Raw genomic sequence first — 65031 nt, 5'->3', positions numbered from 1 at the left:
CATTCTCCTTGAGCTGATAGATTACTAAGGCTGAGTCTCCATACACCCAAGTCTTTATTTTGTCCCAGTGCAGCCCGAATTCCTAACACAAGCTTCATATTCTGCCATGTTATTGGTACAATCAAAGTTCAGTCTGCTGGTAAACGGGTAGTGACTCCCTTCTGGGGACTAGAATTGCCCCGATGCCATGTCCTAGTGCATTTGATTGCCCCATCGAAGTGCATTCTCCAGGAACTGTCCGCCGAAATGCTTGCTTCCTCTAAAGATATGGCCATTAAGTCTTCGTCTGGAAATCAAAGTCCAGCTCTCATAGCTCTCATCAGTTCTGCTTGCTAAAAATCGGATATGGGCGCTGCCTTTTACCGCTTTTTGGCTCACGTATTCGATGTCAAATTCAGACAAAAGCATCTGCCATCGGGCTAACCTTCCGGATAGAGCAGGTACACCCTCATGTATTTTAGGGTCTAACTTGGAAATCAGCCAAGTGGTGGTGATACAACATGTATTGTCGAAGTCTTTTTGTAGCCCAGACCAGGGCACAACAAACCTTCTCAATAGGAGGATATCGGACCTCGCAATCGGTGAACCTTCTGCTTAAGTAGTAGATGGCTCTTTCCTTCTTCCCAGACTCGTCGTGTTGACCCAGAACACCCCATGGAGTTCTCGAATATGGAGAGATACAAAAACAGAGGTTTTCCTGGATAGGGGACATCAGGACATGAGTGTGAGACAAGTACTCTTTTGCCTTCTCAAATGCAATATGACAGTTTTTATCCCATGCTCCAGGGATTCTTCGGGAGACGAAAGATGGGGTCACATTTGTCGGTTAACTGAGAGATAAATCGAGCTATGTAGTTAGTCTGCCCAGAAAACCTCGGACTTCTTTTTGGGTTCGTGGTGGAGGTAGATTCTGGATAGCCTTAACCTTATCAGGATCGCCTGTATGCCTCTCCTGCTGACTATAAAGCCTAATAGTTTTCCAGATGTTACCCCGAAGGTACATTGCTAGGGTTTGTCTCAGTTGGAACTTTCTCAATCTCTGGAAGAGCTTCTTCAGATTCTTGACATGTTCATCTTCTCGGTTTGTGCCTTAACAATCATGTCGTCAACATAAACTTCGATCTCTTTGTGCATCATGTCGTGGAATAGGGTCACCATAGCTCTCTGATATGTTGCCCCAGCATTCTTTAATCCGAAAGGCATCACTTTGTACAGAAAGTTCCCCACATTGTGAAAGTGGTCTTCCCATGTCTTCGGGATTCATCTTGATCTGATTGTACCCCGAGAATCCATCCATGAATGAAAAGTAGGCGTTCCCGGCCGTATTGTCCCCAGAGTGTCTATGTGTGGCAGAGGAAAGTTGTCCTTGGGACTGGCCTTATTAAGGTCCCGGTAATCGACACACATGCGCACTTTCCCGTCCTTCTTCGGCACAGGCACTATGTTGGCCACCCATTCAGGGTATTTGGCTACTTGGAGAAAACCGGCATCAAATTGCTTCTTGACTTCCTCCTTGATCTTAAGGAGCATTTCTGGTCGCATTCTTCTCAGTTTTTGCTGCATAGGTTTAAATTCTGGTTTGATTGGCAATTTGTGAACTACCATATCTGTGTCTAGTCCTGGCATGTCTTGATACGACCAAGCAAACACATCTTCGTACTCCTGAAGTAAGGCTATCAGGTTTTTTCTTGCTTCAGTCGAAAGAGTTGTGCCGATTTTAACCTCCTTTCGATCTTCCTCAGTGCCCAAATTTAAGATTTCGATCGCCTCCTCATGTGGCAGTATTTGCTTTTCTTCTTTTTCTATCATTCTCAATAATTCGGTAGCAAGTTGTACTCTCTTCATTATCTTCTTCCAAATTCCCCAAGACAAATGGTTGATTCAAATCCCTCCGGATCAGGGTCATTAGTGCCCACATTATCGTTATCTGGGAACCTGAAAGGAGGAAGTGTGTATGTGTGAGAGGATAATATCCCACACGGATGGTCAAGAACTAACTTTGAGAGTAACTGGAAATGAAGTACTGGAATGAAGGAGATAGAGAATGAATTCAAAAATAAAAAAAGTTTGTTTGCCATGGAAAAGAAAAATGAATCTTTTATTAAACTTAAACAAATATTTATTCCCCCTTACAAAAGATCACCTATTGCCCCGGGTATAGGCAAATAGGGATAGTTCGAATATTACTCTGAAAGATTCTTGTAAACCACAGGTAGTTCTTCCACCGACCAACTGCTAGGCACGAACCCATGGCAGAAGGCATATCCCGGATCTATCTCCGTTGTCAACATCTTCTGTGGTCACGGCATTAACGTTCAGATCTTCCAGAGCCGTTTCTAACTCGGATGTGGTGGTCTCAAACACATAACCACCTGACTTGAATGTTCTGAAAAGCGGCGGGAATGTCATGGGCTTCCTTTGAAATTCGTTCCCAGTCAATCTGGCCATCTTCTCTCCCGGTTCTTTTGGATCTCCTTTCTTTTCATGATAACTGGGCTGAAAACCGAGCCCAAATTGGTCTAATTTTGAGATAGGAAGGGCAGGATTGATCATCCCTTGCAAATATTTCCCAACACCTTTCCCGGTTCTGGCGCCTCAGCCCAGGGTTTGCTTGATCTCCATCCTTGTGCATTTGGAGAGTCGGGGTCTTGGGATTCTCTTTCCTTCCGCCACGAATGTGGCATTCACAAACTCCAAGGAGCGGAACGAACATTCTACTGCTTCCTCGTCTACTTCGATGTATGGGGCCTCCGTGGTCACGCTTGCCACGATATCTTCCTCAGCGTTGATAATTACCAAGGCCCCGTCAATGACAAATTTAACTTTCTGGTGCAACGTGGAGGGTACTGCACCTGCTTGATGAATCTACGGCCTTCCCAAAAGACAGCTATAGGACGGCATGATATCCATCACAAGGAACTCAACATAATAGGTGGCTGGTCCGATGGTCAATGGTACCTCAATCTTTCCGATTACCTCTCTTTTGGTCCCATCAAATGCTCGGACGACATTCTGACAAGCTCTCATATGAGAGGTATCTATTGGTAGCCTCTTCAATGTAATCAAAGGCATCACGTTCAAGGCTGAACCATTATCGATTAAGACACTTGGTAAAGCGTGCCCTTACAGTAGTAATGTGTAACGCCTTCGTTCGGCCTCTTCCTCCTGATGGAATCTCGTCATCTGAAAACGAAATGAGATTATCAGCTTGAATATTGTTCACCAGTCGATCCATCTTGCTGACTGGTATGTCTTGTGGCACGAACGTTTGATTAAGGACATTCAACAACGCTTCTCGGTGTGCTTCCGAGCTTAAAAATAGTGCTAGCATTGAAGTACGTGTAGGTAAGTTGTGGAGCTGTTCTACAATGTTGTACTCGCTGTGCTTCAAGATCTTGAGGAACTCTTTAGCTTCTTCCTCCTTTATAGGTTCATTGACGACTAGCACATCTTCTTGAATGGCTCCAGTGGTCTTTGCCCCACTTTACTATTACCTCCTCCGGAAGTGCTCACCTGACACCCGTACTTCCATGGCACTTGCCGATTGTCCTTTATATTGAAAAGGCCGCGGTGCGGAGATTACCACCTTGGCTGGTGTTGTCACTGTCATGCTTGCCTTAGGGGTAATTATCAAAGGACTACCCCTACCAAATTTTCTATCTTGATTCTCCGGTGGCACAAACATCTGCTTCCCAAGAATCTTGAATTTCTTCGTAAAATTCCAACTCCTTTCGATCCATCATGAGTGGACTAACAATCTGAACTCTGGGCAATCTTGCACTTTATGCCCTTCTTTGTTGTGGTAACAACAATGGTTACCATCTTCATTTTCTATCGTATCTGAATATGGTGCAAGAAATCCTGCCTTTACCATTTGGCTCCATACCCAAGCCAAAGGAGATTTAATTTCTGAAACCCTTGATTTAATTCTCCTTCCCCTTCAGTAGTAATGGCATTAATTCATGTCTCCTGATGATTGGGCAAGGGATTCTGGCGACATTTGGTGCTCCGGAGTTGAAAGTGATCCAATTCTTGTTTCTCCGTTGCACAAGTCTTGAATGCGAGACAACTTTCAATCGAATGCCCCTGCACACCGCCATGATATTCGCAGTGAGCGCTCTCGTCATACCATTTTGGGTAAGGGGGATTTATTGGATTCATAGGATAAGGCGACACTGCATGAGTGTCGAAGAGCTGTTGGTATAGTTCTTTATACGTCATGGGGATGGGATCAAACTGCTCCATTTCCCTTTCTCTTCTTGGTTCCCTCTGGTTCTGTCTGGAAGTACCGGATGGTACAGCTGCTGTGGAATTTGAGCTTGAGATCGTAACCCCTTTGCTGACATTGTAGGTGTTCACATTGTTGATCTCTCGCTCCTTGTTTTCATGGGAGGCTTTTTACTGGAGTCTCCTCCCTCAATCTTCCTTGTTTAATGGCCAACTCGATCATTTCACCGGCCATGACTAAATCTGAAAAACTCCCTGACGTGATTGCTACCAAATGCCCGAAGTAAGGTGCCTTCAAGGTCTGTACAAACAGCTTTCTAGTTTCCTTTTCATCCAAGGGTGGATGAACTTGCACAGATAAATCCTCCACTCTGTGCGTACTGTCGGAAACTCTCATTGTGTTTCTTCTCTAGGCTTTGTAACATGACCCGGTCTGGTCTCATATCGTTGATATGCTTATACTGCTCCAAGAAAGACTTGGCTAAGTCTTTCCACGTCTTGATATGAGTTCGCCTAAGCTGGTTGTACCACCGAATAGCTGAACCGGACAGGCTCTCCTGAAAATAATGGATCAGGAGTTGGTCATTCCCGCCATATCCTGTCATCTTTCGACAGAACATAGTGATATGGGGGCAACTGTTCCCGTCAAACTTCTCAAACTCAGGAATTTTAAACTTTGGTGGAAGCACCAAGTCTGGAACTAAGCTCAGCTCCATTGCGTCCACTCCATAATAATCATGGTCTCCCTGGACCATCTTTATTTGATCTTCTAATATTTTTATCTTTTCTTCCATCTTTTTAGCTTTATCTTCCTCGTCAAAGTGGGGACATGATAATCATCCGGATGATCATCAGGGATGATTGTAGAAGTTTGTATTTTCACAGCAGGTGCAACTTTTGCTTTGGTAACGAATGAGTCCCCGGGTAGTGCTGCTTTCCCTTTAGTAGCAGATGCGTCCCCGAGTAATATTCCGGGTGAGATAACCACTTGCGGGGTTGGTGGTATGGCCACTCCCTCGGAAGAAATGCCCCCTGATGCACTAGCTTGCTGTAGACCCGACAACTTGGCTACGATTTGGTCGACCAAGGACTCCTGATTTTTCTTGATGGACTCAGAGTACTTTCACTGTTCTGAGCCATCTTATCTTCTAGTTCCTTTTGAAGTCTTGCCATGTGCTCTTCGATCTTCTCCATTCTGGCTTCCATTTGTCTCTTTTTGTTCGAGTATTGTGCGGGTGATGTGATGCTTGTGGTGGTAAGCTCGGTGTCTGAGACATGTTCTGTTAGTTAATACGAATGTAAAAACATGGAAAATATAAAATAACCAAACATGAAATATAAAATGCAAGGAATGCAATGTATGATGTATGCAATTGGAGGCATTGATCCAGAAAAGTGTTCATTATTATAAATAACCCTTGTTCAGACAAAAATGTCTTATCTTTTAAGAGACATAAAAACAGATTAAAGGTACATTCGGACTAAATCCTCTAGACCCCGAACAACTTCCAGTAGGTTGACAAGTCTTCTGCCTTCCTCTGTCACTGGTAGAATGCCTTGTCGAACCACACCAGCTTCCCTTGCTAGGCCGTGAAGATGACGGGCTGCTTTTTGCACTTGATCCAGGAAATCTCGGATGGTTGCGTCTCGGGCCCTCACCCTTCGCTGTGCTTGTTCCCAACGGAAACGCCATTGTAATCCTCCGTCGAAAGGCACTATCTGAAGCTCGTTTGCTTGCCTCTTGAACCCATCTATAATAGCTTCTAACTCAGCTATTGTCTTGTCATCTTTCTCATGTCTTTTTTCTAAGTCAGCTATCCGAACTCTCAAGCGCTGGTTCTGATATTGACTATCTGCCAAGCGTCTTTGGGCAGTCTTCATTTGTTCTTTCCAAGCTTTCTCATCAGGCCCCTCAAACTTCCTTTTCAGGCTATGAGCTTCGTCTTTCCAGTATTCAGAGGTTACCTTCAACTTGGAGTTATCCTTGACCTTATCTTGATACCCCTTTCTCAAGTCTTCGAGCTCAAAACGGACTCTTTTTTGTTCTTTTTCCAATTTTTCTGCCCGATCTTTCTGAGAGTCAGCATCAAGCTTCCACTGATAACGTTCAGCTTCAAGTTCCTTTATCCTTTGCTTCAGCTCATTATTCACCGCTTCAAACTCGGTCTTGGCTATCTCGAGTTCAGAAGGGACATGCCTGAGATGTTCTTCCATGGTCCGGGTGTCATCACAATCTGGCACAGGGATGTTGTCATTCTTTCTTAATCTTCGCCACTCCACATAATCCGGAGTGAGCATGCTTCTGGCAGCTACAACATCCATTCGGAATACTTTCCTCCACGAATCGGCTGCTTCTTTGACCATCTTCTTATAGCTATCGCCGTGATACTCAAACTCTGACCTAGCTAACCCGCATGTTGCTGGGACAAACTGACGTGCTCCATATTGTCTAAGTGCTAATAGCGGAGCATACCCGACTGCTCCCCAAAGTCCAAGTAAGGTCACAGTGTCGGAGTCACCACATCGAAAAAGAACATCACTGAGGAATAACCAAGGGGCTCTCCAGACGATATCTCGGTCTTGAAGATGCGTAAAGACCTTCATCCATTTTTCTTTCGAAGCGCCTTCATGCCATTTCAAGGTAATAAATTCACCTAGAGGTGAATAGGTGGTGCTGAAACGGCGGTAGGCAACCCCGTTAGTCTTCCAGAAGTGGTTGTGAATCCAGACCTGAAGGAGCTGAATACACCCGGTAAATCTTCCTCCGCCAGTTCTTCGGCAATGGTTGAGCGATCGAAAGGTCTCGGCCAAGATGGCTGGTGCTGGGTTAACTCGTTTAGAAAGTTGCTCAAATAGTTCCACCACGGCAGCGTCAATGCACCCCAAAGCTTTCGGAAAGATAATCAAACCGTACAGACCCAGTGCAAAAAGGTCTATAGTCTTCCACTCATCAGGGTGGTTTTTCATTAGTTGCTTTATGTGGATCTATTCAATTCCTTCTCCCCTGCCTCTACGCTGAGTCCGATCGATTACCCATTTCTCATCTACTCCTGCAACTTTGGCCAGTGCATTCTTGAAGGGCTGGCTTTTGATGTGTTTAATGTAGGCTCGCTCAAGCTTGATGCTTTCACAATGCAGCAGTGTAGTGTATTCTTCGATGGTAGGCACCATGTCCTCTTGGTTAAAAGTGAAGCAACTATATCCCGGGTTCCAGAATTGGACCATGGCTCTGATTAAGGGCTCATCAGTTTTAACATGAAGCAAGAGTGCAATGTCACCGTACCGTTGGCTGAACTTCTGTCTCTGATCATTCTTCCAACTATCCCAGATATCTCGAAGCTCTTGTACATTGTTTTGTTTTAGGCTGATAGGGGTGTAGCGAACCAACTCTGACACATAGCTTCCTTGAAGACTGTCTCCCTTTTCACTTTGAGTCTTCTCGGACCATAGTCGTGCCTCGGCGTTTTCAATCTCTTGTATTACGACACCTTTGTCCATAAATTCAGATTATTTGAGTTTTAATAAAACACCTTTTTAGGGATCAATGGCCTTTTGTTATGATGCAAATGCTAAAAACAAACACAAAGGCAAAAAGGTTAGTAAAATATAAATAGATAAAAATAAATAAAAATAAATGGTAAATGAAAAAACATAAAAAATAAAAAGGTTAGGAAAGAAATGTCCTAGGTTTTGGAATGTGGTTTTGGGGTAGGCTCTATTCATTCAAAGCTTCCCGGTTTGGGTTCTAAAAACGGTACTCGAGTTCTCCTTGTTGGCGCCCCCTTGGACCGACCAGACCCTTAGTCCGAAACCCATCACAGGCTTGTGTGGACTAAGTTAAACTCGAGAGGACACATTCCCTTATGCCCATACGGAGAATAAATTCACACGAAGGCATAAGGTATATGAATCCCGAAGGTTACTTGCTAGGCCCATACGGTGAATAAATTCACACGAAGGCGTCGCTTTCGCCCCCACTTAAAAAGGGTTCGGAGCTCGGGTATAGAGCCTGAGATAGAAACTTTTCAAAAATCTGAAATCATTGAAAAAATATTAGTACAACTATTTATTTGAAAAAGAATCAAAGGTAAATAATCGGAACTGAATAAATAAATTAAAATTTAAATTTACAATTTCCGCATAAAAAGACAACCAGAAATTAATTCTGGCCTGACTCACTTACCTGTCCCCAGCGGAGTCGCCAAACTGTCGTGACCGTCTTTCGGTTAAAAGTGAAATTGGGCTTCGACTTGAAGAATGCGGATTGGAGTCGCCACCGATCATTAAAAAAATAAATGGGTTGATCGGATACCCTATTTCTTACCTGATCTGCGTCTTATCAGAAACGTGTCGGGTTCGGGAGTCGGTTACGGTCAAGGAAGGATTAGCACCCTTGAACCATCCTGTCGGTACCAATTAATTTTCTGGTTGTCTTAATTGCGAAAATTAAAAATTAAAATTAAAATTTAAGTTACCCGATTCAAATTGCTTACCTTTGATTGATTGAAAATATGCCCTTAAATAGCCGAGAAACGTGTTAGATAAAAAAATGTAATAAAAACAAATGAAATCAAGAAAAATAAAAAGGGTAAGGAAGCAATAAAATAAAGATAAACAGTGTATAAAATAACAAAATGACAATGAAGCAAATGTAAAAAACAAATAATAAATAAATACATAAATGAAATGAAAGAAAAATAGACAGGAAAAACGAAATAAATAAAGTACAAGAAAAAATAATATATATATATATATATATATACAAATAATGATATAAAAGAGGTAATATACGTAAATAAATATAATACATAAAGATGATGAAGTACTAAGTATAATGTATATATATAAAATAACGGAGAAAAGTATATATAGATAATAGAACGAAATATTAAAAAAATGGTAGTAATAAATACATGAAAAAAAATCAGAAAAGAGGGAACATAAATAATAAATAGATAATATATATATATATATTAAAAAAAATGTATATACCGTAAAACATAAATATAAATATAAGAAAATTAAAAGAAATAAATAAAGGAATTAAACTACCGAGGATTAAATTGAACGAAACGAAAATTGGAGGCCAGATTTCGAAGTAAATTAATGTGAAAGAAAAAAAAAATCAGAAATAAGGGCAAAACAAATATAATGAAAATGAGGGGGACTAAAACACAGTTTACCCTTTTAATCTTAAAAATGCGCAGATCATTACGGGCTTACTAAATAAGCCAACATTTTTTTTAACTCATTTCCTTCTCTTCTCCAAAACCAGAAAGAAAGAGAGAGTTAAACTCTCAACCTTCCCTCACCGGGGAAGGGAACGCCGCCCGTCAACGGCGATAACCACGGCGTCCGGTGCGGTGGCGCACGGCGGTCGTAGGGACCAAAACGGTCCCAAAAATTTCCTTTTCTCACCCTTAACCCGATTCCCAACTTATTTCGGCTAAAAATCGACCCCTAACACCTAGATCTAATTTTTTACCTTTCGAAAGTTTGGAACTCTGATGACCGTCGGGCTTCCGAAATGGGAACAAGGTATAGCTTCCTCTCTTTTTCTCTTTCTTTTCTTTCCACCTTCAAATCTCTGTATATATATTGTATTTTTGTGTAAAGAAAAGGAAAAAAAAATCGTGTAAAGCAGTGTGTATGCGTGCAAAAAAAAAGCTTGTATTTCTCTTCACTATTCGTAAAAAAGAACCGTCCCCCAAATGGGTTCTGATTACATATATTTATAGGAATAAAAATCCTATTTTTAGATGTGGTTACAGAGTCCTATTCTAACTCTATTTGTTGGTTGTTGGTGTTGATGCCGAGATCCTTGCGTTGTACGTTCCGGGGTTGGAGTCTCACATATCCACGAAGGTGGTTTGTTGCCAGGAATTACGGGGGAGAGGAGTGACCAGTGAAGACTCGTGAGGCATGGGGTCTTTGCATGGCTGGAAACAAGGGATACGGCGCTAGGGTTCAACATGGAAGCTGATGATCACCAGCCGGGCCTTCTGTTGGATCCCTCTTGTATTTGTCGGGCCATATGTGGTATTGAATTTGGGCCCGACAGACTGCAAAACAAATATATATATGTAAATACGATATATGTAATAAAATAAAATATATTATATAATATAAGTATATTATATAATATCAAAAAGACAAAATTTGGTGTCTTCAAAATGTAAGGTTAAAATACGATACAAATTAGGCGTGATAAAAAATATTATCAAAAGAATAATATTTTAAGTTAAACGTAGTTTAAAATATTATATTATTTATAATCTTTTTGTAATTTAAAATGTACGAAGAATGATATTTTTAATTATATCTAATCTAAAATATTATATATTTTTTATAATATTTTTTATAATATTTTTTTATCTCGTTCAATTTATATAACTTTAAATTTTAGTTTGTACTGTAAAACTGTCTTCATTGAATACTATGAGTCTATGAATGTTTGGGAATTTATTTTTATTAATATTTTTCCTACTTGATTGGGGAATCTTTCATGTTAGGATAAAATTGTGAAGCAAAGGTATCTTTCTTTAGTCCAAAGAAACGCGAATGGGGACACAAGAAAGGAATCCAATCAAGACAAGGATCTATTTTATCTAATTTTAAAATTAATGGTAAGTTTGTTTTATTATAATTGATTTTTTTAATTTTTTAGTGTTTAGTTGGTAGAAAATCTATAATCAATATAACTCGTTTTTCTAGTCAATAAAATTTCTTTGTATTTTTTAAAAAATGATTTATGATATAAGTTAATTGTTAAATTTTTCACTCCAAACATATAAATATTCAAAATAATATTGTTTTATATGTTTAATATTAATATACTATTTTAGTTATATTTTTAAAAAATATGAATTATTAAAATATATTTATTAATAAGATTAATAATATGATATTTTATTTTCAATGTTAATATATTTAATTATATTATAATAATATACAATATTGTATTTTTAGTTTAATAATATATAATAAATTATATTACCTATTTTAATAATATTATGGACATGAATAATATTAAATAAAAATAAATTGGATATCAGTAATTATTTTTTTAAATAATAGTACTTATTGTATTTAATAATTAATTTTAAGATTTAATTATTAAAAATATTTAAGATTTTAAAAATCGTCTTGATAAAAATTAAATTTAAATAAAAATTTAACTTTTTGGTTAAAGTCAATGGTTAAAGTTCACGTGTTGACTCGGACAAGTTGACTCGAACGAATTAACTCAGTTCGGCTCAAACAAACCCGGTTTGAGGCGGCCCAATCCACCTGGACCATTTTAGAAGAAATCATGATTGGGGAGGAGCCCCACGCGCACCCGACGAGAGACCCTAGGTGATCGACTGATTACTCCTATAACTTTAATTATCCAATTGAAATTATTATTCAACCAAACATCAACTCAAAATCCATTGGAAATAAAAGAAAAGGGCCAAAACCCTTGCTCACGTCGACAATCGACGGAATTGGTGACGTTGACACGACCCACCAGTCAAGTTTTGAGCGGAACAGGTCGGGGATCATATTGGTGACGGCGGTGAGGCGAGACGGTCGACGAATCGACCAGAATCGATGAAAAAGGTGACGATGACACTATGGGTTTTCTCCCTTCTATTCATGACGCTCGACAATCGATTGGGGTCGTTGACAGTTGGAGACCGATCGTCGGAGGATGCCGATTCGACTGGTGGCAATGAAGTGCGACAATGGCGGTTGGACGACAACGTATTTGGCGAGGACGGCGGCTAGGGCTTAGGATTTGGGGAAAATCGGGAATTGGGGATTTTGGAAAAATTAGAGGTTAATCGGGTTTTAACCTACTAGGATAATTTGAGAAAATTTAAGGTTAGATCCTTAAACTTCAAACATATTCCAAAATTGAGCTACAACTTTTAAAAATTTTATAATTTCATCCTTAACTTTTCCTTTATTACGAGTTTAATTCGATAGTTTAAATTAATAAAATCTAACCACTAAATTTGTGCGTCACAATACGTACTGAAATTATAATCGCAAATTCGTGAAAATCGGAAACCTCTGTTCTTTATACTCTTTCCTCTTCCCGGTCGGAAAATTTTCCGGTGAGTTTTCCCCCACAGTAGGCCCGACCTAAGATTGTTCCATTTTTCTCATCAAAATCAAGAAACTTCTAAGAATTTCCCCGCGCTTTTTCTGAAGCCAAGAGTCTTCAGTTTTTTCTATCACTTCAGTTTCCCTCTTCACATCTGCTCAAGTTGTTTATAATCAGTCATTTCGAGCTGAAATTTTAATATATTTTAGCTGTTTGATTGGAATCCCCTGATTCGACTTAAATTAAGTTTCTAATTTTGGTACGTGGTTTATTTATTTTTGTTAATTTGTTTCTATCCGTTTTTCTTTAGTATCAGAAAATTGGAAATTCTATGCGTTTAGCATGAATTTGAGATGGCAAGTCAACGTGGTTCGTCGAGGCAAAGTTTTTCAACGGTAAGTATGTCACCAGCGAGAAAAAGAATGTCGGAGAGTGGCGGTTCAGAATCTATCCGAAAACACTTACCATCTTGTCATTCTATGTAAGTTTTTTTTATTTTCAAATCTTGTGTTTCATTTTTTACCACGATAATAGTTAATTTTGCTAAGGAAAATTTTAGATTATCATTTGTAAAAGGCACAGTTTAGTGTGTTAGTGTTTGATTAAGAAAAAGGATAACTGAATTTGAATGGAGTGAAGAAATACTATAAAACATATAACCAATATATATTCTTTAAGTTGCTTTGGAAAAAGATCTTTAGCTTTAGTGCTACTGCTTGCTTAATCTTAAATAGTTCAGGGAATAACTGATTGGATAAACTTGTGGGTCGCTTCTAGATGATTCCTTACAACTGTTTCCACTGTGGATCATGCAAAATTATTTTCTATTTTGATCATTGGTAAAAATTTGTGGAATTCATGTTTTAAATGTAAATTATGTCAAATTAGTGATGAAAAATGGTATAGATTCTAACTAATACCATAAAATTTCATCCTCGAAAAAGCAGTAATGGAACTTTTTGTTTAAACTTGCACGTGGAAGGGCGCTTTCTGGTGAGCGTACTGTGAAGAAGTTGCGTTTATCAAAGGCTTTGACAATACCTGATAGTACAAGCATTCATGAAGCTTGCTGTAGGATGGCTGCTCGTGAGGTTGATGCTTTATTGCTCACCGACTCTAATGCATTACTTTGTGGAATCCTCACGGACAAGGTGTGGCATATTATTGTGGACTGTAACAAATTACTTTGTGTAATCCTCACGGCATTTCAGATTTGACACTTGTATGAAAATCCTTTTTCATTTATTTATTCTTTCGCTCTAGGGGGGTGGGAGAGTGACTTTCATACTCACTACCTTCAGACGTTTATTGAACTTTAACTATCCCTACCTTCAGACGTTTATTGAACTTTGACTGTGATATTTCTTATTTATTGAGTGTCCAGTTTTTTTAATGCCTGAAGGACATAGCCATAAGAGTGATTGCTCGGGAGCTTAATCTGGATGAGACACCAGTTTCCAAAGTGATGACTAGGAATCCTGTATTTGTTCTTTCTCTCTTGCTGTGAAAGCCCTTCAGAAGATGGTGCAAGGTTGGCCTTTGTGATAGACAACCACCCTTCTGTGTGATATGCTTTCTAATAGCTTACCCTCTAATGTTGTTTTGATTTCATTATAAGCAGGAAAATTTAGACACTTGCCTGTTGTAGAGAAACGGGAAGTCGTTGCTTTACTCGATATAGCTAAGTAAGTGTTTGCATGATGATATTGCTCGAATGGAAAGGGTAGCTGAAAAGGGAAAAGCCATTGTTGCAGCTGTTGAGGGTGTAGAAAAAAATTGGGGAACATCTTTATCTGGTTGGTGGATAATGTTTTCTTTTGTCTTTGATGTAGTTGTTTTTGTGCATTGTTGTGGTATTCCTTTTCTGTTTTTAGCTTTGGTATCAACAAACCAGTTAAGTCTGTGCAATCTTATGCGGTGATTTGCAGGTCAGAGTACGTTCACTGAGACACTGCGGGAGCGTATGTTCAAGCCGTTAATGTCTACGATTATTACAGACAATCAAAAGTAGGTAATACTTTCTCTTTCTATCCTTCACTCTGGTCCTTTGCACAATCTCTGTTAATGGTATTCTGTTCACAAATGATGCTATGAGTAGCTTTGCTTAACGTGATGCCCATCTGTCAGGATTGTAACAGTTTCACCTGATGACACAGTTTTAGTGACTGCAAAAATGATGCTTGAATATCAATTTAACTCTGCTGTTGTGACAGTTGACAAAAAAAACACGAGGGATTATAACGTGAGTCTATTTTGAATCAAATTCCAATTCAACATTGTTTGTTATGCAGCTGAGGGAGGGAAGGAGTATTATAATCTGTTTTATTTATTTTAATTGTTGCAGTTGTCATTGGCCTATATTCTAAATTATGCCTTTGAATTTCTAACAGTTCGAAGGATATATCGATGCGGGTAATAGTGCAAAATCTACCCCCAGAGACTTCTACCGTAGAGACGGTAAATTTTGCCTTGATCTCCGTTTTATTTTCCCATGTCAGCAGTATTTTATTCTCATGACTTGGCCGTATAAACTTTATTAGTATCTTATCAATTTCAAACCTATATAATAAGTGAATTGTTGAGTTCTAGTCATTTTGCTTTGATTTCATGTATAGGTCATGACTCCTAACCCAGAATGTGCAACAGTTGACACACCAATTGTTGATGCTTTGCATACCATGCATGATGGGAAATTTTTACACCTTCCTGTGGTAGATAGAGGTGATATGAATTACTACCTTGCAAAGAATGTATTGTTATAAGTACATCAAACTAGTTCTTGATAAGTTTATATGGTTGGATGCAGATGGAGAGATTGTTGCTATTGTTGCTGTACTCCACATCACTCATGCTGTTGTTGGCACAATAAGTCAGTATTTTTCTAAGACTTTGGTGTTCTTGAAGTAATCTTATATGAATATTTATTCTAAAGCATTTAACAGACTTGTTTTAATACTTCCGTAGATGGGTTTGAGAATTCAAAGAAGAATATGATCCTTTTTTTCCTATTTGCTTTTCAATTCATGGTTTTTATGGTGATGCAAAGGTTTTGGGATTCTGCATTGGCCTTACCACCCAATGAAGTTGATGATGACACTCGAAGGTTTCCTATATTGATGTTTCTCTGATTATATAGTTGTGATTTTTGCCATTACTGTTTACTAACTTAGTGATAGTGACGTCTCAGTGATAATTCTTTGAAGGTGTCTTCTGATGTAGCTGAGATAGGGAGAGATCTTCCCTATCCTTCATCCAATTTGCCAAATACATTTAATTTCAAATTACAAGATAAAAGGGGACGAGGCATAGATTCTTTTGTGGTATGCAACTGTTTTTTAGCTCATGAACTGGGCAATTCAATGAAAATATGGCCCTTTATTTTGCATGCGGCACAGGTGCAAGTGTTGGTTGTCTTTCAACCTATAAAAAACTTATGCAGCCTAACCAAAACTTGCCAAGTTATAAATGATACTAGCTCCAAGAATTGATCCTTCACTTTTTCTGGTCCAAGTTCTAATCTTATGGTTAATATGTGTGATTAACCATCAGTTAGTGGTGCACTGGTGCTCTATTGAAAACAATATTCTAGCGGACATGAAGGCCTTTTCCCAACTTTCTTGAGCATCATGCACAGTAGATATTCTAGGAGGGATCTTATCCTTCATCAACAACCTGCATTTATACCTACTGTAATGTCCGGGAAAATCGTATATTAATGGGTATTTTGCTGATTGCTTCTCAATACAGATACATGAAGTATTACGGATCTTATTACTGCAATCCTTCATAGACTGGAGGATGACATAGACAGGAACATGGTTCCTCAAATTCTGGTAGGCATTTGGGAAAAAAATAGTTTATGATGAAGATGATGACGATGGGTAGCTAACATACATGTTATGATAATTGGTGGATAAATTATGCAGTATGGAGATGAAGACCATGACAAAGTTGTATTGACATCAGACAGTGGTCTTGCAGCGGCTGTGGAGCATGCAAAACTAGCTGGTTGGAAGGTATGACCGAACTGTCTGTCTTTTCATGGATAGAGAGCCGATAGAGCATTTTACAGTGGAATTCACCATTTACCATTACTCGGAAACGATAACATACTTGTGTATGATTAAAAGTTGACACTTGAAAGTAGACATGGCTAGGTCTGTACAACTCCTTAGCTATAAGGGAAACCTGTAAATTTTAAAATTTTCCTGATTCATTAAAATTTGGTTGGTGAATTGTGCAGGGTTTGAGATTGCATTTAGATTATTCAGGAAAACAAAATCATCGAAGGGGTTCGGTTTCAGGAAGCTTGGATTATGCTCAATCTGATGCGTTGGCTGCCGCGTACAGTGCGGTTGCAGCAGGGGCTGCTGTTGTTGCCGGGTTGGGTTTAATAAGCATACTTGAAGAAAGCCGGTAATTAGCTTTTTTTTTAGAAACTTCCAATTTATAGATTGCTCAAAGCATTTCTTGTGCTTGATTTCTCCCCTAATTTATTAGGTCAACATACAATAGCATACAAATGAAGAAATCTTTTTTCCCATTTCCTCTTTGTTTAGTTTTTTTATTAAATTCATAGATTATAAAAAAATACAAAACAGTCACTCAACTCTAAAAAATAACAACTTAGTCGTTTTCGTTAAAAAAATGTTAAAAAAAAAGAATCAGGGAGCTGTAAGAATGGTGGACCATAAGATGGGATTGCAAAGCTTGTTTTTCATAGAATAGATGATATGCAAAGCTGATCCCATGGTGTTTTCTAAATGCTTAAGGCCTTTTGTAAATAAAAGTTCACACAAGATTTCGAGTGTCTCCTTAACCACTCGAACATATCGACAAGGCTCTGAGAGTAAATAGATTAGTAAGCTATTAATCTCGTAAATACTCAATTAATTACCTCAAAGATTTCGAGGCTCTTTCTCTTTATTTCTTTTGATAACATGTTTCATCCCTTCAAAATCCAATAGCTCAAAACAAAGTGCAGATCAATGTGAATGAATTCTAGATAGAATTAATCCCGACATTCAATGAAATTAGAGAGTTGAAGACAGTATGCAGGCATATAGGTTCATATTCCTCTACTAATGCACCATTTCCTGCAACCAAAATGATCATACTAACCTTATACGGAACATGGACTCTGCCAAGTAGATATGTCCATAACGAGCTCACGTTGTTGATCTAATAGAAGCCTGATGTATTTGCCCTCGATTGCAAGCTCCTATAAACATAACAACCAGATTACATTCCTGTTTTACAGTCATTAAACACTACTGTTCAAAGTAAATATGAAATTGATAACCTAAAGACTATTAAATTATGAGCATTACACTGCAAAATACCTTTCTGAGATTCAAGGCTCCGTGTGTTCCAATTTCTCAATCTCTGCTCTTTTTTCAGGAATCTTCGCAGCTGAACCCGTTTCAATGCTTTGCCTACTAAGATGTTAAAAAAACGAACAGCAGAAACAATTCCTTGAGCTAATCGAAACACATCCTACGAATAAAAAACTACAGAACAAATTTGCATTTTCTTTAGTAATTTATAATCAAGGATCGCAGAGTTTGGCTGATTTAAACAATGAAATCAGGCTTTTAAGTACCTCTTGAAAATTGGTAATGCCAGTGAGCATAGCACGAAGAGAAGCATATACTTCAAGCAGCGAGAGCTCCTTTGCCGTTACCTCCAACTCCACCATTTCTAAATGATGGTGGCCATCAGATGCCGATCACTGTTGCCTAAAACAGAGCCGTTGTAGTTAAGAGAAGGACCGTTAGAAGCAGCAATGGTTAAGTAGTATTAGAAGAGAGTTTGTATTTGAAGCTAGAGATTGAAAAAAAAATCAAGCAAATCAAGAAAAACTAAACCGTCGACAGCAGGGTTAGAACCTGCGCGGATAGTGCCCAACAGATTTTAAGTCTATCTCCTTAACCACTCGGACATATCGACGCCTTGGTCTTGGTAGTTTTATGACAATTTTCAAAAGCGGAGAGCACGGCGCGAAGAGAAGCTACGCAGTTGTTTTACTTCAAACTAGCCTCAGGAGAGCACAACTGCCGCCACCTCCAGTTCCATTCATTTCTAAGTGACGACCGATGGCACCACCAGCTGCGGAATAATCGTTGCTTAAAACTGAGCTGTTGAGCAAAGAAGGTAAAATAAAAGCACAAAAACAAACATAAGAAGGAAGAATCGTCGTCAGCAGTGTTTGAGAATTGACAATATCGTTATCGGCTGCCAAATTATAGCTGCTTAAAAAGAATCGTCGACAGCAGGGTTCGAACCTGCGCGGGCAGTGCCCAACAGATTTCAAGTCTGTCTCCTTAACCACTCGGACATATCGACGCCTTGACGTCAGGGTTTGTAATATCTTAATCATTGATAATTTCATCCAGCACAGTGCGAAAAGAAGCAACGGTTTCTTCAGCTAAATGTTTTAGCCCTCTTTTTCTTTCCCCTGTTTGGTTGCCGAGAAACTTTCAATGGAGGATTTTACTGTCCCCAAGTAAAAGATGAACCAAAATCTTCAGATAAAACTTAAAAGAGATGAGAGTTGGCATTCACTTCAGTAGAAAGAAAGCGTAATTTTTAATTCAATCTGATTTTCTTGGTAAAAAATTAAATATACATTTTTTTCTTCATCTTATTAGAAGTGATATATCGTTAAAGGATTTAAGAGCGATGATTAAAAAAAATGTTTTTGCTAAAGATAGTGACTAAATCGATAACACTTTAAAAGTTAGACGACTCAATTGAAAAGTCATCATATTTTATGGACTGAGAGGAATGCAGTTCAGGTGTGAGAAATTTACTCTTTGAATAATTTGTACCGTGAAAATGGCTTCACACTTTCATGTTGCCTGTTGGGTTTGGTTTTTGAGAGCTTTCCTCATTTCAGCAACTACAAGAAGAAATTCTCAAAAACTCAGAAGAATGTGGTTGTTGAACATACCCCCAAACGGTAACTAGATTAATACAGCTTCATGGCCTCGTATTTTTGATTTCCTCGAACAAGTAGTCGTGTTTAAAACTCATATTCACACGTAATTACGAGTGTATAATCGTGTATCCGAATCCAAACTTATATGTAATGTTTTCATTTCGAATAAGATGAAAATTGTTAATTTTATTAAAAATAGAAAAATATCCAAACTCACGTTAGACGTTAGCACTTAGGCATATTGGTATTTTCTTAAATTCTCCAAGTTTGAACCCTATGTTTCTATATATGTTCCAATATGAATATGACTGTGATTATAACTAATGCTACACACATCTTTATATCCGAATAACATACATCAAAATTTTTTACTCAACTTATAAACACCTCTAGCGCACAGATTATAACTCGCATCCGTAAATTTACATAACTCGCACTGAATCTTTGAAAGATTTGGGGTCCCAAAAACAAAAAAATAGAGAAGTTTGAAAGGGATGAAGCAACAAACTGTACCAAACAAAAGCATAGAACATTAAAATACATCGATGAACCTATCAAACAAATTACCTACACTTGTCGACTTCATATATATATATATATATACACTTGAAGATTACACTATTCGAAAGATACAGTGAACCTAAAACACGAACTGTACAATTGGGACATGAAATATAAAATATAAAGTTTAATTACTTCATTGTTTTACACGGATTGTATATCTTTTTTTAGTTGCAGAAATACCAACGTTTGAACCGCAGCAATTAGATGACAGTTCTTGAAACAAAAGCAAAGACACCATTTCTTCTTCCTCACTCAACATGATTCTAAGATTGATACCATAACAATATTTCAATGGCGTCTTAACTGCCTTGACAGAAGTCCTCGTTATCAAAAACCCACCACCATCCTGTCCAAAATAATCTGCTAATATTGCCCTGTTAGGTGCTGGAAAAGGAAGAAAATGCCTCCACAACTCTCTAATGGCGTTGCCTCTCAGATCAGTCCTTCGGTTCAGTTCTGCAATGGAGCAGGCTTGCGTTCAAGCCCCAAACATGGCGGAATAGCTAGAAGGACGAAATTCCATGGAAAAAATCTACTTCCGGTCCTTGTTCTCGTCCTTTCTTGCCTTTCCATTCTCAGGCTTCTTAAAATAGCAATGATTACTTCACATTCTTCGTCTTCGTTTCAATCAAATGCACCATCGACGGTTGATTTAGAGTTCGACCGCCGTCTCAAAACCTCCACGGCCTCCGCCCTCACCCCGAAGGAATTCATGGTTCTTTCAAAGATCATTACACGTAAAGCACCTTGTAATCTCCTTGTTTTCGGTCATCAATCACAGTATGTCAATCTCTCGTCAATAAACGCCGGAGGAATCACTGTTTTTCTCGAGGATGATCCACACAAGACAAGCGAAATCAAAGCTGATTTCAACGGAACTCGAGTTTATAATGTTAAGTATCAAGCACCAGCTAAGAAGGCATACGATTTGCTCAAGCATGCAAGGGGAAATCCAGCTTGTTCTCCCGCCACGAACATGATGTATCAATCGACCTGCAAATTGGCATTGAGAAACTTACCTGAAGAAATTTATAAGCTTAAGTGGGATGTGGTGGTGGTGGACGGGCCGACCGAGGACTCGCTTGATGCACAGGGGAGGATGTCGACGATCTACACCGCGGGCATGTTGGCGAGAGGTGCTGAGACTGGGAAGACGACTGATGTTGTGGTTCATGATGTTCATCGGACGATTGAAAAATGGTTTTCTTGGGAATTCTTGTGCGAACAAAATTTGGTTTCTGCTAAAGGGAAACTCTGGGATTTTAGAATAACTGCAGATCAATCCAATTCTACAAGCTTTTGCTCTTCTGAAACGGTTCATCTAATGTCATAGCCTTCTTCTTCTTCTCTATGGCTTTCACTAGAATTTTGCTGGTTAATAAGAAATGCTTGGTATATAATTTGTTATCCGAATTTAATATTTTCTAATGTAATATCTATACTTTTTACAGTCTAGTATTTAAATTTGATCATTTTTCCATAATATGTTATTTAACATGATATAATATTTTTTGTCCCATGTTATAATTTCATTGATAGTTAAAACTTAAAATATTATATACCTAATAATGGTATATTAAAGTTGTTGAATTATATTAAAAATATAAATATCATATTAAAATTGATACATTTAAATAATAAATATTAAAATAAACAAACAAAAAAACCAGTTTTTGTATTATAAAGTATGTAGAACGCAAATAAAAGAGAATGTTGTTTTTCTTTAAAAAAAAAGTAATTTATTTATATTTTATTATGTTATAAAATGTACTCATTGAGTTACTTTAGTTATAAAAGAGAATATTGTTTTCCTTAAAATACTCAAATTCGAGCAGTTACGTCTGCAATGTATGTAGTATCATTGCTTTAAATAAATTTTGAACATATATTATCTTATAATTATTTCATGCTATTTTTAAAAAAATTAAGTAAAAAAATAAAACTAATAGCAAAAAACGTTAATAAGACTAAATAATTATCGATTTACTCATTATTATCCTATCAAACTCAAACTCAAAAATTTAAAAATTTAAAACTTAAATATTATGTCCAAATTTAAGTCTTTTCAATTTATTTAAATCTTATCTAATCAATTAAATCTTAGTTTGAAATATCTTTAATTCATACTTAATAAATATCATCATATATTTAAAACAAGTATTATCTTATAAGGGGTAATGGCGTCGCACGATTCTAGGGTTCTCCGAGCGTCTATTAGCGGGTCTAATGGGTTCTGAGATTTCTATTGTGTTCCGACGACTTGTTCAATTCTCTCTTTCTTCTTTTTTGTCTCCTCTTGTTCGGTTTTCTCCTTTTCATGGATTGGCGGAAATTGTTCCAGTGTTCAACAAACCAACAACTCAACTATTTTCCCCCAAATGAGAAAAACGGCGTTCGAACGGTTCATCCTCCACCAGAAGTGTTTGAAGGAGGAATCTCTGATTGGAAATACTCTCTTGTGGGTCAATTTCTGGGTGCAGCTCCGAATTTTGCAGCAATGAAAATGATCATCATCAGTTTATGGAAAAATTCACAGCAAGGTTCTAACGTTCAAGTCAGTTATGCTGGACCAAATCTCTATCTGTTTTCATTCGATTCTGATTCTGCTCGTGACTGGGTATTAGAAAATGGTCCTTGGCACATCTATAATAAGCCTCTGATCCTTAGGCAATGGGAACCCAACTTGAAAAAACTTCATTTTGACCTAACCAGAATTCTGATTTGGGTTCATTTATACAATGTGCCACTTGAATTATTCACTAATGTTGGTTTGAGTTACATTGCTAGCGCCATAGAGTTTCCTTTGTCAATGGACTCTGTCACAACCACTAAAACTAGATTGGAATTTGCCAAAGTCTGTGTTGAAATAGGGGCGTCTGATGTGATTCCTAAATTTATTAATGTTGTGCTTAACAATGGCCAATAAACTTTTATTTTAGTAGAAATTCCTTGGCTTCCCCCATGTTGCAAGCCTTGTAATTCTTTTGGTCACAGTTCTAAAAACTGTAAAAACAATCCAAACTCCTCCCATACAACTCAAATATGGAGGAAAAAGGATCCTTCAACCTCTGATTCTTCAGGAAACAATAACTTACCTTCTTCAAATGAGGTAGATTCTGTCTCTGTTAAGGAAAATGTTGCTGGCAATTCTATTCCACCTCCTCTTCCTATTACTACCTCTTATTCTATTGTTCCAGTAGAAGACTCTCATCCATCTTCCTTACCATCTAGTATGGAAATTGAAAATGATCTTGCTTGTGTCTCTACTGCTGAAGCTGATTCAAATAAAGGTTCTAAATCTCCTGTTAAAAAGAGTAGATGAAGGCCACCTAAAGGCAAATTGGCCAAATCTTTAGCCGGTTCAAGTAACCGTTTTGAGATCCTTTCGGTTGAAGAGACTACCCAAGCCTCAGAAACCGTGGGGAAACAACCAAAAGTGGCAGCATCAGGTGTAGCAGAACTGTTAAAAGACCTTAAATCTAAAAAGAAATATCATCTTGATAAGATGAAAAGTCTGTCAGTGGTTAGTAAAAAGGGGGATACATCATTCTCAACACTAGAGAAATGAATGTAGCTTTTTGGAATGTTAGATGATTGAACAATCCCCTAAAACAGAGTAGTGTCCTTAGAAGGGCAACCCAAAATAATGTAGATATCTTTTGCTTACTGGAAACCAGAGTTAAGGCTAAAAAATCTGTTGATATTTTTGCTTCCAAATTCAAGAATTGGAATGTCTTTTGTAATTATGACTTTGCTGTAAATGGTAGAATTTGGGTTATGTGGAAGAAAGGTTTAGACATCACACTTTGTTATGCTTCAGCTCAAACCATTACTATTGAATGTTCTTTCAACAATACCAAGTTTCTGCTCACTGGAATTTATGGTCATAATGATGGAGTAGCTAGAAGAAGTATTTGACAGGACCTTCGACTCATTGAATCAAGGTATTCTAATCATCCTTGGATCTTGGGAGGGGATTTTAATATCACAATGTACCCTCAAGAAAGTTCTAATCATGAACAATTGGGTTTGTTTTTTCCTCTGAAATGATTGATTTTCAAGAAGTTTCTCATGAACTCCATCTTCAAGACCATCCTTACTTTGGTCCAACTTTCTCTTGGAGCAATAAGCAAATTGAAAACTTCCTTTCTATGAAACTTGATCGTGTGCTCATAAACCCTTTATGGTTTGAATTTTTTAACCATTCATTTGCTGAATTCCTAGCTTCTGGATCTTCTGACCATTGCTTGGCTTTGGTGAATCTGAATAAAGAGATATATCTTAACAAACCTAAGCCTTTTAAAATTTTCAATTGTTGGACTCTTCATCATAACTTCTTGAATATTGTCAGTCAATCTTGGTACCCTCCTTGTCAAGGAAACCCTATGAAGAAGCTCTTCCTTAAGCTTAAAAGACTTAAATCCAATCTTAAGCAACTCAACAAGGAATCTTTCAGTGATATTTCTGCTAGGGTTAGGGAAAAACATGAAGAGATTGAAAAGCATCAACTACTTTCTTTAAGAGGTTTAGAGCCCATTGAAAAAGAACTCAGGTTGCAAGGGGATTTAAATGCTTTAGAAGAAGCTGAGGCGATGTTCTTAAAGCAAAAAGCTAAAACTCATTGGCTCAAAGAGGGGGACAAAAACTCTAAGTTCTTATATTCTGTTATTGCTACAAAGAATAAAAAAGACACCATTAGAGCTATTATTGATGATCAAGGAAGGAGATTAGACACATTCGAAGACATGTCCGCTGAGTTTATTAATTTTTTCAAAAACCTCATTGGCTCAACCGATTCGAATGTCACTAATTATTCTGTTAGCTTACTCAAAGACCTGCTTAATCATATTCCTAAAAGTGATAACTATCAAGGAATTACTAATGAAGTCACTTCCCAAGATATTTATGAAGCTATTTATAGCCAAAGTAACGATAAGGCCATAGGTCCCGATGGTTACACGTCTCTTTTCTTCAAGAAAGCTTGGCCTGTGATTGGTGAAGAAGTGATTGAAGCCATTAAGTTCTTCTTCAAAGAGTCTTTTATTTATCCTGCTTTCAATGCAACTTCCATTGCCTTAGTTCCCAAAATTCCTAACCCTAGCAAAGTTTCGGATTATCGCCCAATCTCTTGTTGCTCTGTCATATACAAGGCTATCACTAAGATTATTGTCAAGAGAATCAATTTTTTTGCTCCCACAGATTATCTCCCCTAATCAATCTGTCTTTGTTAAAGGGAGAAGTATTGTTGATAATAATCTCCTTGCTCAAGATATTGTGAAAGGGTATGGGAGGAAAAACATCTCTCCTAGGTGTGTAATCAAGATAGATCTTCAAAAAGCCTTTGATTCAGTTCACTGGGGTATTATTCCTATTATCCTTAAGGCTCTTGATCTCCCTACTTCTCTTATAGACTGGATTGTTTCTTGCTACTCTAATGCTTCTTATTCCATTGCTTTTAATGGAAGTCTGATTGGATTTTTCAAGGGTGCTAAAGGTCTTAGACAAGGTGAGCCTTTATCCCCTCTATTATTTGTGTTGGTTATGAATGTCCTATCTAAAATGCTCAATACTATAGCTGCCAAAGGGATTTTCAACTTTCACCCAAAGTGTAAGAAAATTGGCCTTACACCCAAAGTGTAAGAAAATTGGCCTTACACACTTAACTTTTGCAGATAACTTTCTTATTTTATGCAAAGGTAATCTTGAGTCTGTCTTGGGTATCATTACTGTCCTTAACTCTTTCTATGAACTTTCTGGTCTTAAACTCAATGCCCTCAAAAGTGAAATCTTTACTGCTGGAATTTCTGCCCAAGTTATTGATAAAATTATTTCTTATTCGGGATTCAAGCATGGTCTTCTGCCTGTCAGACATTTGGGAATCCCTCTGGTAACATGGAAGCTTTCTCCCAAAGACTGTCAGCCTCTCCTTGACAAAATTTATTCCAGACTTAACCAATGGTCAAGGATGAAACTTAGTTATGCAGGTCGTATTGAACTAGTTAAGACTGTTCTTTTCTCTGTTGCAAATTTCTAGTTCATACAACTGATTTTTCCCCAATCTGTCATTCATAAGATTGAACAAATTTGCTCCATATATTTTTGGAAAGGATCTGATATCCCAGCCTCTGGAGCTAGAGTGAGTTGGGATCGAATCTGCATGCCAAAGTCTGAAGGAGGATTAGGGGTTAAAGACATTAAGTCATGGAACAAAGTATGCACAATTATCCATATTAAAAATATGTTGGCTGGTGAAGGTTCTTTATGGATCGCTTGGACTCATAAATACATTATCAAGCAACAAAATTTCTGGTCCATGGATATTCCTACCTATTCTAGCTGAACTCTTAAGAGAATAATAAAGATTAGATAGCTTGCTTATCATATTCTGTCTGCAGGATTAAAATGTTCCAAAAGTTTATGGGAAGAGGTTAGATCGAAGAGCAGCAAAGTGTCTTGGCATAAACTGATCTGGTATCCTTTGCATATTCCCAAACACAACATCATCACTTGGATGATAATTTTGGATCGTTTGCCAACAAAGGACAGGCTGCAGAGATTTGGAATTCTTACTAACACTCAGTGCATCTTATGTTCTGAAGCTACGAAAACAAGGAATCATCTTTTTGCTGAGTGCAAAACGTCAACCTCTATTTGGAACTTTATTCTTCTTCTTTCAGGTATTCAAAAACCCCAACTATCCTGGTCTAACTTCCTTATTTGGGCGTCTGCAACTTGGAAAGGTAAATCACTTATCACTTGCATCCTCAAGCTCTCTTGGTGTGCTTTCAACTACACAATTTGGGAGGAAATAAATCATAGGATATTCAGAGGTGCCTACAAAACCGAGGGGGAAGTACTCCAAGCTATCAAGCAAAATGTTAGTTCTCACTTAAGTAACAGAAACATTAATAGATTTGATAGCTCTAATATTGATATATGTAACAATTGGGGTATATTATGATTTTGTTTGTAAATAAGTTACCCTTGTTTTTGTTCCATTGATTGGATTGGTTCTTTTGTAGCAACTTTGCTTCCTTTGGATAATAAAACCTTATTTATCCAAAAAAAAGTATTATCTTATAATTATTTTAAACTAATAAAAAATAAAATCATCAAACATAAATTAACATTTATAACATCACAACCAAATGTTTTATATATTTGGATTTTTTTATCAAAAAAATTATTTTTTGATATTAATTTTTTTAAATGTGTATAAAACATTATTAAATATCATATTTATATGGGTTAAAAATAACATTTTTTAAAATTTGATGTCATGGGTCAATTCAACAATTCACATTATATTTATACATATACATTAATAAAAATTATTAAATTTGAATATTTTTTGAATAAAACTTAAATTTAAATATTTAACACGTGTGGATAAAGCGTAGAAGTAGTTACGGTGATTGAAAGAGTGATGACATCAATTATTTGGGGATGTCTAAGTGATGCAGTTTGAATACACATTTAAGTAAATGTGTTATCATAAATATTAATTTTTTTAATATTTTTGGTAAATCGTTACCTAAAATATTATTTTTTTACCGAAAATATTACTATTGGGCGCTACAGAAAATGTTTAACATTTCCGATAAAGCGTTACCTAAAATATTATTTTTTTCTATAAAAAATATTAATATTGGATTCTACTGAAAATTAGTCAATGAGATTAATATTTCCAGTTAAAAATAATGTCTTATATAACTCTTTACCTAAAATATTAAAAATATTAATATTTCCGGTAAAACATTTTATTAACTATATATTGAGGCTGTTATATAGTATAAATACACTATTTATTTAGACGGACATTGTATTAATGTCAAAATCCCCCACTGTTTGGAAATCATAAAGACCACGTGTATTTTAATTTGCACGTGATTTTATAATTTCCGGCTGAAAAATTAGCACGTGAAGACTAATGCTACATTGCATTACAAATATTTGGCAACAACAAAATATTTCTCTTTTAATATAATAATTAAATAAATGTATATTTTTCAACTCATCAAATGATCTCAGTGATTAAAACGAGTATTATTCTTCCTAAAATTTTCGAGTTTAAGTATGGAGACTTAAGATCAGAGTAGCCGAGTAGTGTGGGTCAACAACCATAGGGTGTAGCATCTCTGTCTTCTTTTTAATTGTCTTTGTTGTAATTTTCATTGCCTTAGTTTAGGTTTTAATCTATTTTGACTTTAATCATTCTCGTAGCTTGCTAGCGCTGACATGCGTGTATCTTTCTCATCATGTTTCCTCCTTTTAAATTAATCCAGGACTTACGTTTTCTGTCTATATACAGAGCTTTTTAGGCAGAGTTTATTTGCAGGGATTACTTCCCATTACAGACGCGCATATGAATGACAGCATATAAAGATTGTTCAACTATTTATTTATTTATTTATTTATTTATTTATTTATTTATTTATTTATTTATTTATACATGCATTGTATTTAATTTGTATTTTTTAATTTTCTGAATTGCCGGAGGTCTTCCACGGAAGCTGCTCTCAACCTGGTGTTGGGGGCAGCCTACTAACCTACCTCCCCCTTACCCCATTGCATATGAGAATAGAGTTTTATTGTTGTTGTTGTATGTGTGTAATCAATGATTAAGAAATATTCTAAACGTATTATATTATAATCACTATAGATTACTAAAAAAATTTAAATATTTTTAATATCATTCAACAATTATCACTTTGATTGTGTCTTTCTTGAGTTTGAGTGACATTTGTATAAAAAACATATTTTAGTAATTATAGTTTTGGAGAAATCATTTGATTAATTAATTTAAGTATTGTAAAGGTTTATTATGAAAGTGATCAATTTAACTCAATTTACTTCATTTATAATATTAAGATTCAGACTATTGATCTCACTTAAATAATCTAATACAACAACAACAACAACAACAAAACCCAATTCCCATATGTATGGGGTAAGGGGGAGGTAGGGTAGTAGGCTACCCCCAACGCCAGGTTGAGAGTAGCTTCCGTGGAAGACCTCCGGCAGTCAGAAAATTAAAAATTTAGATAAAATGCAATGCATGTATAAATAAATACATAAATACATAGCTAAAACAGTATTCATATGCAGTCATTAAAATCATATGTGCGTCTGTAACGGGAAATTAATCCCTGCATAAATATCCCTGCGAAAGAATCTCTGCATATAGACAGAAACATAAGATCCGGCTAAATTTAAAAGAAGAAACCAACCGGTTATTAACATTTCTAACTTTTATTTGTAACTTTATTGAATGTATTGAATTTTGAAGACAATTCTTAATTTTGTAAGTGAACTATCAGTATTCTAAACATAAATAGATTCGGAAATTTATTTTTAACAATTTAAAGTCGGAAAATTTCCAGGTAGTATTAATTGAATTATAATGTTTTAAGTATTCAAAATGCATTTTTTTGTTATATTTATAACAAAACATCGTAATATATATATATATATATATATATATATATATATATATATATTATTTTTTATAATTTATAAGGATTAAATATGATTTTACTATTTTATAGATTTAAATTAGTTTTTTCATTACATTAAATTATAATCTGAACACTTCTAACAGGGCCAGACTATAATTTTTCGGGGGTGTTGGGGGAGAGAAATTAGGTCCCATTCCAGCATCTTCACCATTATTCTTTTTTGAAACGCGTTTTAAAAATTATTATAAAATTTTAGAAAGGAAGTTGATGTTTGAGTTAATTCGATACACTAATTCAATTAAGAGTTTAAAATATAATACAAATAAACTTTTTAATTATTTTTTGGTTATAAATTTAATTTATTTTATCACTTTAAAGGAATATTACGACATCATTACCTTTAATCAGTTGTTTAAATAAAATGCCTTTAAAAATATGGAGTTGTTTCTTCAAATCTTCCTGCATTATTTTTCTTTTAACAATAATAAATTAAAAACATTTAATAATTTTTTTCAATACTCGAATAATTTTTATGATGAAAACGCTCCAAGAAGAAGTCGACCATCGGCTGGTTCCGTTGCTTGAATCAGTAATGGAAACCGAGGAAGTTATTGATTTGCAGGATGTGTTTAGAAGATTTGCGTTCGACAGTGTGTGTAAAATGTCATTGAGTTAGTTTCTTGGATCTTTCGAAACCGGTGCCGTCACTCGTTAAGGCGTTTGATACGGCGTCTTAGATATCCGCCATACGAGGAATGGCGTCAATGTTCGTGGTGTGGAAATTAAAGAGAGCACTTAACGTCGGATCAGAGAAGAAACTCAAGGAAGCAATCGAACTCGTTCATGGCTGTGTTTTGGAGATCATTCGGAGCAAAAAGAAGGCTATCGAAGAAACGAGAGCCAAAAGCGGCGCAGCTGTTGGGTGCGGTGAAGACCTCCTGTCCAGACTGTTAATAGCTGGCCACGAAGAGGAAGTCGTGAGGGATATGGTGATCAGCTTCATAATGGCCGGAAGGGACACCACTTCCTCGGCCATGACGTGGCTGTTTTGGCTGCTTTGGAAGCATCAAAACGCCGAGAAAATGATGGTGAAAGAAGTGGAATCGATGCTTAGCAATGGCAGAGACGGATTCGATTTCAAAACGTTGAAGGAAATTAATTGCGTCAAAGCCTGCATTTATGAGTCGATGAGTCTTTACCCTCCGGTTGCATGGGACTCCAAGCACGCCTCAAACGACGACGTTCTGCCCTACGGTACTTTCATCGTTTCGTCGGGAAAGGATATAGGGTAACGTATTTCCCCTACAGAATGGGGAGAATGGAGGAGGACTGGTTCGAGTTTTAACCGGACAGGTGGTTCCAGGACCGGGGTGCTGAATACAGGTTGTTAAAGCCAGTCAGCCCTTTCAAATTCCCGGTATTTCAGGCCTTGGGAAAGAAATGGCCTTCATTCAGATGAAGTGTGTTGTGGCCGGTTTTTGTTCCTCTCTTGACCGGTCATACGGCCGGGGGTCTCAATGTCATGGTAATAAAGAGAAGAGAACTGAAATATTGGGAGAAAGCGTCAAACTAGGACGTAATATTCATATTTCTACTATGGTCAAGCAATCATGTGGTTAATTCATCTGTTGGAATTAAGTCATTGTCGGTACCGAAGTCTATTGATACGAAATGTGTTTAATATTAGGGTAAAGTAACCAAATGGTTGATCGACTATAGAATATTGTTTTATTGAGATATTAACTATTAAAAATTATGAAATGATTATGTGGTTATAGAACATTATTTTGTTGAGTCATTCGACTATTAAAAGTTATAAAATGATCAATTGATTATACATATCTTCCAAACTCGTATTTTTCTATTAAAAACAATTGATGGTAAGTTGAGTTGGACATTAGATATAATAAAATTATATTTTAATGATGTCTACTAGCACCATCATTACTTTTAAGCACTTGCTCGACGACATAATGTTTCAAGCACCGGCTCGATGACATAATATAAACAGAGACTCGTTCCACAAAATACACCTCAAATGATTATGGGATCATATTTTTTATATCATAGTCAACAATTTAATGTATAGCTCAAAAGACCATCAAATTTTTAATGGAAAATTACAAGTTCGGAAAATATGAATAATCAAGTGATCCTTTTGTAACTTTTAATAATCACGAGACTCAATAAATTAACACCGTATAATTAAAAAATTATTTTGTAACTTTTAATAGTAAGAAGATTCAACAAAGCAACATTCTATTGTCGGAGAATTATTTGTGTATTAAATTTACTCTTAATATTATTTAGTTAATCTACTTGTTAGAGGTTGGAATGGTTTTCGATTACGATGGTGCTCAAGTATATTTGAATTAAAACATGTATACACAAATTATTTAAATTAGGATGCTTGTATGATACTATATATAAAGACATGAACACCTAATACGATAATATAATCTATATGTATTAAAAAAATTAAAATATTCATATGTATTTAATTATTTATATATTAAGAACATTTTTTTAGAAAAAGAAAAGATAGACTTTGGAAGCTTCTGCAAAGCTGCGGGATGTTTTCCTTTTAAGATTTTGACCTACTTGCCCATGTTAACTTGTGCCATACTTTCAATTTGGAACTATATACGCGTAGACTTTAGCTTCTAGTACATAAAGCTCCATTTATATAGGTAAACAAACAAATGAAATGTAATATAATATAATATTTCTTATATAGGTTTGAGGACATGGTATCCGTACCTAACTAGTTTAGATTTATTTTTATAAGATCAAATTTGTTTGGATGAAAATGTGAATTCAGATTAAGTTTTATAAAGACGAGATTGAATTTAGTTTGAGTTTGGGATGAAAAATTTTAGACTCAAATATTATAATACAATTATCTTTTATATATTTGGGGACAATTGTAATAACATTTATATCTTTATATTTTCAGTTAAATCCCTATTTAACCTAATATATATATATATATATATATATATATATATAATTGGATTTGGATTTTTATTCCAAAATTTGCATTTAATTAAGTTTTTCTAAACTCAAACCAAATTAAGCGACGAGTTATAATACTCGGGTCAAATTTGAGTTGACCAAAAATTTAATCAGATTTGACCTAATCCGACTCATATCTATTATTATTTCTTGATGGTTTTCTTATATCCGTTATTTATGTTTTGATAAAGTGAAAAATGATTACTAATATAAATAAAAGTCAAGAGTAATATTAGAGTTGAAGCCATCAAGTGATATAGTCGTAAAATAGAATATTGTTCTTCTTAGAGGTCTTGAGTTCAATCAGTTACGTCTGCATAATATGTCTACGTTGTCAATTATTTAAGAAAATTCTAAACATATATTATTATGTATTCACCCTAGACTATTAAAAAAAGTCAAAAGTAATATTAAAGTTTTTGTTTTAAAGCTTGATTTTAAGTGAAATACGGTATACATAGTTTAATAGAGTAGATGATAATCTATATGAAAAAATAGAATTATAATGTTGCCGTCGTATGATTACATCATCTTATTCGCCTATAATAGAAGAATCTACATATAGCTATGAGATATGTATGGTTGAACTTGAAAAAGGGAACGTGGGAGACCGGACTTTGTGACTCAACCCCGCGTAATTCCCGCTCCTGAAGAGGAAAATTATTCAAAGTTAGCCGCCTCATATTCATTACCCATGCCGTACAATTTGGATTAGGAAGTAAATATTATAGATTAATAAATATTCGATATTAGCATATTTAATTTAAAAAATTGTATTTTATATTCATATACAAATACATGTTCAACACGAACAAATTAAGGAAAAATATAATAACATGCAATTAATTCGAAAATAGTTGCAAGATCGTATAATCCAACGATGAACATTCAAGAACAAATCAAATCATATAGATACAAGAATCAATGAAGATGTAAAAAAGGAACAAAGGAGCCATGGAATCATTGCATCATCAACTGGAATTCCTCGAAGCTGATAGCACCATCGCCATTAAGATCGAATTGCTTGATCATCGCCTTGCATTCTTCAATGGACTTGAACTCACCCAGTCTGCTCAACATTTTCTTCAGTTCCATCGGTGTAATGAACCCGTTTCCATCGGCATCGTACATCTCAAAAGCTTCCTTCAAATCCTTCATCTTCTCTTCTTCACCTCCTCCTTCCATCAACCCTATGAAATCCTCCAAGTCCAATAACCCGTCACCGTTGGAGTCCAACGTTTCGATCGCGACTTCCGCTTCGTATACCTTCAGTTCTCCGCCCATTAAGGCTAATCTATGGCTCAACTCCGATGCCGAGATTTTCCCATCTCCGTCTCTGTCGAAGTAACGAAGAATACGTTCGTATTGTTCGCTTCTCAACATATTTTTTTTCTATACAGAAACTATGGGAATTATTGGAAAATATGCAGAAAGATGAAATAAAGTAGGGTTTGCAGAAATGGGTGTTTGAAAGCCAAGTTTTTATATAGAAGAAATGATCTGGGACTTTGCCTACGATATTACCGAGAAAGTGCTGGGAATTTTCGATACTTTCCGGGAAAGTTTTCAAACCGAGGAAGACGAAGAGGATGAAATCATGAAAAGGAATCGGAACTTGGTTGAATGATTGAATTTCAGGGTGTTCTTTTCTGATATAAATAGAATCTTGAAAGGAAACAAGGACGAACTTTACATTTAATGGTCAAAACCAAATTCTCCTTTGTTTTTAACTAAAAAAGGAAATAGTTTGTTCAAATGTTAATTTTTAAATAAATTTGTTTAAAAATAAAATTTTAGCGATAAACTAATAGAATACGAAAATGTGCATCTATTTTACATGTGGTCAAATAATAAATTAATGGTGTTTAATATAAGAGGAAAATGAAGTTAAAACTGTGATTATTATAATAATATTGATAAATGATGTAAGATATGAGGTATTTTACTTGTTATGCCTTGAAAACGTAAGTATAACAGCGTTATGTATTTTTAACGATTGGATGCCATACCATAATTTTTTTTAATATAAATGAGTACATATTTTGTGAACGGTGAATAAGAGACTACGATAAAATTTAAACCTATTACAGGTGATTGAGTAGACGCGCACCCATCCCATCTAATTTACATCCTTAGTCAAACCTTAAAATTGAATGCAAGACCTACCTGTATGTTATTTGGAGCTTACGCTTTTAAATGATGCGTATATTTATATATTTAGAGATTTAAGCCAACTATTCAAAGGGAAAAAGAGATAGTGAAACAACAAGGACTCCATTGAACAATGAAAAACCAACAAGGACAAATTCCAAGTTTAGGAAAAGATTTGCAGCGGTATAAAATCTTCAAATCCTTGAACCCTAGTCGCCGTAGTCCCTCATATCCCGCCCCAATCCAAAGACACCCTTTTCAGTTAACTTGATTGTTCCTGAAGCTTACAAAGCTCTCTTCTTTCACTGTGGGGTGGGTTTTTTTTTTTGGAGCCTTTTTCAATGGTTCTTTACTTGTTGTTCGAGTCATCTTCTGGCTACGCGCTGTTCCAGGCTCATGGGCCCGATGAAATCGGCCAGAATACAGAGGCCGTCAGGAACTTGGTTTCAGATTTTAACCGGTTCGGTAAAGTGGTCCAACTCGCAGCGTTTCTGCCTTTTGAGTCCGCTCTTGATGGTCTCAATCAATGCAATTCAGTTTCCGAGGGTATCATAACAGTTTACCTCTTGTCATTAATTGTATTATTTTGATCGTTTTTCTCTGGATATATATTTCTTCTGCAAATGCATCTGTTAGTACAATTTTGTAAAGTTTTAGGTGTTCGTTTATGTAAGTTATTGTGTTTACTGGGTTTTTTTTTTTGGGGGGGGGGTACTGTAATCCTAGAAATAAAGGATTTTGCCACTATCATTTGCTGTTTTGGTGATATCTGATGAACATATGGTTTTGCCACTTCAATGAAACTGTGCATAACTCATGTTTGAACATTACTTTTTGTTCAGGTTGGGTTAACTATTGGCTTATGTTTGGTTACATTTCGCAGGGCTTATGACCGATGAGTTGAGGAGTTTTTGGAGCTGAATCTTCAGAAAGTTAAGGAAGGCAAGAAGTCGAAGTTCAGCTGGGGAGTTTCAGAGCCTAAGCTTGGTTCCCACATCTCCGAGACAACTAAAATCCCATACCAGAGTGGAGAATTTGTTCTCTAGCTTCTTCGTGGTGTGCGTTTGCATTTCGATATGTTTATCAAGGACCTAAAGGTTTGCATATTTTGTTATTTTTTTTACAAGACGGCTATGAGACATGAGTATGTGTTTTCCTCATTTGCTTCGCGTTGCTCTTTGTGTCTCTTCTTAAACATGGTAGCCTGGAGATTTAGAGAAGCTCAGCTCGGTCTGGCTCACAGTTACAGCAGAGCAAAGGTTAAGTTCAATGTCAATCGAGTCGATAATATGGTTATTCAAACAATTTTCTTTCTTGATACTCTTGACAAGGATATCAATTCCTTTCCATTAGAGTGAGGTCTGAACTTTACTTTGCCCCAAACTTATAATCCTTTTAGTTTAATACATGACCTTAACTAGTAAAGTTCTTTCACGGGTGTGGATTTTATATTATAGTTATCGCCTGGTTGATTACTTCCTGCAGGGAATGGTACTCTTGGCATTTCCCCGAGTTGGTAAAGATTGTCGATGATAATTATCTCTATGCGTGAGTTGCAAAGCTTATAGAGGACAAGTCAAAGTTGTCTGAAGAACATGTCCCTGCCTTAACTGAGATACTCGGGGATGAGAACAAAGCAAAAGAAATTGTCGAAGCCGAAAAGGCATCAATGGGTGCACCTCTTGTATTTATGTCAGAATTCAACCTTTTTTCATGCATACCCCTATTCACCCTTTTGTTCTCTCCCAATTGTTTTGCAGGACAGGATTTTACCCCCGTTGATTTGATTAATGTTCAGCTATTTGCTCAGAGGGTAATGGATCTTGTTTAGTACAGAAAGTATCTTTATGATTATCTAGTGACTAAGATGAATGAAATTGCACCAAATTTGGCATCATTGATCGGGGAAGTCGTTTGGGCACGATTGATCTCTCATGCTGGTAGTCTCACGAATTCCCTCTTCCACCCTTCAGATTCTTGGTGCAGAGAAGGCCCTCTTCATGTATGTTTTGTTCTTTTCACCTCATGTTCTTATCATGTGGTGCAGTTTTGAAATGTTTGGAGAGCCGGACCACCTGCTAAATTCTAGGCCTTTGTCGAATGGAAGTTTGATTCGTGTCTTTCTCAAGATCTTGATTACCAGACTAGTGCATTTTTGTGGACATTTTTCTTAGTCGTAGTTTCAAGGCATTGGTTTCACTCATTCCTTGATGGTTTCAGGGCACTGAAAACCCGTGGAAATACACCCAAATATGGTCTAATTTTCCATTCGTATTTCATTGGTCGAGCATCTGCAAAAAACAAGGGCCCGATGGCATGCTACCTTGCAAACAAGTGTTCCATTGCATCTCGTATAGATTGTTTCGCAGGTAATCCTTATTCTTCTTTCCTCATATACTGCATGTTTCCCCTATAATCTGTTAATTCTCTTGTTTTCAGAGAGGGGCAGCACTGTTTTTGGGGAGAAACTGCGGGAACAAGTGGAGGAACGACTTGAGTTCTATGACAAGGGCAGTGCACCACGGAAAAACATCGATGTGATGAAGTCTGCAATTGAAAGTAGTCAGAGTAAAGGTACACAGATTTGTCTCTGTTTGCTTTCGTACGATTCACTTACTTGGTTCCACATTTATTTTCTGCATATTGTATTTCTATCAATTAATTTACGGCGGTACCTCCGTTGGCTTTGGCAACATAAGATTATGGTTTTATGAAGTTTTATCAATCTTAATGTCTTATACAGATGCGGAGATGGAAGAAGCACAACCTGATGAAGCTTCTGCAAAGAAAAGCGAGAGAAAGAAATCAAAAGCTGAAGATGCTCCAGCTGCTGCAACAAATGGAGATGATTGAGAGGATGCTAAATTGGAGAAGAAAAAGAAGAAAAAAGAGAAGCGGAAGATGGAGCAGGAAGAGGGGAAAACAAATGGAGTAGACAAGGACGTTGCCGAGCAGGATGAAATTGCCAGGAAGGAGAGTAAAGATGAAGTAGCTACAGATGAAACTAAGAAGAAGAGCCAGGAGTGAATTGAATCACTAATTGCTAAAATTCATGTAATGAAAAGCTAATGGTTGTAGAAATTGTTATTATTTTCCTTATTGAAACTTTTTTAATTTTAGGTTGTCTGATAAATTTTCAAAACTCTATGAACCTACCTATATTCTCCAAAATCTTTTTTGTTGTAAAATGATAATTTCTCGGCTTTATTCAACGTTTTAAATATTCGGAGTACTTGGGTTGATTGCATAAAGTAAGGCTAATAACATTCGATTTAACTAAAAAAATAATTTATTTTGAATTTTAAATTATTTGAGTTGAATTGTTTAAATATATTTTAATTTTAATTTTAATTTTTGATTTTTGAGGTCAATTTAAAAAATCACACATTCTTAATTCATTCTTAAACCATAACAAGCCTTGGAGTTTAGAATCTTAAGGCTCATCAAGCAAGGGTATGTAATTTGATTAATAAAACATATTTCAGACGAGAAACAATCCTATTAAAATTATTATGAATAAAGTAAGTAGTTCTAATGTCTTTGTCATTGGTATGTATGTGTCGTGCATCTTCTTCAATGATTTCCTACTAATAATCATGTAAATGATACTAAGAACAACTTCACACGATAATTTTAGTGTCGGTCGAATCCTTTCCGGGAACAAGTTCATGCAGCTCTACCATTTCCTATAGTGTATAAGAGATTATGGAGTTACTGTAATGTTATTTTTATTTGTCACTTTGCATGCACTGCACGAGATTGTGACTAGGAATCCAAACTTTTCACCAAATGCATGCTGGCCCAACTTGTCGGTCGAATCCCTTCCCAAATAAGCTCATTTACTCAACCATTTCCAATAGTGTATAAGAACTCTACTGTCATTTATCACTTTGTATACATTATGACAAATGGTAGAAATACATGAGATTGTTCCTGGGAAACAGTTTGACCGGTATAATGAGGTGGTGATATAACGAATTATGTAATATTCAGGCAGCAAAGCATAATAAAATTTTAATATTATACACCTAACCTATTATCATATAATTCAGAGAAAAATATACGATTTTAACTAATTTTTTTTGGATTTGCCAAAATGACCAACAAATTCGCAACACGATCTCAAATTTCGCAACCCAGGTTCCAAATTCGCAACGCGATAGTCCAAAATCGCAACGCAATGCATTTGTTTCTTAAGAATTTTCTCTAAAAAGATAGTATTCGCGCGGACGTGTCGAAGACACGTATTACCACGACCACGACGAAACGGCGGCGGCGATGCGCGAGAGTCCCCCTTGTTCTCTTTCACTCTACAAGGAAGTGGGAAATCCAAGCCTTAAATACCCATTCCCAATAGTGTTTCCAATACTATGTGGGATTGAGTATTACCAATACTTGTTTCCAATGCTAAGTTGAAACATTTAACATTTAACATTTGGAAGTTGGAACACATTTAACCAAGTGAACATCCTTTCGGTGGCCAAGATAATTAAGTGATATTTGTAATCGAGTTGGGAAAACTTGGTTTGTTTTGCAATATTTAAGTGATATTTGTTTTTAACATAAGATCCTATTCCATTATTACGTGCCAGGATGTACACAACACACACTACAGCAAAACAGAGTTTTATCGACGTTTTTTAGTCCTATAGCGGCGTTTTAAGCGCCGCTAAAAGAACTTGCGGCGATAGGAAAAACGCCGCAAGAAACGCCGGCCATACCAGCGCCGCTAAAGTTAGCGGCGTTTGAGAACAAAAAACGCCGTAATAGGTCAATATCTATTGCGGCGTTATTGAACAAACGCCGTAACAGGTCGAGATCTATAGCGGCGTCTGTTCAAAAAACGCCACAAAAAGTCAAGATCTATAGCGGCGTTTTTGTATACAAACGTCGTAAAAGGTCAGATCTATAGCGGCGTTTTTGGATACAAACGCCACTAAAGGTCATATCTATAGCGACATTTTGATAAAAACGCCGCTAATTTCAATTCTTTAGCTAAGATTAATTGATATTTTGCATATTTCATTTCTTTTCTACATCACCTGAATTTAATATCATGTAACTTTATATAAATAACAATAACCATAAATTTTAGTAACAAAATAAATTAAAATTTATAAATATTAAAATTAAATGTAATGTAGTTTGACATTGTTCTCTAAAATAATAACATCACTTGTAAACCTTTAGATACTTCATAAACATTCTACATTTTCTTTACAGACTTGAGAGAAACAATTTTATTGAAGCTACTCAGACTTACACTCCTCCAATACGGGTCTGGAATAAGATCTCTCCAGTTTGAAAGCGTTCATTTGACAGTGTAAACCGGCCCACAGCTGGAACCTCCAGTGATGCTCGAGTATCTTTCGACAGTTTGGTTTTATAATCAATGGCAACGTAGCATAAATTCTGTATTTATCAGCGTGAAGGTCTGGAGGCTCCAAAGGTCAACGAGGCATTGATTCAAAAAGGGAGCAAAAACACCAAAGTAAATTTATCAATTTTAAACACCTTTGACACTATTCAAACCATATAAAGGAAATAACATTAACCCCAAGTTATAGAGGATTACAACATACCTCTTTCAGTGTCTGCACAGTGTACAACGATTCAAAGGTAATGTTGTTCTGCTGCAAGAATTCCCTGAGGTATCCTGTTAGTTTCAATGCTCCCAGTCCAATAATTTCAACACCCACCTTATTCATAACTTTCTCATTTAAAACTATAAAACACGTAGAGTAACCAATACAAATCATAAATCGTATCCTTTCATCTAAGGATACACAAATCATAAGCTTGTATCAAATTGAATAATCAACCCATTTGACTCATTAAGAAGTATCCCGAAAAATGAAATTGGAAATAAACTCCTCAAGAAGTATATTATTAGTAAATACAATTAAAAAACTACTACAAGTAAGAGAAAATAGCAGAGAAAGACGGGGAAGAAGTTAAAAACCATTATCTTATGAACCTCAGTTTCAACCTAAGAACAAGAATAGTTAAGCAGCAAGTGAGGTACTATTAATTACAAAAGACATAAATCAATCCTCACCGGAATGAAAAAAATATAGATGGAGACAGATCATGCAATTAGATATGAAAAAAATAAAGGGTGGATTAGAGAGTTCATAGGGAAAACCCTAATAGTTTGAATCCTTTCAAGATTGCTTCATGTGCCTTTTGATCATATTCATGATCAGTAAAATAAACAAATGAATCAGGGAACATATATTTCCAGTTATAACTTTGTACTAAGAATTTTAGACGATAAAAAGAACTCAAAAAGTGAACTACTTACTCTTAGTAGTAAAGGAGTGTGCCAAATATTTGGAACGTCATAGAGAGTGACAATATTTTTGGCCTAGAAAGAAGTCATATTTCTTAATAACAGTAGTTACTGATTTAGGAGATGGAAGAGAAGCAGACAAATAGAATTCATGTTTCATTACCGGAACATGGCAAAACTGAGAGAACTTTAACTTGACATTATCATCAAGTGCCTATTGCAAAAAAGGGACAAGTGAATGAATAAGAAATGTCACATTAGCACTGGTAAATACAGTTGAAAAAGATAAATAAGGGTAGAACCATTGTACTGCAACAAGTAAGAATATTTGGTCTCAAGCCAAGTCCTCTAAGTCCCCAAACACTGTGGTAACAAACATGTTCCCTCATTGCTTGATTCTTCTGAATTCCTTAAAACAAAGAATTATACCATTACTTGAAACATATAAGGACTGTACATATACAGAAAACAAAGAGATAACAAACAAAATATATTATATCTAAGTTTGAGCTCCGCAGCTCCTAGAAAAGTATCAAATTATTACAGTGAAGCTTTCAAAGAAAAATATGGACCAGAAAACTTTCGAGAGTTTGGTTATATTTTCTTCTTTTATTGCCAATGAAAGCTTGACCTCATTCCGTTGAAAACATTTTGATATTTCGATATAACAAATTAAGTTAAATGAATTTTAAGATTTTCCAAAATGATTTTCTAAGTATATTCGATATAATTATTCGAATATCAAAACATTACTCAAAATATTTCAAAAATCATTTTTAATCCTTACTTAAGTGTAAAATTAAGTTTTAATCTTAAAACAATTTCAAAATAATCTTTCAAAGTATTTCAAACCACTTCAAAGCCAAAAATTCCAGATTGCTCAGAGGGAACCGATTCCCCCCCAAGGGGGTACCGATTCCCCCCTGAATGGTTTGGCTCCGAGATTTCCAGAATGCTCGGAGGGAACCGATTTCCCCATAGGGGTACCGATTCCCCCTGTTCAACGGTCGAAATATTTGAATTTTACACTTAGGGAACCGATTCCCCATAGGGGGTACCGATTCCCCCTACGCTCCAAACTGTTTTATTAATTGTTTTCACACTAAAACGGTTATATGATCTTCACTAATCATCCTCAACGTTCAGAAGAGATTCAAGGTGTATTTAAACAAGTTTTGAAGCCCTTGATCAACAAGAAATCATAGAGAAACAAGAGAGAAAGCATCAAACACCAAGTTTGTGCAAATCAAGCCAATTTTCCTTTCAATATTCATTTTGCTTTCAAGAACACCATTTGTGCTCATTTGTAATTATCTTTGAGTGTTCTTTTCTTGTTCTAGAATTGTGCAAACATCTTACCTTGTGAGGTTTTCTTGTAAGTTTGCAAATTTGTAATCTTCTCTTTGGGAAAAAGAGTGTTCTCAAGAGTTGGGGTATACTCTTGAGGAATTTTGTAAGGTTATCTCTTTGGCCTCAAAAGAAAGAACAAATTAGTGAATTTGTTGGAAAATCCTTAGTGTGGATAGCTAAGGTAGTGGACGTAGACTTTGTTTGAGAAAGTCGAACCACTGTAAATCGTTGTGCAATTACTTTCAATTTTTCTGCAAAAGCTTCCACGAAATTTTTAATTGCCAATTCACCCCCCTCTTGGTCGATTCCGTCGATCGATTAACTCAACAATTGGTACCAGAGCCTAACTCATTTGAAGGTTTAATCGCCTCTTGAGTCGATTCGGGAAGAGTTATATCGATTATTAAACTCATCAATGGCCTCCGCTTCAAACTTCGACTCCGGTCTCGATTCGATGCCCGTCAACAAGCCTCCTTTCTTCAATGGAGCTAACTATGCCTATTGGAAGAATAGAATGATGTACTTCATTCAAGCAAGTGACATGGGAGCATGGAATGCTATAGAAGAAGGATACATCAAACCTCTCACTCATCCAAGGTTGTGGAGTAAAGGAGAGACAAGAATGTTCCAGCTCAACTCCAAAGCCATCCATATTATTTTTTGTGCTCTTGGACCAGATGAATACGGAAGAGTTTCATCGTGTACAACCGCCAAAGAAATATGGGACAAGCTTCAAGTCATACATGAAGGTACAGATGAGGTAAAGAAATCAAAAATTAGTATTCTAACACATAGCTATGAAAATTTCAGGATGAAACCAAATGAAGACATCAAAGCTATGACGGATAGATTTTCAACGATTGTCAATGGTCTCAAATCATAGGGAGAGATCATCTCAAATGAAAAGCTTGTGAGGAAGTTAGTCTACTCCCTCCCAAAATCATGGCAATCAAAGAATACGGCAATCATCGAGTCTAAGGACCTATCGTCCTTAACTCTTGAAGAACTTATCGGTTCACTCCTCACTCATGAGATGATGCTTGAAGATGAGGTGGACCTTGATAAAGTTGAAGAGACACCAAAGGAAAAGGAGAAGAAGAAAAATATTGGAGTTGCTCTCAAATCCACAAAAGATGAGAGTGATTCTAATAATGATGATGATGACGAGGAAATGGCATTGTTTGCCAAACGGTTCAGAAAAATGATGAGACCTTACCAAGGAAGAAAATTCAAATGAAACGAAGGCCTCAAAAATGAACCAAAAGAGAAGGACCCAATCATTTGCTATGAATGCAAAAAGCCGGGGCATGTCAAATATTATTGCCACAATTAAAGAAAAAGGGTCAATCAAAGAATAAGCACAAGGCTCATGTGGCTACATGGAGTGATGAAGAAAGTTCCGATGAAGAGGAACAAGAAGTAGCAAACTTGTGCTTGATGGCATTCGAGGAAGATTCAAAGGTAACCTCTAACTCATCCGATTTTGATGATTTATCTTATGATGAGTTATTTGAGGAGTACAATGGGTTGGCTTCGGATTATGAGAAATTGTTTTTAAAATATAAAAATGATGTTTCAAAATTGAAAAATGAAAACAAACTCATATCCAAAACCAACAACGATCTTGAAAGTAAAATCAAAGATTTGCAAATCAAACTAGAAGAGTTTGAAAAGAAAAATTTAGATTTGCAAAATTTACTTTCAAAGATCAATGATGATCATCAAAAGAAAATTGATGATCTTAAAACTTCTTTTGATAAAGTTGGAACAAAACATTTTGAAAAAGGTGGAAATTCAAAATCCAACTTTGTTAGAAAAAGTTTTAGAAACTACAATCATAGAGGTCCCCAAAGAACCTCTAATAGAAAAATCATTAGAAGTATGTGGGTTCCTAAAGAACTCATTACTACTAAAGATAAAAATATCCTACACAAATGGATACCTAAGGGGACTAGGATTTTGGAAACTAATGAATATGGACCCAAAAGAATTTGGGTACCAAAAATAAAAAATTAATCTATGTTTGTAGGGAAAGGAGCATTGCTACAAGGCACGGGAAACAAATTCAAATTCATGGTACCTTGATAGTGGATGCTCAAGACATATGACCGGATACAAAAGCCGGTTCATTGAGCTTAACGCCAAAAATGGAGGAGAAGTGACTTTTGGAGACAATTCAAAAGGTCACATTGAAGGTATTGGTACAATAGGTAATACCTCTTCCATACAAATTAAGAATGTTTTATATGTGAATGGATTAAAGCATAATCTATTGAGTATTAGTCAATTATGCGATAAAGGATTCAATGTCTTATTTGAAATTAATGGTTGTAAAGTCATTGACATTGCATCTAATCGGATTATGCTTGTTGGTCATAGAATAGGAAACATTTACATGGTGCATTTAGATTCTATTGATATGACTAATTTATGCCTAGTTGCTAAGGATGAGCATGATAGTTGGTTATGGCATATGAGACTAGGTCATGCTAGTATGAGTGTTTTGCAACGGTTAATTCAAGGAGACTTAGTAAGAGGGTTGCCTAAGCTTAAATTTGATAATGATAAAATCTGTGATGCTTGTGCTAAAGGAAAACAAAAATGAGTTTCTTTTAAATCTATTAATGATGTATCAACTAGTAGAGTATTACAATTGATCCATTTAGATCTTTTTGGGCCAACTAGAACTACTAGCTTGGGAGGAAAACAATATGCATTTGTCTTGGTAGATGATTATTCTAGATACACTTGGGTTCTATTCTTAAGTACCAAAGATGAAGCATTAGAAAATTTCATCACATTTTCAAAAATAATCCAAAATGAAAAAGGTTACTCTATCACTAGTGTTAGAAGTGATCATGGAACTGAATTTGAAAATCTTGGATTTATTGAGTTTTGTAATTCTAATGGTATTAGTCATAATTTTTCAGCACCTAAAACCCCTCAACAAAATGGAGTTGTTGAGAGGAAAAATCGAACTTTAGAAGAAATGGCTAGAACCATGCTTTGTGAAAATAATTTGCCAAAATATTTTTGGGCGAAAGCCACAAATACCGCTTGTTATGTTGTAAATCGAGTAATGATTAGGCCAATTTTAAAGAAAACTCCATATGAAATTCTCAAAAATAAAAAGCCTAACATTAGCTATTTTCATCCTTTTGGATGTAAATGTTTTGTTTTAAACAACGGTAAAGAAAACCTTGGCAAATTTGATGCTAAAAGTGATGAAGGAATTTTTCTGGGTTATTCCTTAAATTCTAAAGCTTATCGTGTATTTAATAAAAGAACTTTAGTTGTAGAAGAGTCTATACATGTTGTTTTCGATGATAATCCCCTTCCGAGGAAGGATTCTTCTGTTAATGATGATGTAGGTATTGTACAAGCAAATGACGTTAGACATGACGTTGGAGAATCATCATCAAAGGAAGAAACAAAAGATGAGGAAACTCATGATCCCCTCGAGAATCCAACCAGTGAAGAAAGGGAAATATCTTTTCCAAGAGAGTACAACTATGTCAAGGATGGTGAAATTATAGGTGATCCATCAAAAGGGGTAACTACTCGATCTTCTCTTAGAAATATCTGTAATTATGTTGCATTTATTTCATGCATAGAGCCTAAGAACATCAAAGAAGCATTAAAAGATGAACATTGGATTATGGCTATGCAAGAAGAATTAAATCAATTTGAGAGAAGTAAAGTATGGACATTAGTTGAAAGGACTAGTAATAAATCTACTGTAGGTACTAGATGGGTTTTTAGAAATAAACTTGATGAAAGTGGTAATATAGTGAGGAACAAGGCTAGACTTGTTGCTCAAGGCTATACTCAAGAAGAAGGCATAGACTATGATGAAACATACGCTCTCGTAGCTAGGATGGAAGCAATTAGAATGTTATTAGCATTTGCATGTTTCAATGAATTTAAATTATATCAAATGGATGTTAAAAGTGCATTTTTAAATGGTTTTATAAAAGAATAAGTGTACGTGGAACAACCTCCAGGTTTTGAAGATTCAAATTTTTCGGATCATGTTTTAAAATTGACAAAAGCTCTTTATGGTTTAAAACAAGCTCCTAGAGCTTGGTATGAAAGATTGTCAAATTTTTTAATTGAAAAAGGTTTTTTAAAAGGAAAGGTTGACACTACATTGTTTTTAAAGAGAAAAGGTAAAGATTTATTAGTAGTTCAAATTTATGTTGATGATATAATATTTGGTTCTACTAATGATGTTTTTTGCCAAGAATTTTCTAAGCTAATGCAAAGTGAGTTTGAGATGAGCATGATGGGGGAGTTCTCATTTTTCTTGGGACTCCAAATCAAGCAAAGAAAAGATGGCATCTTCATTAATCAAGCTAAGTACGTCAAAGATATGCTCAAGAAGTTTGGACTGGAAAATGAGAAACCTCATAACACTCCAATGAGCTCTTCAACAAAGCTTGACTTAGATGAAGGAGGTAAATGTGTAGATGTTATAGGTTAATGATTGGCTCTTTGCTTTATCTAACCGCAAGTAGACCGGATATTATGTTTAGTGTTTTCTTGTGTGCTAGGTTTCAATCATGTCCTGAAGAATCACATTTACTAGCTGTTAAGAGAATATTTAGATACCTTAAGGACACTCCTAGTTTAGGACTTTGGTATCCTAGAGACTCTAGCTTTAGCTTGCATGCCTTTTCTGATGCGGATTATGGAGGATGCAAATTAGATAGGAAAAGCACCTCCGGTACTTGCCAATTCCTTGGAAATATGCTGATTTCTTGGTTTTCAAAGAAACAAAATTGTGTTGCATTATCTACCACTGAAGCGGAATACATTTCAGCCGGTAGTTGTTGTGCACAAGTTTTATGGATGAAACAACAACTTTTTGATTATGGAATTGAAGTAGGTACCATTCCTATCAAGTGTGACAATACTAGTGCTATTTGTCTCACTAAAAATCCCATCCAACACTCTAGAACTAAGCACATTGAAATAAGACATCACTTCATTAGAGACCATGTCACTAAGGAAGATGTAGTTCTAGAATATGTTGATACTTTGCATCAATTAGCGGATATCTTTACAAAACCCTTAGACAAGGAAAGGTTTTGGACACTTAGAAGAGAATTAGGTTTAACTAACCTATCTTCACTTAGTGTTTAAAATAATTTAGCACTTTTAATAAATACTGAAAAATGCTTATAATAATAATTTTTGATTGCATTCTTGCTATTAGTTAGGGGGAGTTTATGATTCTTAGTGAAAATTAATTTTATGTTCAAATAATGTTTAAAGATTAATTTAATTGTTTGAACATAATTATTTTTCAATATATGAGTTGCCTATACCACTAGAGAAGATTAATTTAGCATTTTATGTGCTTAAAAGTCAGATTTTAGCATTTTGGTGCAGAGGGAATCGATCCCCCCATGAGGGAACCGATTCCCCCTTTGAAGGGGAACCGATTCCCCCCACAGGAGAATCGATACCCCCCTGGGGTTCTGTTAAAATCGGGCAAGAACACCCAAAACCCAAAACCTATTCCGCCGTTTCTCTCCCTCAAACACTCAAATCTCCATTCTTGCCTCAAATCATTGATTTTAATCGAAAATCACTTCAAATATCATCTCCTAAACTTGCAATCATCATTAAAATCGTGCAAACAACATCTAAATCCCCTCAATATTCATCTTTCAAGGTAAATTTTTCTAAACTCTCTATTTCATTGATTTTGAACATAGGATTAGTTTTAATTAGTTCTAGGTTGAAATAGTGATCGGGCATTGATTGTTTGTTTTTCAAATCATTGTGTTTTGATTAAATTATGTTATTGTTATGAAAACTATACATATATTGTTTCTCAAAACCATATTTTTTTAAAAGTTTTTCAAAAACTTTGCCCATTAGGATTGATTTAGAGAACCTTGAAATATTGATGACTCAATTGAGTTTTGGGATTAATTGAATTGCATACATTTGTTTTTTAAAATTGCAGGTTATCCAATCTATTCTGATTTCCTTCACCATGTCTAATCCTAAACGTGCTAGGTCTTCATCTAGTCGTTCACACCGACAACCAAATCCACCTCCAAATCCTCCACCTATTCCAATTTCTAATCCTAATCCTATTGATCCTAATTTGACTATCCAAAATTCGTGTTTCAATCATCCTGGTCCTAGAAATCATCGTTTTTGGTATTATCAATATTTCGACTCTTACAAAATCCGGGAAGAACATATTCCTTCTCGTCAATCTATGTTAGCTATCAATTTTAAATATCTTCCTCTTTTACAAGAGTGGAAATTTGATAAACTCTTTGACCTTGAACCCATCGTTTACCATCAACTTGTTCGTATTTTCTATTCTAATGCCGTTTGTGTTAAAGACCAAACTGAAACCGAAACCATAGGAATTCGTTCCTACCTTCTAGGACAATTCTTATATATTGACTCGGCTTACATAGCCAATACATTCGGATTAGATAATGAAGGGATTTCAAATGAAAAACAGGTTTTAGGATCTCGTTATAAAAGAAGGGATAGTGCAAGTGTCCTAGACCTTCATGAACGTTTTCTTCATCTAATGATTTCTTGGTGGTTTCGACCATCTGGAGGTCGTTATTCTACTCTTAGAGCCTTAGATCTTTGGTGGTTACATTGTTTCGAAAACAATATTAAAATCAACCTACCTCATTTGCTGAAATTGTTGAAACCGTAAATCTTGTTCCTAATAAAAAACTTTGTTCATCTCTTGTTTACAATTGTATTTTGAGTAATCTGTTTTCCAAAGCTGGGCTTAGAGTCGGTCTAGATGCCGTTTTTCCTCTTAAGAAACAAATTAACATTCTTTCCTTAACGAGAGCGGGATGGATTAAGGATAAGGAAACCGGGGAATGGGTTCGAACTTCTGCAACTACTCCGGGAGCTAGTTCTTCACAAGCTCCACCCGAAGCTGACGAAGATCTCGAGCTTGAGCAACTAATGCGAGACATCGATGAAGCTGAAGATGAACCTGAGCAGGCCGAGGAGCAGCTCGAAGAGCAAGCACAACAATCAACTCAAATGCCTCCATATTTTCAATCTTTTATGGAGACATTTGATTACCGATATGCGACCATGGATTCGCGCTTTATTTCTATAGAGTCCCATTTATCTACAATGGGAGCTCAACAATTAGAAATTCTTCGGGAAATGCGTGCAAATAATGAAGCAACCAACACACGTATTAATGACCTCATTAACGAAATGGCCGCTATGCGAGCTCGTTTTCCTCCTCCTAATCCGAATATATGATTAAATGTTTTACTTTGTTTTCCAAACTTATTGTTTTAACATTTTGAATATTTTGGGATGTTTGAATTTGAGGATTGTGAATTTGTTTGGATTTATGGATGGTTTGAACTTATATGTTTGGTGTGATTTATTTATTATTGCATCATTTACATCATTATTAGCAATATGACCAATTTTGCCATATCACATTATTTATGAATATTGATTACGGAACTAATGGCTAACGTTTCTCTTAATTGTGATCTTAGCAGCTTATGCATACATATACCTAATCAATTGGCTTAATATTTTTCACGTTTATTTGAATCTTTTTGATTTAACAAAAAGGGGGAGAAGTGTGTTTTAAAAGTGTGTTTTAAGTGTGTTTTTAAAATGATAAATGGGAGAAGTGTTAAAGTAAGGGGGAGTAATTTCAAAACTTGATTTCAAAATCTTAAAATTACTAAAATATTTTGTTATATCAAAAAGGGGGAGATTGTTGAAAACATTTTGATATTTCGATATAACAAATTAAGTTAAATGAATTTTAAGATTTTCCAAAATGATTTTCTTAGTATATTCTATATAATTATTCGAATATCAAAACATTACTCAAAATATTTCAAAAATCATTTTTAATCCTTACTTAAGTGTAAAATTAAGTTTTAATCTTAAAACAATTTCAAAATAATCTTTCAAAGTATTTCGAACCACTTCAAAGCCAAAAATTCCAGATTGCTTAGAGGGAACCGATTCCCCCCCAAGGGGGTACCGATTCCCCCCTGAATGGTTTGGCTCCGAGATTTCCAGAATGCTCGGAGGAAACCGATTCCCCCATAGGGGGTACCGATTTCCCCGTGTTCAATGGTTAAAATATTTGAATTTTACACTTAGGGAACCGATTCCCCATAGGGGGTACCGATTCCCCCCACGCTCCAAACTGTTTTATTAATTGTTTTCACACTAAAACGGCTATATGATCTTCACTAATCATCCCCAACATTCAGAAGAGATTCAAGGTGTATTTAAACAAGTTCTGAAGCCCTTGATCAACAAGAAATCATAGAGAAACAAGAGAGAAAGCATCAAACACCAAGTTTGTGCAAATCAAGCCAATTTTCCTTTCAATATTCATTTTGCTTTCAAGAACACCATTTGTGCTCATTTGTAATTATCTTTGAGTGTTCTTTTCTTGTTCTAGAATTGTGCAAACATCTTACCTTGTGAGGTTTTCTTGTAAGTTTGCAAATTTGTAATCTTCTCTTTGGGAAAAAGAGTGTTCTCAAGAGTTGGGGTATACTCTTGAGGGATTTTGTAAGGTTATCTCTTTGGCCTCAAAAGAAAGAACAAATTAGTGAATTTGTTGGAAAATCCTTAGTGTGGATAGCTAAGGTAGTGGACGTAGACTTTGTTTGAGAAAGTCGAACCACTGTAAATCGCTGTGCAATTACTTTCAATTTTTCTGCAAAAGCTTCCACGAAATTTTTAATTGCCAATTCACCCCCGTCTTGGTCGATTCCATCGATCGATTAACTCAACACATTCTGTATAATACAAACAAAAATAAAAAATAAAAAGAATAATATATTCAAGGACTTACCTGCATTTGTTACTAGCATGTTTATTGGCCACGGGTTTAAAGTTTGAATTGATCATCTTATTAGAACACTTCACCATGAAGTTGTTTTGCTATAAACAAAAAAAAAATCTCTTTTTAGTATTTGCTTACCATGAACTCTTAAATTGGTAGTTTGAAATAAAAAATTTATAAATAGAATGGGAGATTTATATTCTAGTCCAAATGAAGGTACATATACCCTAGTAAGGACTGTCAAAATGAACCAGAAAAACATTATATAAGCATGCCAGAGCTTGTCCCTACAAAAGAAAAGTAGCTTCATGGTTTCAAAACTTTATAAAACTCCGAGCTCAGAGAATTATGATGTACCACTCCAGTCACAATTGAATGATGAGTAAGCAAGAGAGAGTTCAACATGAATACACTTTATAAAATGATATTAAGGAACAATTCCATATTAATTAGTTCTACATGAAGATTAAGACCCTTTAGTTAGATGGATCACTTGACAATTATGCGTCCAAACTTGAACCTAAATTGTAGGCACTTTACCTGTGATAAATCTAATTTTGAATAGAATTTCAGGAACTGAGCCTGCAAATGCACTACTTGTAAAGAATTAAAGAAATTGAAATATCAATTGCTTTAATGTTAAATTTGTGGACCTTGGATTTCAAAGTAATCATTACTTCAATAAACCCCAATTCTATAGACATCATAAAATTTTCAACGACAATTTTATTCACTCGGCTAAAATGTAAGAAAGCATCTCAATTTCACAGTTCACGACACCATCACCCAGTAACATATAAGTGATTTCTTAACTTTCCAATCATAGGCAAACGACAACAAATTTAGCAAAAATTAGTTACGATAAGCATAATCCTGAGTAAACAAGTGTAGTAAACAGAGTCAGCGGATTAAACCTGAGTAAACTCATGTAGTATGTCTCTATGTCTTGCAAGTTTCTGGGTTACCGAAGTAGTCGGTGCAGAAGATGCAACACATCTACTCATACCATCAGTCCACCAGTTTCTCAAGCAATGATTGAATTTCAATTTCCATAGACTTCCATGATCTACTTGACCCGGCCGGTGGCGACCCAGTATCTACATAATCTAAATGTAAGCAAATATTATCACAAAGAAGAAGAAGAAAACGAAAGAGCACTAGATTCCTAAGGCTTTGGATTCCTAAAACAGGAAAAAAAATTCCCATTAAACAAATCTTATTTATTCAACTTTTAGAATATGTTCAGTTCTTCAACAAATTTGTTCCTAATTTCAATAATCTACCGGGAAAAGCAACATACATTCCAGAAAATAACAATAAAAAGGAGGAAAATGAGCAACCCTCCTGGGTTGAACCTAGCACCGAGTTTAGCATAAGAAGATAGTTTGACATCAAGATCGCCTTCGATCTTTCGAGCTTCTTTCCTCAATTCCTCCCAACCCGATTCTTGTTGATTCAGGTTCAGATCCATCATTTGGATCTCGGTAGTTCAACCTCTGATTATTTGCTCTTCAATTCCAGCGATGAGTTCTTCTAAAAATGTGGATAAGGGAATCAAAATCAGAGATAACATAAAAATGATAGTGAAATAGATGGGTTTGGGGTTTGGTAGTGAAGAAGATGGGTTTGGGTAAACGGCGAGATTGAAAAATACGTGAAAGGGAAAAATGAAAAAAATGTTAAAACGACACTTAAAATTTGTACGAGTGTATAGCGACGTTTGAATAAAAACGCCACTAAAGTACGAGTGTATAGCGGCGTTTGTACTAAAATGCCACTAAAGTACGAGTCTTTAGCGGCGTTTATATAAAAACGCCACTATAGTACAAGTGTATAACGACATTGTGTATAAAAACGCCACTAAAGTACAAGTCTATAGCGGTATTTGTATAAAAACGCCACTATCGATGAACCTATTACGGCGTTTTTATAAAAACGCTGCTAAAGTTACCATTTTGTGGCGTTTTCTATGTAAACGCCGCTATGTGTTTAAAATTAGTGACGTTTACTACCAAAATGCTGCTAAAAACGCCGCTGTAGAACAATTTTGTTGTAGTGACATTGGGCTTAATCAAATGTCTTTTGTGTTGGTTACATGGTGTGATGGCGACATCGTCGGGGGAACACGACGAAGTGCTTACTCTTGCTTCACATCATCTCTTTTATCTTCTCTTAACCCAACTTTCTCCAAGTACATTACCTTCTCAAGCATTGATTAAATGTGTTCCAACTTAATTATCTTGGCCACTGAAAGGATGTTCACTTGGTTAAATGTGTTCCAATTTCCAAATGTTAAATGTTAAATGTTTCAACTTAGCATTGGAAACAAGTGTTGTAATACTCAATCCCACATAGTATTGGAAACAAATGTTGGTAATACTCAATCCCACATAGTATTGGAAACACTATTGGGAATGGGTATTTAAGGCTTGGATTTCCCACTTCCTTGTTGAGTGAAAGAGAACAAGGGGGACTCTTGCGCACCGCCGCCGTCGTCCCGTCCCGTCGTGGTCGTGGTTGCGATTTTGGAGTATCGCGTTGCGAATCTTAAAATTGCGTTGCGAATTTGTCGGTCATTTTGACAAATCCAAAAAAAGTTGGTTAAAATCGTATATTATAAGGCATTTTCGGTCACTGAGGTTATTTTCTCTATAATTCACCCCTGCACACTTTTTTCACACACATAATGAAAACTCTCACCCTTATTTATAGAATTGAATGACTGTTAGATTGTTGACACATATTCATATCTTAGTTATATTAATTTTATAAGTATCTAGATTATTTTGTAAAAAATTCTAGATATAATATTAAGCATTATAAATAGATTTAATATAAAAATAAGTATTCAAACCCACATTTCAACACCTTTCCCACCGCCGACCGCTAATAACCAACCAAAATTTCAATGGCATGTAACCGATCGAACATCCAACGACCAAAACCCCCTACTCTAATATCTAATTGCAGCAAAAATTGGCAATTGTGGTAAAAATAATCAATCGCAAAGTCTTAATTTTCACCGCCGTTGGGTGTTCGGTCGATTAACGGTGTTAGTGGCGGTCGATGGAGGTAAATGGATTGAAGTTTGGGTTTTAAAAGATTTTGGGTTTTTTCTTTGCAGTTTTATAAATTTGTTTTTTTTTCATAAAAAAATTATAATTTTAACATTTTTAACTTATATAAATTTTTTAAAATTTTATAAAAGCAACACCCATCATTTAACGGTGAAATTTAATCGTCGTGATTGTCTAAGCGCCTAAAAGTGTAACATTAGAAACGTTAGGTCCTTGGATTGATTGAAAAACAATTTAGACACCAAAATGGGAAAAAAAGCATAGTTTGGTCACTTGTTTTTTATATTAAGCCTTATAAATATTTAAATCTTTTATGAATATTTTTAAACATAATTATTAATTTTATTCTAATTATAAATATTTAGGTAATTGTTAGATATTATTTAAAAGAATGAAAGAAAAGTTTATGAATATTTAACATCACATATTTTGTTCCATCTATATTCATTCATCCGTTAGCTTTTCTTAGTTGAATTTGTTGGCGTAACCATCTACTCACACGATTATTTGGGGAGCCGACAATGTGTTTAAATTTATATGAAAACAATTTAAAGAGAAACAAATGGAGGGTATGAACTAAACATTGGCACAAAGCACTTAAAATCAAACAATTAAAAAAACCTATATATGATATATATTGCCAAATTTTCTGTCCACAACTAATCTTTTAAAAAAATTACAAGTTTAGAAAATAAAATCTTATTAAAAAATCTAAACAAAGCTGCCTAACATGATAAAATTATAATCAGGAGAAAAATTTAAATGTGCTGGCTGAGTGAATAAGAGAGACCAGTCCTCCTATTGGTCCAAAGATTGTCAAAAGCACCCCCACCGTAATGCATATCTGCAGAAAGGGATGAAAGTGTTGATTAATTTGATTCGAAAATAAATGTTAAATTCAACAAATGATAAAGTACATACGTAGTTTATGAACCATGACAAGCTGAATCTGTTTGGTTTACGAAGTATAAGCCATATGATGCAAGGAATCTGCAATTTGATTAACAAAAACAAATAATTTAGATGAAAATAGTATAACAGTAAAAACAAGACACCCAAACGTGAAGAATACTTACATAATATGATGTGGGGGCAAAACAATATCCTCCGAAGAAACTCATCAACCCACCAAAGAAAGGGAATGTTATTCCCACAAACATTGTGAATGCTGGTATAAAAAGGAACAGAGTTAGAATGCTAAAATTATATCTAAGAAATGATATTTTGAATTGAGATATATATATATACTCACCCACATATACATTTCGTGAAATGAATCGAAGCATTAGACTTGGCTTGAATTTCATTTTCTTAACTAAAAATGATTCAATCATGTCAAAAACAGGCATTGAAAAAACCTGCAATTCAATTTAAGTATTAGAATATGAATGAATTAACACAGTTGAATGCTATCCAAGAGGCTAAAGAAAATTACTTGATAACTTCCAATGACATGAACAACAACGAAAGCATTGGCAGCAACAATGAGACCAGCCGGTTTTTCTAATGAAAGGAGGACGTTGTCCTCGACCAGGTTTCCGAACACCATGTAACCGCAGAAGGCAACCGGAAAATAACACAATGCAACTATAATATAAGCCACAACCACCCCTTTCCACATCGGTTTTTTCGATGGTTTTCCCGGAGTCGATGGGATAGTTGCTTGTATCTCCAACACCACATTGTGACCGGCAAAGGCAAAGGCTACATCTCCCAATCCACCAAAGAAATCAAATGTTATGTCCTTAGTTGAAGTGGACCTTGGAGCATAACTCACAGTCGGCTGAACTCCTTTATGAAGTGAAGCTCCCCATGCAATTGTCGAGTAACTGGTTAAGCCAACAAAATCAGGAAAAAAATTTAAATGATGAATGTAAATGGAACAAAATACCCTATATGTGTTGCAAAATCTTACCCGAGTGACATCAAAGCGGCCAAAAAGGAGACAAGAGTGATCGAATTAAAGCTGGGAAGATGCGAGATAATAAAGTGAATAACTGCGAACATCATAATAAAATACGTTGTTCTAATGTCTATGCAATCATGACAACATGTGTCATAAATCTTCTTTAATGACTTCCCTCCGGTAACCATGTAAATGATGCCGAGACCAACTTCACACGACAGCTGCAAAGGCACTACGATCCACAGCCCAAGCTTTTCGCCAAAAGCGTGCTGACCCAACTCATGATATCGGTCAAATCTCTTCCCTGGCACTGTTTCGTGTAATTCCACCATCTGCCATAATGTGTATAGTGTAATAATCCACGACAATACCATTATGGTAACTCCAGGACCCCTATATATTAAATATTTTCAAGTAAATCAAAGCTAATATTAATAGACAAATATATATATATATATAAACATTTAACTGAATCAAACATTACCCTTCTTTTATACATATATATATATGTTATTACATCTCTGAAATCATGTTCTCATAATATAATCATATAATACATACATACATACATAAATTTTTCATGATCTTTTAAAGAAAAACTCTATGGTGTTCATGCATACATATTCTCATGATAGACAAAAACTAGAAAGAAACAATTGATTTATTCCTACAATACTAACACACTATATAACTTACCCGGGCATACCCAGATTTCAGCCCGGCATAGGCATAATACTCTGTATCAACATATGCCAAATATAGTTATAGAAAAATAAAATACTTCAATATAAATTAAAGAAAAATTCAGCTAAACATAAATCCTAGATATTTAACCCCTTTTCTCACTTTCGAATGATATAGCATAAAACAAATTGTTTATAGTTATATGATCATACTTTTATTCGAACACGTATCAAACACAAATACTTCATATATTTTTTTTTTTCATTTTTGATCGATTTCTTTACTGAGAATTAAAAAAGTTACGCAAAGAGAAGATGAAAAAAAGATTGGAAACGAACCATCCAAGTTCAGATAAAGCATAAGGGAGACCCAGAATTCCGGCTCCGACCATGGCGGTGACATTGTGGAAGGCTGAGTACCACCATTTAGCGTGCCTGGATTTGGTAATGGGGAGCCAATCGTTCAAAACATCAGCATTTGCTGATGATGATGAATCGTGCTGCTGCTTATCGGTTGCAACCTCCATTGTTGATTCTTTGATTGATGTTTGTTTTGCTAATGAGAGATTTCGGTAGCTTTGAGTTGAAGAGTCTTTAGAATACCAAAATAAATCAAATAAAGATGCAGAGGATTCAGTGAGAAAGATAATATATTTATAGTGGCGATGGTTGAAATCTTATGAAATACAAAGTGAGTGGATTTTCATAAATCGCAAATCTTTGAGCGTTTGTTTTCTTTTGAAATTGAAATTCTTTAATAAATATTCTTATTTTAATTAAAATTTTCAAATGTGACTAGGATTGTTATTTTTTTTTAGATAAAATAATTATATTTTTATGATCTCGATCAATGATAGAATTAAATATTTTTATTTTTGTCAAAGATACTTTTAACAATAATTTTAAATTTTAATTATTAAAAATATAATTAATATTATTTTAAATAGTGATATTGACCTCTAGAGTTTGAGTGATGAGTAGTGAAAATAATTTAATTTGAAATATTAAACACTGTTTTTAATTAAATCTGTATAACTTTAAATTCAATTATGAATTTTAATTTAACATGAGGTAAATCTGAAAAATAATATAAGGATATACTATAAATGTATAAGAATATATTTTTTGAACTAAAAAGAGAAGTTGTCATTTTTTATAATTAAATTTATTTTAAGAATATATATTTATGTTTATTATTAATAATTTCACGTATTAATTGTAGTTGTAAGTTTGACTAAGTCACCATCCAATGAGTATAATAAGGAAGAAATAAATATTTGTGGAAGTTCTAAAAGTTTATTATTTATTTTTGTCAATAAAGATTATATTTTTGGGGTATTTTATAATAGTATTAAGTGACACATTTGTGAGAATTTAAATTTGTTTATAAAGAAATATGTGATTCATTGAATTTTTAAAAGAAATAATAATTTTACCTTTTGACTAGATAATATTTATATAAAAAATTTTGCTTTATTTGTGAAAATATGTTTATTATAAATAATTATTTTATTGGAAAGTATACGTTTTAAATATGTATATATAAAATTTATTTTTTATAATCGAATAATTTCTTATCTCTAGAATGGAGAATATTTTTCAAAACTTACATGAATTTTGTAATTTCTTTATTATAGATAATTATTTTTATTAAAAATTATACAATTAAAATGTGTATAAATTATTTTAAAAAAAGATAATAGGAAGAGATAAATCAAGTTCATTGATTCTTATTTCAGTTGACGTGGTTAATATTATAATATATATGAAAATTTCAGTTCAATAACACTTAAATATATATTATTAATCAATTTAAAGATCTGAATAATAATATACATTGTATGAAAAATAAAAATAAAACCAATTCGATACAATAAAAACAAATTCAATATAAGACTGTAAAGATAAAAATAAGAATAAAACTATTTTAGAAACTAATAATTTCTATAATCTCTAATTTTATAAAAAAAATTAAGATACAAATTAGACTACTTTTAGAAATAAATAATAAAATTAGATATCCTACCCAAAGCTGATTTTTTTTCTCAAAAAGAGAGATACTCGCATGATCACTTCATTCACATTCAATGCATACTTGACCTTTAATCTCTCACATGTAATAGTTACCTTTTTATTATATTAATAATTTAATGTTTAAATAATTTTAAAAAAAATGATATAATTAAAATAAATTATTATTATTATTATAGATAACTTGTATCGATATTAAACTTGAAATGAATATACATTTCTTTTTGCGAAAAAGATAACCTTTGTTTCAGCAAAATGAACTCAATGTTGTGTACAGCAATTATATGTGGTTGAATGAATATACAATTTTTTTTAATCTTAAATTAAAATAAACTTTAGGGTATACTACACTAGATACCACTCAATTTTAGATGGAATAGCTTTTATACCATTGAACTTTCAATATCTTCAATTATAATATTAAACTTTTGTTTTGACTTCAATTACGTCACTGAGCCATTAAATTTTGATGTCGCGATGACATAGACAGATTTTTCTGTTGCTATGATGACATGGATAAAATGACATCGTTTTAGCAACAACTATTGATGCCTAAAATAACATTGTTTTAGACACTAAACTTTTTTAAATACTTCGTTTTTTGCCACTACATTTTTCCGGTTGTTGTCGACAACCAATCACCACCCATCACTAGTCATCTTTTGTGGTAAGATAAGTACCAAAACATTCACATTTCACTCCTATTTCTTCTCCTATGATTGATTTTTCATGAAACTCATCCAAAATCAAAGAAAACCCATTTAAAAGTTCGACGTGCTAATATTCTTCTCTCTTCTGATGACTATCCAATGAGACTAATTTTAAGGTATGTTGTTCGACTTCTCGAAATAATGTTTCTCATCATTCAAATTTTCAAACAAACACCTAAAAACCCTCAAATCTAAGAAAGCCCTCAAACCCCTAAAATAGTATGTTTTTGTTTAATTTTATCGATTTTGCATGAGTTTCATGGAAAACCAATCATATAAGAAGAAATGAGTGAAATACGAACAATTTGGTATCAATCTTTTCGTGAAAGACGATCGGTGACAAGTAGTGATTGACTGTCAATGGTGGCCGAAAGAGCACAATGACAAAAAGTGAATTGCTTAAAAGTTTAGTGACAAAGTCAATACACCTTTAAAGTTTAATGCCTAAAATGATGTTGTTTTAGGCTTCAATAGTCGCAAAATGATGACGAGTTGACGATTTGTCCACATCATCGCGTCGCTAAAATTTATTGACCCAATAATATAATTGAAGTCAAAATCAAAATTAAGTGTTATAATTAATGAAAATTAAAAGTTCGGTATAATCGATACATCACCTAAATTCAGTGGTATATGCTGTAGTTCACCCTTATTATATTTAGAATTTGTAAGTTTATTAAGTTGATCACATTTAAAAGTTGTGGGAATTATAAAAAAAAAATTAATTCTTTGAAATTTTAAAAGAAATAAATAATCATCCATCAGATTAAAGTTCAAAACCGAATTAATGATGCATCATATAATAGGAATATTGTCTTATTAAGATAAAATTCTAAAGATAAAATTAGGGATAAAACTATGTTTAGAAACAAATAATTTTTAATCTCTAATTTATAATAAAAATAAAAATAAAAATAAAGATACAGCTAGTACTATTTTTAGGAATAAATAATAAAAATTGGGAAATAATCCGATCGACTCGTTTTATAATCAAAGGGATCCTACTCAAAGTAGCTTATCTTTTTATGTTTCAAAAGGAGAGAGAAATTCAAGAAATTTTACAGTGCGGCACTTTAATAGAAGGTTAAAATAAAGTGTTATCGGTTTTGTTATTGTTTAAATAATAAAATCGGTAAAAAATTACCGGTAATATTATTATTTTTACTTAAAACATCATTTTTTAACATTTTTTAACATTTTCGGTCATTGTTTAGCGTCTAGTAATATTTTCGGTCATTTTTTCGAAAATCTGGTTAAAACGCCCAATAATAATAAAATCAGTTATTTTTCAGCGCCTAATAATATTTCCGATAACGTATTTTTTAACCGTATATTAAGACTATCGCACATGAATTCCTCGATAAATTCACATGATCGCTTCACATATATTCAATGCTTACTTTTTTTCTTTTTTCTTTTTTTGTTGGTAAAATCAATGCTTACCTTTTAGTCTTTCGCATGTATTACAGTTGATTTGTAAGGCATCAACCACGTCAATTAGTATGTAGCAGTTCACAGCTTTATCTATACTCTATATTTGTAAATGTATGCAATATGGATTTATAAGTAATAAAACAAATCAACGGAAATATCATCTATTTTTTTATTATATTCTAATTTGTCATTTAAACAATATTTTTATTAATAATTTATAATCATAATTATTATAGATAGTCAATATTGATTAAACTTGAAATGACTATGCTTCTCCTTTTGAAAAAGGTAACCTTTATTTCAGCACAATGAACTCAAGATTGTTGTAGAACAATTAGGCGTGGCTGAAGGAATATACAATTTTTATGGCAAACTAGAAATAGATTTTAATATAAGAATGAGATGTAATTTCCTACGAACAAATTTTTATAATGAATACTTATTAGTAATTATTATGATATAGATAAGTGTTATAATTTTTTTTTTGATAGATAGATAAGTGTTATAGTTATAGACAAATTAAAGTTAATATTTAATATTATAAGTAACATTCATTAATTGTGTACCCAAAAAAAGTAACATTCATTAATTTGTTATGTTCAATGAAATATAGCACGTAATATGAAGTTCAGATGCAAATTGGCATAGAAAATAAATCTAAAAACGGACTGTGGTTAGGTCAGAATCGGATATAGATATAACAAATCGGGTCAGGTTTACAAATAAACCCGAGCTAAACCCAACAATCCATATGTAAGAAATAAACCGGACCAAGGGGATTCAAGGGAAGTACAACACATCCCAAATCTTACTTGTATTAGTTCCTAAAATGACTTGAAACTGAGACATTTTACATATCCTGGTTTAATTTGAGCTTTGTAGCACTACCAACACAAACCATCATATATAATGCCATCCCCTAAAAAGGCTTGTGGCGATGGAATAAGTGAAGAAAAGTTAAGCAGTCTTCCGAGTTAAAAAAAAAATGAACGGAAAATTTAGAATCCTTCTGATGTGAGATCTAAGAGCTAGGAAGCCGTTTTCCTGAAAAATTAATTTTGGGTACCATTACTTTCCGCAATTGAGGTTTGCTCTAATGGTGCAGAATGGCCAAACGGTGGAGCCTTATCTAGTTCAGATTCTGTTGTTGAAGGAGCTGCCTGCATTGAATGGTCAAATTTACAGGCTGGTCCGAACTTGCAAATGCCGTACCGACTGTAGTTTGAGCAGATGCTTTGATCCTGGATTCCGAAATAAAATGTCTATCTCAATGGTGATAAAACTACTAGAAAGCATTAATCAAGTGTTGAATGTGATTAGAAATTAGAATTTAATAGTTATCACCGAAAACACAAACCATTAAAGTAAATGCTAAAAGAATGAACTATAGTGTCACAAGGAGAAGATGCGTTACAGAATCTAAACCAGATGATACGTTTCTGTAGAAATCCACGTGCCTAACAGAACCTGGGGCTTTAATCACTGCCTATATGAACAATCAAGTACCAACTTGTAACAGATGCAATTTTTTTTATTGATTTTCTATAAAGAACATGTTTCAAGATACACGAGAAGATAAGAAGTGCATTTCAATATCCAAGGTGAATTGCTTTTGTTTTCATTTTCTGGGTGCATAAAAAAGTTTTTTTCCCAAAAAAAAAATATAACCTACCAAGTTTCTGTTCATATATATGTATATATATGGTAGAAAAGAATAACCTAAAGGAGCACAATCTTACAGGTCTCAGTGGCAAGCCCTTGTCGCTGAGAGTACACGGGGCCTGCTTTGTAGATCGACTTTTTGGATGATGATATTTGCAATTAGATTTAAACTTACAGTCCCCAGTTTTCAGGAAGTAACTGCACTCAGGTTGGCCAGGCCGTATTGGGAATTCATCAACCACCATCTGTGGCTGATGTTGATTATAGACGGCGGTTTCAGCTGAGGGGTTATTCATGACATATGCTGGGGTTAGATGCAAACTCCTTTCTGGTGGGGGATAAACAGGGGCCTTGACAAGGCAAACAAGATCAAGTCATTGTTCAGAACCATATTGGTTATAAGTTTTGAAAAAAAAAAATCTGATTTCTTGGAGAAAATTATATGCAGAATCAGTTTTAATACCTATCAGGCATTTTTAAACATGAGCTTCTTGAACTAATGCAGCGAAATAAACAAGAACTAAAAACGTAACCTAAGCAATAAATGCATGTTATAAGGAGCACAAGAAAACAAAGTATTATGGGGAAACATTTGATTCGCCATTTTCATGCATATATTAACACTATAATTGTCAAAGCAATTAGTATATCTTATCTGCCAACAAAAACCATTTTTCCATGCAAGAGCAACATTAGACAACCCCACAACGCAATCCATCATGCATCGAACTGAACCAACGCCAAGGTTCTACTTGGCTCTCTTTGGTGCAAGTCAGCTTTTTTTACTCTGCCAAAGAATGTATGTTACAGTGTATTTGTAGTCTCCTATACATAGGCTGTATGACTACGCCTACATGTACATGTGTTTCAGACCTTGATGCACAAAGTTACCTTAGCTTCATCGAGAAAGGTTGAAAGGCAACATAATTTTCAAAAAAAAAAATATATGAAGCTGGCAAAAAATAATGGGTGCTAGCCACTTCTTCAAGTTAGTTAAAATACTATTTTATTAAATGCAGTAACCGAAAGTTAATGTCAGGAACTCCAATGCACTAACATATAAATTATTTCAAATGATAACCTTAATGAGGCCCTTAATAAGGCACTTGTTCGTAAAACCCAAACTACACAAACGCATCTAGAAACTAGTTTTAACTGTCAAGTTGAAAATATTCCATTAATGATCTGAATAGATTCTAAGATGTAGGTGAGGACCAAGTAATGCTAAGATAAACCCAATAGATGCCATGCACTATAGTATGGTAAGATGGATTTAATAGATGCCGTAGACTATAATACATAAACTAAAACAGCATTGGAGCGATGATAGTACCTGATAACCATTCCATTCTGGATTTAGGGGTGGAATAGCTGGAGTTGGTGAAAACATAACTGGCATATAGGGAGCAGGAGTCTCATTCAATGCCCTCGGTGAGGACCAGGATGCCATATTCACTTGTGAACCAGCTTGTGATGAAACAGATCCACCATTACCATATGCTGCAGGTGGGTCACAACCTCCAGCAGTGGTAGGATCAGGATGATTAAACCTGCAGTTGGCTCCATACTTGCACAACCCATTACGCATGTAATAGGGGCACTCTCTCTCTCCCTGTAATGAATTAAAACTTTCAAATTTCCAAAACGATTACTCCTAATAACCACTAAAAAATAACATACAGTTCGGTTGATTGCAGAACAAACGCAAAAGTGCACCAGGACTTGAATTATGGAGTCTGGAAAAAATTTCAATTAATAAATACAGTAAAAACAGAAGTGGTACCTGTCGGATGGGGAGTCCCAGAAAGTTAAGTTCTAAAACCGGAGCAGCTGAAGATTTTGCCCTTGAGTGGTTGTATCTGCACGCCTTACCAAACTTACATCCACCAATTCTTAGGTAGTACTGCAAAAATCTCGAGCAACATTGTAACACAAAGAATGTCACTATCAACCTACGCACACTTCTTATAGACATGAATGAAAATACACAGATGTTTTTCACGCGTAACTAAACAAACACTAATTCTAAAAAGCTAGGAGAATACTATGCTTTAGTTGAAAAATTATAAAATTACAAAAAATTCAGTCATTGAAAGAATACAGACCTTGCATTCCGTCTGGCTTGGTTTCTCTGTTGATTGACTTGATTCATCATTTTCCTTGAATTTTTCCTGAACAGCCTTCAAACATCATAAATCCAAAATACCCAGAATTAAAATAAATAAAAAGTCAGCACGAAATCAATAAGTACACGTATGTAGCAAACAACCCAATCTTAAAATGAGAAGAATTTTTTTGAAAAAAAAAATCTTTAACAAATGCCATAGTAATATAGAAACAAATATTAAAATTGAATTAACAGAAAGCTAACAAAGCTCCCCTTCAGCTAAAGCAAGAACATTTCTAGAACATAAAAAGATGATAAAATAAAATGAAAGTTACAATAAGGTGAGAAAAAAGACCTGGTTCTTCCTTCGAACAGGATGATTAAACTTGCAATTAGATCCAAATTTGCAAAGTCCAGTTTTCATATAATAAGCGCAATCATCTGCGTCCGGTCTCACCGGATAATGCGACATCACTCTCTCATAACT

The 65031-nt window shown here is 34.9% G+C and overlaps 5 protein-coding genes, 2 non-coding genes and 3 pseudogenes across 8 annotated transcripts in view; 5 read left to right on the top strand and 5 right to left on the bottom strand.

Moving 5' to 3' along the window:
• The first annotated feature begins 12227 nt into the window (after positions 1 to 12227).
• LOC120140667 lies at positions 12228 to 16801 on the top strand (annotated as a pseudogene).
• Positions 16802 to 18186: 1385 nt separating this feature from the next.
• Positions 18187 to 18268, bottom strand: TRNAL-UAA. The gene has a single exon. It is a non-coding gene; the product is annotated as a tRNA-Leu (tRNA).
• Positions 18269 to 18582: 314 nt separating this feature from the next.
• TRNAS-UGA lies at positions 18583 to 18664 on the bottom strand. The gene has a single exon. It is a non-coding gene; the product is annotated as a tRNA-Ser (tRNA).
• Positions 18665 to 20181: 1517 nt separating this feature from the next.
• LOC120140666 (glucuronoxylan 4-O-methyltransferase 1-like) lies at positions 20182 to 21161 on the top strand. The gene has a single exon (XM_039155632.1). The coding sequence runs from the start codon at positions 20224 to 20226 to the stop codon at positions 21154 to 21156; it is 933 nt and encodes a 310-aa protein (XP_039011563.1). The 5' UTR covers positions 20182 to 20223; the 3' UTR covers positions 21157 to 21161.
• Positions 21162 to 23869: 2708 nt separating this feature from the next.
• On the top strand, positions 23870 to 25857 carry LOC120140931. Its single transcript, XM_039155918.1, has 3 exons — positions 23870 to 24928; positions 25023 to 25329; positions 25520 to 25857. Exons 1-3 carry the CDS (start codon positions 23870 to 23872, stop codon positions 25855 to 25857), a joined length of 1704 nt encoding a protein of 567 aa, XP_039011849.1.
• Positions 25858 to 29816: 3959 nt separating this feature from the next.
• On the top strand, positions 29817 to 30854 carry LOC120140930 (annotated as a pseudogene).
• On the bottom strand, positions 30698 to 33947 carry LOC120140597 (putative calcium-binding protein CML19). The gene is made up of 2 exons (XM_039155564.1): positions 33242 to 33947; positions 30698 to 30726 (listed from the first exon to the last, which is right to left on the bottom strand). The coding sequence occupies exon 1, from the start codon at positions 33677 to 33679 to the stop codon at positions 33257 to 33259; it is 423 nt and encodes a 140-aa protein (XP_039011495.1). The 5' UTR covers positions 33680 to 33947; the 3' UTR covers positions 30698 to 30726; positions 33242 to 33256.
• A 697-nt stretch (positions 33948 to 34644) lies between these two features.
• On the top strand, positions 34645 to 37474 carry LOC120140598 (annotated as a pseudogene).
• A 17282-nt stretch (positions 37475 to 54756) lies between these two features.
• LOC120140594 (lysine histidine transporter 2-like) lies at positions 54757 to 57204 on the bottom strand. Its single transcript, XM_039155562.1, has 7 exons — positions 56940 to 57204; positions 55927 to 56310; positions 55447 to 55840; positions 55264 to 55369; positions 55088 to 55179; positions 54933 to 55001; positions 54757 to 54855 (listed from the first exon to the last, which is right to left on the bottom strand). The coding sequence occupies exons 1-7, from the start codon at positions 57125 to 57127 to the stop codon at positions 54757 to 54759; spliced, it is 1332 nt and encodes a 443-aa protein (XP_039011493.1). The 5' UTR covers positions 57128 to 57204.
• A 4350-nt stretch (positions 57205 to 61554) lies between these two features.
• The window catches only part of LOC120140593 (zinc finger CCCH domain-containing protein 67-like), a 3994-nt gene continuing 517 nt past the window's right edge, over positions 61555 to 65031 (bottom strand). The window contains exons 1-6 of one of the 2 annotated variants that reach the window (XM_039155561.1): positions 64900 to 65031; positions 64543 to 64608; positions 64221 to 64340; positions 63771 to 64049; positions 62515 to 62787; positions 61555 to 62016 (exon numbers count right to left, since the gene is read on the bottom strand). The exon at positions 64900 to 65031 is cut by the window's right edge and continues 517 nt beyond it. In XM_039155561.1, coding sequence (XP_039011492.1) covers positions 61828 to 62016; positions 62515 to 62787; positions 63771 to 64049; positions 64221 to 64340; positions 64543 to 64608; positions 64900 to 65031 — 1059 coding nt within the window. In that variant the 3' untranslated portion in view covers positions 61555 to 61827. Of the gene's footprint in view, positions 62017 to 62514; positions 62788 to 63770; positions 64050 to 64220; positions 64341 to 64542; positions 64618 to 64899 lie in introns of both variants that reach the window. The other variant, XM_039155560.1, reaches the window with a different exon arrangement.

This window comes from Hibiscus syriacus, unplaced genomic scaffold (assembly GCF_006381635.1).
Source record: "Hibiscus syriacus cultivar Baekdansim isolate YM2019G1 unplaced genomic scaffold, ASM638163v2 tig00110788_pilon, whole genome shotgun sequence".
Taxonomy (NCBI): Eukaryota; Viridiplantae; Streptophyta; class Magnoliopsida; order Malvales; family Malvaceae; genus Hibiscus; species Hibiscus syriacus.
The sequence above is the reverse complement of the archived record's forward strand: the minus strand, read 5'-3'. Positions and strand labels throughout refer to the sequence as shown.

Excerpts from the sequence above, each read along its gene's own strand:
- LOC120140597 (XM_039155564.1), bottom strand. The coding sequence starts at position 33,679 with ATGTTGAGAAGCGAACAATACGAACGTATTCTTCGTTACTTCGACAGA.
- LOC120140594 (XM_039155562.1), bottom strand. The coding sequence starts at position 57,127 with ATGGAGGTTGCAACCGATAAGCAGCAGCACGATTCATCATCATCAGCA. Across the intron at positions 55,002-55,087 it reads TTGCCCCCACATCATATTAT|ATTCCTTGCATCATATGGCT; the intron begins GTAAGTATTCTT and ends ATCAAATTGCAG. Across the intron at positions 54,856-54,932 it reads TGTCATGGTTCATAAACTAC|ATATGCATTACGGTGGGGGT; the intron begins GTATGTACTTTA and ends CCCTTTCTGCAG.
- LOC120140666 (XM_039155632.1), top strand. The coding sequence starts at position 20,224 with ATGCCTCCACAACTCTCTAATGGCGTTGCCTCTCAGATCAGTCCTTCG.
- LOC120140931 (XM_039155918.1), top strand. The coding sequence starts at position 23,870 with ATGATTGATTTTCAAGAAGTTTCTCATGAACTCCATCTTCAAGACCAT. Across the intron at positions 24,929-25,022 it reads AAATTCCTAACCCTAGCAAA|ATTATCTCCCCTAATCAATC; the intron begins GTTTCGGATTAT and ends TTGCTCCCACAG. Across the intron at positions 25,330-25,519 it reads TGCTAAAGGTCTTAGACAAG|GTAATCTTGAGTCTGTCTTG; the intron begins GTGAGCCTTTAT and ends TTTTATGCAAAG.